The following is a 72,089-nucleotide window of genomic DNA, read 5'->3' as shown; positions in this document are numbered from 1 at the left end:
TTGGCTGCTAGAACGTGCTCGTGCTCGTCATTGTGCTCGTCATCGCGCTCTGTGATTGTGCTCGTGAGCTGCGTGCTCGTTAGTGTGTGTGCAGCTTTGTGCTCGCATGCTGTATGCTTCGTCATACGTGCTCCATTTGGGAGCCACGCTAGACTGTCGAATGAATCTCTTGTTTAAAATGTAAATATTGTAAACAAATTCTGCCCGCTGGTCCTGTCCTCCCAAGTTCCTCCATTCGACCTACATCTCCGTCAACTGGTGGCAGCGGCGAGATTGTCCGACAACTCTCACAGCGTACGGATGGCAAAGTTGGGAACAGTCATCCGTGTGTGGCCTAGACGACCAGACAGGCATCCACACGCCGGCGGTCGAGGGTGGAACGGACGGCCGGATACACCATTCTTCACCCTTAAGCGCCGACGTAAGCAACTTACTGCGCATTGCGTGGCAGCGCGCCTGGACGCGAAGGTAAATGCGCTCGTTCCTAGCAAAATTCGCTCGTTTGATTAGTTATCATGTAACAGCCACGAATATCGCACATCGCATATGAATATCCTGTCAAGAAAAACAGAGGAAGTGTTTTTTTTTTATGACACAGATAGCATTTCGCTGCGTAACGTAAGATGTGCCCCGCGGCATAGCAGACAACGCGAAAAAGAACAGCGCTTGCAGTGCTTTTTGCGCCAGCACAACGCTCGTTTAGTTGGAGGTACGCACTTTGTGAAGCTCTAGGGGACTTACAATGTCTAAACAAGAACACAGGCAAGCACAGTGTTCTCTAACCCAACCCCCTCGTCGATGTAGCACGTAATTCAATATCAGCGAAGATAGATTATAACTGTTTGTATTCTTGCATTACGCGAACAGCAGTCGCCGAGACATAACGAAACGCAATTTCCGTCAGCGTGTTAGCAAGCAGTCACTTGACGGCAGCTCTTGACAGGTGTTTTAGTGCATTTACAAACCACAGACAAATTTTCCGCATACGGAATACCCGTACTTTCATGTTACATCCGTTTCAATGAGGTCGGTGGCTATTCGCTACGTAACCACTGCATTGCAAATGTGGTTACCTTTTACTCTCTTCGATGCGGAAAAAAGTGGCCCTCCTGTCCCTCCCAGTGTTGACCAACCATGAACCGCGCCGAACGTCCTGTAGCGTTTCTTCAGTCCTTCTTTTAAATCGCTGGAACACTGGCCGATACAGAAACAAAGTCTGGCAGCACACAGTAGAACGCAAAGGTATACCCGTGCCGAGAGAGGTCCAGAAGCAGACGAAGAGAATGAAAGCTGATGCAAAAACCGCTGCAGTGCCACCAGTTGGCGCACCAAATAAACAACCAAACATGGCGCCAGAAAAAGAAACTGCGTGAAAACACTTTCTTTCTGCCACAATTCTGCAATTTTCTTTTACTATTCTTAGGTACCAAAGATAAAATACGTCTCTAATTTTACGTTGGCCGCCAGGAACATGGCAATGCTAATTCATTGCCAGATACCGAAACAAGCCCAGCTGTCCACCCAGTAGGTATACTGTACGCATGGTAGCGAAACCGATACGAAACCCATATAAAGGCGGCCCGCCGTGGCCGGGATTCAATCCCGCGACCTCGTGCACAGCAGCCCAACACCATAGCCACTGAGCAACAACGGCGGGAAAATGTAATCTTAGTACTGGGTACTTGCGCGATTTTTACACGTCCAGAATATGTGCGGGAAATATTTGTGGGACCATAGTAATACTACAAAAATGATGATTATTTTTATAGTGAGGTCAGACATTTTTAAGCATAATGTAGAAATTTAGGTACAACTGAATTGCCTACTCACCGAAGCTAAAAAAAAAAAAAAAACTCCAGAGCGATCAGTCCAACTGCTATTGTCCTGCTTTTCAGCTGCTTAAGCAGCTCTGGGGTGCTTATATTGAGATTTAACGAAGAGAAATGCCAGTCTTTTGACTTTTACAGGCGCGATGATATTATTGACAAAAAAAACTATGCGTTTTTAGGGACTGCATTCGACTTTATTATGGGGGATATTATTCGTGTAAAATTTGAAACATCTGTATTCATAGAAACCCTGCACGATGGCAGCTGGTGCTGAGGACAACATATTTAATGATGACGTCAAAAAAGTGCAAATTCCTGCGCACATGGCAATGTTGAAAGCATCGTTCGAAGCCCCTAGGTTGGCATTAAAGGGCGTGAGGTGAATGCAGTTAGCGGAAATGTTTTCGAGTTCATTTTCTTGGATACTCCGCACAATGGAAGCTGGCCCTGTGGACATTTTAATGCTGACATATAAAAACTTCAGATGCCTGCTAACGTGGAAATGTCAAAAGCGACATACCAATTTCTACTATTTGCCTTGAGGTGCGCTCAGAACACTTAGATGCCTACGGTGTTGGAAACACTTCCGTTGTTTCCGAAGGCCAACTTTCGTCCACTTTACTTATATTCTACTCTGACATCCTAAAGAAATTATTCCAAGATTTTACTTAGAAGATATTGAATGTCTACAGCACCTTGTAGACGAAGGATGTATGAAGGAAATTCGACGACGTTTCGTACATAATGACGAGTGACGACGACAGCAGGACGGCTTATTTATCAATTTTTTTGAGATCTAGATACGTAGTAATGTGAATGAGGAGACGAGAAACAAATAGAAAACAGTGGCAAAGTTCACGGAACCAGAATTTTACGTTAAGAAGTGGCGATGTTTAGTCAACAAGGATTTTGCCATAACCATGTGTTCCTCTTTTAATCGATGCTTTCACTGCGAAAACATGCAAAACTTTTAAAGCATTGCAGCCTAACCTATCAATGTAGCCTGGACAACTAGTTTACGGATGAAACAATACCTTCATGGACTGTCGTAGGCGTTCCACTGCGTAATTGTGGAAATATGTGGCTTTCTAAATATGACTCGTTGGGCTGAATTCACTGCGACTGCATATTATAATTGAGCCTTATTTGGGCTCGTAGTAAGCAAAGCGTGACACCAATAGAGAAATATGTTCTCCGTATTCTTCAGATAGTTTTGCGGAAGTGCCTAAATGTACGTCCGGTGTATACTGTTGACGATGAATTAAAGAAACGGCGTATTTATCAGGAGAACGTATAATGGTTTCCAGCAAGCATGAACGCGAGCACAAGAAGTAGAAACGTACAGGACAACGCGGGACCTAAAACTGAAGTTTATTGTGAATACATTCCACAAATCTCCGCCACGCATTCGTATACACCCAAGAACAAAAACAAGGTTTATAGTCAAAGGAGAAACCTCCACAAACGGCATCCCGCAAGCACAGGTACTTTTATTTCGAGCACATCAGCTAGGATACTTAAGGAGCTCTCCATTACATAGGCGCATCTTGCAGTTATCAGGTATGGTCGGTAGGGTATTAGGAGAGCACGGGACCACCCAAACCAGAGCATGTTATTTCGTCCCGAAGGGGCTGTAGACGTTGATGTTGTTCTAAAGCGAAGGTTAGAGTAAAATATACGTGAAGCGCAGACAAAGTACGTGAACAGTGTACATTAGGAGCACATGAAACATCAAAATCAATTCAAATCATGCGGCAGGAACCTTTCAATTTAGCAGTCAGCTGGTAATGTTCATGAGCATATTTCGCTGCCGGCGTTGTGGTACAATCATCGGCAGTTAGGCGGGGATAACCGGCTTCGAAACCACATCGCGCCTTTTTTGCAATGCTTTGAAGCTAACCTTTCTTCTCGTTTTCCGCCATGCGCAGCTGGCTTCTCTCGCACGACTGCCTACGTAGGAGGAATTGCTTCAGCGTCCACTCCCCGCTCGATGGTGCAACGCGTCTCGGCACGTTTTTGACTACAACAAGAAGGTTTAAAAAGTTAATGGTCTCCCATGATTGAGAGTAGATCTAAGCATGGAATGGCTAATGGCTAATGGCAAATCAGATTGGTTGGACATGATAGCAGCCACAATCTTAAAAAGGGTGTAGTGCATGGCCGCAACGGCGCATCCTACCACACCACATCACACAAAGCTGTTTTGAACGGAACCTCAGTGCAAGTGTCGCCTCTCCCAAAGAGCCATCCTCAGTGCAGCGGGTGCTGCTGGCTTGGTCACGCAGCGTGGCGCCATCTCTCTAGCCGCGGACCTCAGAGACCACTTGCGTTCAATAGGCAACCCTGTCTTAACGCCAAAGGATGACAATCAACTGTATCGTGCCCTGTATCTGCCTTTTGAAATCGTTCTTGGAAGTACTAAATGTTATAGCTTCAGTGATAAAGTGACTTGTTCGGGCAGTAATTAGCGCCATCTCTCTAGCCGCGGACCTCAGAGACCACTTGCGTTCAATAGGCAACCCTGTCTTAACGCCAAAGGATGACAATCAACTGTATCGTGCCCTGTATCTGCCTTTTGAAATCGTTCTTGGAAGTACTAGAAGTTATAGCTTCAGTGATAAAGTGACTTGTTCGGGCAGTAATTAGCGCCATCTCTCTTATCGCGGACCTCAGAGACCACTTGCGTTCAATAGGCAACCCTGTCTTAACGCCAAATGATGACAATCAACTGTATCGTGCCCTGTATCTGCCTTTTGAAATCGTTCTTGGAAGTACTAGAAGTTATAGCTTTAGTGATAAAGTGACTTGTGCGGGCAGTAATTAGCGCCATCTCTCTAGCCGCGGACCTCAGAGACCACTTGCGTTCAATAGGCAACCCTGTCTTAACGCCAAATGATGACAATCAACTGTATCGTGCCCTGTATCTACCTTTTGAAATCGTTCTTGGAAGTACTAGAAGTTATAGCTTCAGTGATAAAGTGACTTGTTCGGGCAGTAATTAGCGCCATCTCTCTAGCCGCGGACCTCAGAGACCACTTGCGTTCAATAGGCAACCCTGTCTTAACGCCAAAGGATGACAATCAACTGTATCGTGCCCTGCATCTGCCTTTTGAAATCGTTCTTGGAAGTACTAAAAGTTATAGCTTCAGTGATAAAGTGACTTGTTCGGGCAGTAATTAGCGTATGTAATGTGGTCGAAAGGGTTGGTGGCCGGAGACCTCGTTTTGTTACTGGTTGTCTGGATGTTCTCGTTTTGTTCTTACAACTTGTCCGGATATCGGCTCTGGCTTTTGGTTGACGGTCACTCGAAGGTCACCGACAGCGGCACCTAAAGGCATTTCATGCTTAAGAGCCTTCTTTGACTGTAAGGGCACGCGATCCTTTGTTTGAAATTTTGACCATTTCGAACAGAGCATCACCACCACGGAGTCTCTGCGCCGCGCTTGTTTGCTTGCAATGCTAAAACCTGGTGAGGAGTATTGTAAGAGTCATTGACTAAAACATCCATGCTCCATCAGTATAACAGTAGCTGATCGCGCGAGCTAAACCGACAGTACGATGTAGCTCACACCGTCAAAACGTAAACAAGTGATAGTAGTACAATTTATGGGGGAAAAGCAAATCTGCCAGTGATGATTACAGTATCATTATCTCTTTTGCAGTAAAATCCTTCGTGCAACAGTTCTGTGGCGCCGAAGTTTTAGGCAAGTCCTAAGCGCTAGATATGATGGGCGCCATGAACGGCATGACGACCATCTTGTTCTGGGTCGAAGCTTTAACCACGGCACGAGACGTAATGACCGCAGTTCTACGATGACCAATTTCATGGCACCTGTTTTATTCATCCTACAATGTTCTCTCCTGGCAAAATAAGTGTTAGTTTTGTAGCCAAACGTTAGGCGTTCCATAACATTGTTTTGACGTAATATTACCGTTAACTTATCCGCACTGATTTAACAATATGCTCACCAGGGGCGCTATAACATAAAGCAATTACAAATTTTTCTATTGCAACTATGCAGTGAGCCATTCACGATCGGTCAAGAAATTTTGGGGCCACCCCCACATCACCAGTATGCCACGCGACGCCACTGAAAATTCCCCATCTCATGTAATATGTCTGCACTGATTATCCATGTTTAGACCGAACGAGAGAGAAGTTATTATTTTTGCTTCGATGCCTTTTTAGGCATTAGCCCTCTGCTTTCTTCAAACGTGTTTGGTCTGCGCTCCCCTCGCCTGTCTATCAAGCGACGCCACAAAACAGCGAGAGCTCACCGCGGCAATGTGGCGCGTACTACAGGTGCCCAAATCTTTAACTAGCGTGCGCGAGCGGCCACTTTATTGTGCGTCAGCGCCGTATGACGTCCTTAAGAACGAACAGCCCAGCAGACGATGGGCCCAGGTGAGCGCGCTTTGTCCGCATGCGCTGAGCCTCAGACTGTTTCCAGCCTCGCCCCGTCTGACAGCGCTGACTCATGGCAAAGTCGCCGCTCGCTCACCCTAGTTAAAGGTTTGGGCGCCTCTACTTGTTAAAGACCCAATTGTATACCGAAAAAAAATTATTTTTCTGAATAACTGGAGACGGCCCCTTTCAGAAAGGAACAGAAGATGGCTGCCGACCGATCGCGCTGGGGAGCTCGCGGCGAACGTGAATTTATATGCTGATATTAAAAAATTCTGGGCATGTATGCGAGATAACTTTGTCAACTCTTTGTTGCTGATGATCATTTCTGGCAAAATTTTCAACCTTTTGTTCCACGGCGCTTCGTATTTCAAACATGTTAATATTATGGGGTTTTGTGTGTCAAGAGCACGATCTGATTATGTGGACCGCCGTAGGACGGGACTCCGTAATAATTTGTACAACCTGAGGTTCTTTGAAGTGCACGTAAATTTAAGTACACGGGTGTTTTCACATTTCGCCCCTATCGATATCCGCCCGTCGTGGCCGAGATTCGATCCCACGACATCGTGCTTGCTAATCAAGCACCACATTGGCTAAGCAACCACTGCGGGTACCACGTGTTTCGACCAGATATCTCAAGTTAGGTAAGAAGAAGCAGACCAATCGGCGACGCCGGCGCCACCCTCCTCTGCCGATTATTTACTTTCACCGGGCTAACTCGGCCCCATCCTCACCCTCCCCAGTTGAGCGTGTTCTTTGCCTCCCGTCAGTCAATTAGGTCAATAAAATTACCCAATGCAGGCAATGCTATTCGTTTTGAGAGCAAGAAGCGTCACCTCCAATAAACGGGAAGCGCGTTTGATTGGGCATTTCAAAAAAGCACTGTTGGTTAATCTTGCAATACCTCGACGGGGTGACCAAGACACGGGACCCACGGCGTGAGGCCTAACGGCCGGGGCGTGAAGACGAAACGTTCATTTGAGGGATCGCTTGCTGTTTGTGCGCAGATTGGAGTAAGAGCGGGCATGAGAGAGAAAATGTGGGGGCTTTGGCTCCTTGAATTTATGACTCTGCCTAGACATTACCCAGGAGGTTTCTTAGCGCGTGTTGTATGCGTTTGTCTCCTGGACATGCCAGCATTGCGGAGTAGGGTCGCTCCGACGCTGGCTGCCCGCGCGGTGAGGCAGTGGGCACGGACGTTCCATTTGGTGATCGCTGTGTGTCAAGGTACGTCGGACACACTTTGTCTCGCCTGCGGCGCTGGTGCTGAGTCAGTCAGGCAGCATTAAACCTTGCTTGCTTACGGCGCTCTAACTTCACACAAAAAAAGGTTCACTATATTTTCCGGGGGACCAGTAGGGGCCGTAGTAGAGGCCCGGCCTGCTCTTCTTGTGCAGTATCTTCGCTCTTGGCAGGCTTTCCGTATGCTGCTGTCCGCGACTTTTCAGGAGTATTTTTGAGTGGTCCCCTTTGTGTGAAATAAACGCACAGCGCCTTAGCAACCGCGGTTGAAAGACACTGCCTGATGACATGCCGTGAGGATTATTGGTTTTGCATCTCGCCTAGGTTCGGTTAGGTTAGATTAGGTTTAGGTTACTTTGGGTTAGGTTGCATTAGCGTACAGGGCATTAGGGTGGCGCGGCTTATTCTCACACGGCTCACGGCGTACGAATTTGTCTTTGCGTCTCAGCCACGTTAGGTTCGGTAAACGTTACGTTATGTTAATATACATGCGTAGAAGCTCACGGGCAAAGCAACAATAAGTTGAACAGGTATTATTCAGGATCTTAACGTCTATGAACGGCACCAACATCATCAGCGCGTAAGGTAAAGGGCCCGTTTAACTTAAACTCTTCCAATCTCTTTTTATTACAATCACCTGACGTGAAAATTGCGTTTCCACTCACTCATGGATCGTGCGGAGACGCGAAGCGTTGTTTGAATCGCCTGCTCAAACAAGCTTCTCATATGGTGGTGTTCACTTGTGCATGCTTGCAAAGCGAACCGTATTGCGTGCCTTGACTGGTTTTTATTATCTCAGTGACTGACAGGAGGGAGGAACACGCAGAAGTGGCAAGGGCGTCGGTGGGGCTAAGCTAGCGCAGGGAAAAGACATCGCTACAACGAATTCTCAGTGAAGATCAGTTGGCAGAGCGATATCGTATACGTGGCGACATGGCTCAATAACGCTATTCTGCCACGCAAAACCGTTTATTATACGCAAATAATCCGTTCTTCGCAGCAGCTCCACGCCGCCAGTTCCAGAGCGATCGGTAGATAGACATATTATATTCCTTTCGCAACAGGACAGCCTCTGGTTATTCTGCAAGAAATTAAAAATTTGTCCGTGACACTACTGCATCCTAAACTGTACACTTGAGTTTCACTTGGAGAGTTTTTGTGACTTTGTGAAGCGGCATGACACCGGCAGACTAAGTGAGTGTCACCAGAAAACAGTTTAACCAATCACGATAGACTAACGGTGAGAAACGCGTAGAATAAAGAAATGTTCTTTCTCTTTTTTCGGCCTTATCATGTATAATAAGTACACGTCGTATCGGATGGAAAGAGTTCGCGGTTTTCGTTAGTGCGCCCTAGCATATAGACCAGAATTTCCAGCGCCTGTAGACGGCCGCCATGAAAGCAGCAAGGAAAAGAAGAGGTGAAAGGAAGGGAGGTTAACCCGATTAAGTGTCCGGTTGGCTAATCTGCACCGGGGTTGGTGTAAGCGCAGAAAAAAGATAAGAAAACAAGAAAAAAGAAGCGTGCCGGCCACCATGTGTTTGCTATAGTGATGCTGAAGATGAGGGGATGATCGCTCGTGGACATCGCGATCAGCAGGGGGGAGGGGCACATGGCCTTTGCAGTTTTCAGTCTCCAGGGCGGACAGGGCGTGTGTTACATAGGTGACCTTGATATGTGCCGCTGGGCATGGGCCAGCCTACATGACGCATAACGTATCTAAACTTTTTGCCGTTCTTGCCTGAAAAGACATCGCCTCCTATGAACACGCATATGCTTTTAAAATTTTACGTCATTGTTTCTCAACGGTTTACAGCTATTACAATCTTATCACTAAGCGCGGTTAGCGCCTTCGTGTATTGCATTGCTCAAAAATGTTGCAGATTCGCTTGCAACAATCAGACCATGACCGGCGGTAGCACGTATTGTCAGCAACACCGAGAAAACTGAAAGTTCTCTATGTAGCACGTCTAAGCCATATTACCAGCGGTAACGCAGCAGGAAGTTTTGTTTGTCTAGCATCCTCCTTTTCATATGCGTATTTTTCTGTTTCGGATTTTTCGCCGGGCAGCATTTAATATGATACGTGTTTGTTCTTTTCATCAAGGAACCTTTCCTCCCCAGTTTACAACTGTTACGACTTTATTGGCTAGCGCAGCATGGGCCTTCATCTCGAATGTGGTCGCCCATTGTGTAGCGACGGAAAGTTCTAAAATCTGATTGCTTGCGCGACATGAATAGTGGTGTAAATTGTGGAACGGACGAGAACACCAGATATTGCACTAGAGCGTATGACAAGTCCTGGGTACGACAATTGTGCTAGCCGTTATGTTCGTGTTTTGTGTGTCTCTTGTTTTTGTCTGGGCAAGAGTACGGCAAATAATGAGTTGACTTATCATGTGACGCCTTTGGCAATACATTATTCTTCATTGTCAGTAAAACGTGATAATATATTATCTGATGTCCTTGCCTAATTAAATACTGACACACACCACGCATGGCGTTCACGGTGGCACCGCTAGATGGCACAGTGTATCTAGAAGGAAGCCAGAAACAGAAACCCCGTTCCCAAACTCCTCTTCGCCTCATAATTGACGCTTGAAGCGTTTCGCCAGGGGTTAAGGGTATGTCACTACGTTGTTTCGAGGGTAATCGCAACGACTTCCACATTCATCGTGATATATGTTCTACGGGCATTTTTTATCCAATCAGTGATGTTCGGTGAGAACGTCGGTCAGACCCAGATCCTGTTTGACGTTCTCACTAAGGTGCTTCAGCGAAATTCGCCGCAGGATAATCACACGAGAAATGTTCTGGGAAACTGCAGTAGTGCAGCTGAAGAACTTCCTGCTGAGCCGAAATTGGGCGTGCATTTTTCCTCGTTCCCCAACTTCACTTGGTTTAGTCGGTGCAAATTCTTTGTGGGAGTGACGTGTAGTCGATAGGTGACTTATTTGCGTGTTACCATGACACCTATATTTCTGTCAACTACTGTTATAGGGTTCTGTTCATCGTAAAAATCAAGCACTAGAGAAGCGTTGTAATCAACATATATATAGCTAGATCTTTTATCGGCGCAGTCATATCTCCTATTGGTATCGGTGGGCCAAATTTTCTGAAATCAATAATAGCGCTTCTGATGTACTCATTCAGTTCTGTGTTTCAATCCATGCTATCATTACCAGTCTATAGGCAAGCTACTCCCAGCCGCGTCTGTTTCCTTCCCATAGGCCACAAATTCATAGAGCTTCATTGATATGTTTTAGGGTGAACAGATGCAGAAGTTATGATCCGAGAAAATGAAACACCCAAAAACGCTCGTGGAAGCAATAGCGATGAAATAAGACCGTCTCTCACACAAATTCGTTTTCTAAGTTGAATAGCAAGCCAACAAAGTTTTCAAAACCCACGTAGTAAAGCTAGTTACTACTTCACCGGCGTGAAATTGAATACTAAACGTTTTTTCGGAACAGTGGTAGCCGTGACCGAAGTGAAGCTTGCAATTTCCATCCGGCACCTTTGTCGCATATTCGATAATGAATACCTTTCTTGAGCTTCGCAGCCGTCTTTTATTTTTTGAGCAACTTTCTATATCAATATTACCAACGCAGGTATGAAAGGTCACGAGCCAACATCTATGAATGTGGGTGACATGTAATGATGATGATGATGGTAAACTTGCGGAAGAGGGCCACACGAGACACTTTTCTGCGAGATGCCAGCGATGGGAAGTAAAGATTAGATTTCATGTTAGTTATACTCGCTGTGCGGTAGTAGTTAGCAAGAATAAAACGTACAGAGGTATTTTGAACCATCTCGAGGTCAGTGATTAGGTTTTCATGAGCAGGGTCCCATACCGGAGTCGCGTATTCGAGTTTGGGTCGTATTAAAGTTTTATATAACAAAAGTTTCAAATCAGTAGGTATGTTGAAAAAGTTGCGGCGTAGGTCGCCAAGCATGCGAGTAGCGTTTTTAATTATGTTCTCAGTATGAAGAGACCAGCTTAGGTTAGAACTGATGTAAACACCAAGGTATGAAGAAACTGATTCCAACGACATGTGGTTAATGTAGTACGACGGTATTGTAGATCTTTTCCTAGAGACACGATGACTTTGAATTGGTAATATTTAGCTTCATTAACCATTCATTGCACCAGTTCCCTATAGTGGTAAGGTCCCACTTAAGTAATTCCATATCGTTAGCATTGGCAACTTCCCTGAAAATGACGCAATCATCAGCGAACAGATGGATATGGGAGTTGGTAAGCGAGGTGATATCATTAACGTAAATTAGGAACAGTAGGGGTCCAAGGACGGAACCCTGTGGAAGACCTGAACGTACCTCTGTAAAACCGGAGTTAACGCCGTTAGCACAAACAAATTGCGATCGGTTGAGAAGAAAACATTCAAACTGTTTCAAAAGGTTACCTTCTATGTTGAGTTGTTTTAGTTCATGAAGTAATAGCTTGTGACACACCTTGTCGAATGCTTTTGAAAAATCTAAGAATATACAATCAGCTAGTTATGATTTGTCAAGGATATGGTGTAGTGCATGTGTAAACGATATTAATTAGGTTTCACAGGAGTAAGATTTCGTAAAAAATTTCGTAAGCTGATGTAAAAAAAATGAGTTCAATTCAACGAAATTAACCAAGTTGGTGAAAGTAATATGTTCGAGCATTTTACAGCATGTACTGAGGAGAGAGATGGGACCATAATTATTAGGGGATGCTTTGCTGCCGGATTTATACACTGGAATCACTTTGCCTATTTTCCACTCATTAGGTAGCATACAATGGTAAAGGGATTGCTGGAAAAGTTTGGGTAGTATGATAGCAGAATAATATGAAGTGTTTTTAGAAGTTCGAGTTAATACGATCATATCCGGGAGCAGAATGAATGTATAGTCCATCAATAAGCTTACATGACACCGGATGTAGCAACAATTATCGAGGGCACGGTAACATAGTTGAAGTGCTGTGTACTTGGCATATGTGTGGTAGATGTGGCTGTGAAATTTTCTGAAAATGTATGGTTTAGTATGGTGGCAGAAAGATCGCAAGGAATTGGAACAGCAGAAGAGTCAGTTAAGACAAGGCTATCGTCAGTCGAAGGAGCAATTGCACGCCAAATTTTTTTAAGGTTGACGACTGGGCGTGTTGGTATAGCATATTAGAGGTTGGATTGCGCAACATTTTGACGAGACACACAGAAGAGACACACACCACAGAGCGCTTTTTAACATTAGTAGGAAGCACTGAAGCGAGAACATGTGATTGGAAGTGCTTTTGGCGTCTTTGCGCACTTGCACATATGCGTTTGACGCCGCAGGATACGATGCCCAGCGTTCAATTGTGGGTGAAAGCTTTGCAATGCGGTAGAGACGCTTCTTTTTATTTGATAAACACCTAATGTGATTATTGTACCAGGGAGAGTTTGTGTGAGTTGTAATGGTGCGTTGAGGAATGTACTGTTGAGTTAGATGTTTGACTATAGCTGTGAACATGTTCCAATGAGTTTGTACACTGCGGTGTTCAAAGCCATCAAGGAAAACGCCAATAAAAGAGGATAGCGCATTATTTAGGGCCCGATAATTTGCTCTGTAGTAGTCTCGTATTATTTTTTTCTTTTTCTCAGCTTTCGTACGGTGTAGTTTAATATCAAACTGTAGAAGAAAGTGGTCGCTATTTCCTGGCAGGTACGTTAGAGGCGATACTATATCGGGTTGATTAGTGAAGTCTAAATCTAGTGTATTCGCCATGGTAGCTGTATTCTAGTTGCCTGAGCGCAGATCTGCACGAGTAAGAATACTGAACCCACATCTAAAACGTGACGAGCTTGATGTGAGAGTGGGGATATTAAAGGGGGGTCGGTATTCCATGTGATGCTTGGTAACTTAAAATTGCCAAGTAGGAACAGCGGTGATGAAGGAAAGCGTGTTGCAACGGTGTTAACAGCGCCATAAAGTTCGTTACTAAATTTTGGTGACAACGAAGGTGAACGGTAGCATACCCCTATTACAACTTTCTGATGATTAAGTTTTATTGCTGATCATACTAATTCTAGTTAAGTCTGCACGTGTATACATGATGATGGTTTATCAGTGGAAATTGCGAGAAGCACGCCGCTGCCTCCGCGTGCTACGATCACAGCGATAGAATGAGAATTGAAGAAGATATCAGCGTCGCAGACATGCGCAGTGAGCCATGTTTCCGGTAGCGCGATTATTTTAGCAGAACATGTATCGATTGCTGATGTAAGTGAGTTGTACTTGTTGAGAACGCTTCTGATATTAGTGAAAAGAAGCGATACTGAAGCCAACGATGTCTGGCCACTACCCTTCACACGCCCTTAGGAAGTGTTGGCAGAGATAGCGGGAGAGGGTGAGGTGGCATGTGCGCTTCTCCTATCAGTGGAAATGACAGTGGCAGTGATAGTGTCTTGTTCATAAGTAACTTGTTGTGGCGCAACTTATGGGTTGGGGATCCAGGTTGGGTTTTCGCAAAGTCGAGCAACTTTTCTTGTGCCAGACGTGTTGCAACCGAGTAATCTTCCCTAATGGTGGCCTTACTTTCCTTCAAGCTGTTGCGTTTGGCGAGTATTAGGTCTTTCGTTTTGAAGTTCAAAAATTTTGCAATGATAGGACGGCGTTTGTTAGGTGCGAATCTTCCTAAGCGGTGCGCGCGTTCGATTTCGTGAGGGGAAAGGTGGTCAGTTAGGCAATCACTAAGAATAGAAGTAAATTTTTCCTCAGTCGCCTGCCAGGTTTCATCGGAATCTGGGATGCCATAGAAAATCAAATTGTAACGCCGTGACCAGTCGTCAAGATCACCCTGCTGTGATTGCAAAGTGGGGACCAGTGCAGATAGTTCGTCTGTTTGAGTGTGAATGGTGGCAATATCCTGGCTGAGTTCGTCTAACCTTTTACTGTATTCTTCCAGCTCATCTAACTTCTAGCTTCAATTGATTTCTGTCTAGTTTTAATAGCTTTAACGCCAGCTGCCAATTCCGTTTGTGTTTTAGAACTATTGAACGAACTGCTGTGTACGTCCTTTAGCAAGTGAAAAGTAACTTTCATCTGTTCAGTGGGATCCGAAGGTAAATATTCAATATCTAAAAAGGCTTCCGAGCGGGTGGTTGTGGGCCCAGGGTTGCTCTCAACATCACGCGCATGCAACAATAAAAGGGTCATAGAGAAACATTCACAACAAATTTCGCACAACGTTTGTGGACACGGGCACAGCAATAAGCAGACGTTATTGCTCTTCTTAGCATACAAGGGAAGGTTTGTACGCACCTGCACAGCAAACTCTTTTGAATGACTCTTTTTAAGGGAGTGCCGACGCACATCTCTCAAGCTGTAGAAACTGTAACGCAGGCTTCTGACTCATAGAATGGTGCGATGAATTATTAATCTCCTGGTTACTGAAGCTGAAACTAGTTTGTAGAAGCAAATGTTACATTAACATTCTTGGTGTTATGCTATATTTGTCAATTCTATCAAAAATGACCCAATTAATTACTGCGAAATCCTTTACGAAAAGAAGTGTAGAGAACATTTTAAGCGTTTACTTGCGCAAAGTCCCGGCCATATATTGCAAACTTCAAGCTTATTAGCACTATACATGCCAAGAAAGCATGTATATTTCACGAGAAAATAAACATTTAAAGAAAATGAATGATATCTTCGACGAGCCAAGGTCGTTCGTGGTCATTTTTACCAGAAATGGGCGAATGACCCTGCCTCGCCGAGTACTGGGAAAATGTTACAATGACAAGGAAGATGCAGTCCCCTTTATTATTTTTTTCCTAGCGCTTAGAGGTCTTGAGCCTGGTTTTAATGCAAAATAATGATGTCAACATAGACGTGTCACAGTCCTCGCATGATATTTCTTTGTGCGTGTTTACTCCTGAGTCAGTGCTCTTCCGTACATTAACTTGAGACAATCTCTGGCTATACATTTTCTGTTTAGGATTTATTTGACACCTTAAGGTCACCTACTTTAAGGGGGATTGGTACCCGAACAGACGACTTTAACGTTTCCGGCGAATATCTCCACTTCCACTCGCTAAATACAATTCAAAATTTGCTCAGCTACTTAAATGGGCATCGAACTTGTCCATGTTAAATACCGAGCAAAAAGGTTGAGCAGTACGGAACTTAAAAAAAACATAAATGAAACACATTTGTTACTTCGGTAACAGAACATTTAAAGATAACAATTCATTCTAGAGCGACAAAAGTGCAGTCAGATCTTCGCTACATCACGGGGATATTACTGAACAAAAATGAATAGATTTCATAATTGCAGTCCTGAAATACAATCTTTTTTAAGATTTTACGTTGTAACTAGGCGGTTTTTGTAGGCTGAAATTTGTAAATAATAAAAAGGTATTCATGGAAAAATTATCTTATTAGTTTAATTTCTTCAACGACCACTGCGTAAATACTGACTGAAATTTAATAAAAAACGTTTATTTATTGCAGAGAAAATGTTACTTATAAGTGTCAAAACACATTTTCAGAAATCTTGTTTAAAGTGTTAACTGTTTGGCCATCCTAGTTGAACATGGGGCGTTCCCCGCAGCATCATCGGCATCTCATTTATTTACGAAACCTTTTCTGCCACTTGCCAAGTGCTTCCTTTGTTCTTTCATTTATGTTCCATTACTTTTTGTTCTTTTGATTTATGTTACATTACTTTTTATAGTGTAAATTGCACCGTAAGCAAGTTTTTTAGAATCCATGCCCGTGCGCGTCAAATGCGTGATATTTTGAAACGCTTGTGGGGCAATTGCAAGAGCGCCACTTGCTGAACATGTTCTCGATAAGATGTATATATTGGTCCCACTTTTGAGAAACGGTATCTTGGACAGATTTTGGGTACCATCCCCTTTAATTAAAGAGCCTAATTCTGTATATACCATGATAGTATCAATGTTAGCCTTTCCCACTAAGCATGAAATCAAAATGTGGCTTGACAGGGAGATTGGTCGGGGCCTTTGTTTTTCTGTTATGTAGTGGCAGATATACTGGCATTTCTCCCTCTTAGTAATGCTGAAAATGGTGACAGATGCTTCATTTAGTTGGCTAGTGTTTTAAATTTCTTATCATATCTCTCAAAACAATCTAACCATTTAAGTGAGTGTACGACAGTGTAGTGTGATTTAATTTCATATCATTGATTTGCCCTAAGGGCCCAGAATCGGGCATAAAATGGGGGGGGGGGGGGGCGGGGATAACCACAACAAGAATCTTGAAGAGGGAGTTATAAGCACGAAGATCAAAACACAAATAACGAACAGAACTGTTTTCAGCATTAAGGAGACGCAGTGCTTCTAGTAGTAGCATGACGCAATGATTGTATAATGCAATAACAGAAGATTAAACTACAACACCATTAGAATAATGCAACAAATACATGGCAGGGATCAAATGTTGTAAGGCGCGCAAGCAGGATAATATGGTTGCTTAGAAAAGATCACCTGAAATGGCAAGTTTGCTCATTAACGTGGAGTTAGTAAAGCAAATGGGGAAAAAGCGAAATGTCTTAATGCTGCCCATGAATTGGGCGCTGAAGGGTGTTCCACTCATTTATTGATAAGGCTAAAGATGAATTTAAATATTTTTAGTCCGTGCGAAATATGGGTATACCTTCAGCACGTGGTCAATACGGGTGGATATGTGGGCTACTGGATGAAAGAACTTGCGTGAAAGGGAGCTTGCACTGTAACAAACACTGTGGGAAAACGCATAATAGCGAATGTTCTCTGCGTATTACGATATGTAAAATGATTAGTGTTCCTTTTATAAATGACGCTCTGTGCTAACGATAATATGAGCACGATATGAATCTAGCGCCTTTACTTTGAAATGATTACAGCATGTCAATAAGGTAAGCTTGATTTACATGCCATATGTTAGAAACCTACTCTCATGACGGCTTGATTAATGAATTAAATGCCCTAAGTTTGGTGTTGGAATTAGCAAGGTTGGTGTTGGAATGAGCAAGCAAGGCGATGTTTTGGAACAGCAAGCTTTTTTAAAGTTTTGCTAGTGATTAATTCTACATGATCATTCCATTTTACAGTGAAATTGAACAGGAATTATAACTATCTAATTTATCTACTCACTTATGTGGGCACACATAACACTGTGGATGGGATTGAGGTACCACCTCATTTTAGCACAGAAAAAGCTTTCTTTCCATTGTGGTTCCAGATTTCTCAGCAGCTAACTAAAATGCAATTTCTTGTCAACAATATCTGAAGCTGTCACCGACATCGTCACAATTTAAAACAAGAAAGATAATTTGTTTCAATATTTGGAATAGGGCAGAGTTGCATGGTTTGCGCTATCATGCTGTTTGATAGATGTACGTACATAGCTCAATGTTGTTTCTTCTCTAGGTGTTCGGAGGGTAACAATCATATATAAATACTTTATTCGACATGAATTGTTGCTTCTAATTTCTCGCCTACGTGTTCAAACATTGACAAGCAGTTTAAATTGTCGCAGCCGAAATCGTTCGGCGCTTTCTAAGTTGTGAGACTGCCTTACTAAGGGCAAATGCTGAAGTTACTTCCTTGGAACAGAACAAATTTTTAGTGCTTGATCGCGCATCAGTGCTTTGTTGTATTCTGTGACGACTTTACAGCTGAACAATACCAAGTGTTATGACAAACATTGGTGAGTTGTGTAAGCCCGTGCTTGCGGACATTGCTTAAATACTGCGTTGTGGGCTACAGTTCTCCATTGGCCATTCGGCAATATCTGCCCTGCACATTACTATGCGACCGGGAAGGAATAGTGCGCACACTCAGCACGGTCCCTGAGATCACAGATATGCTCCCGATGTCGGAGTACAGGCTGCACATGAGCCACGATCTTACCGAATAGATAGATATGTAAGCCACCCTTTTTATAAGGGCGTTTACAGGTGCGAACTTGTAGTCAAGAAAAGATAATGTCGCCTACATTTTCATAATAGGTGTGCCATTGGGTCACAGTGCTACCTAGAGAGAGGCAGCCGAAACAAGTCGTTTGGAACCTGTTGTGCAGACCACTGAAGTGATTCCACTTCTGACTGCCAACGGCCAACTAAGAGAGCAACACTGTGCGAAGAGAGCAATGGGGTGAGTAAGCGCGGCTATCAATACGCTACCTTGTTATGAATAAAGGAATCTTCTTGTGGCCACCACCGTGTGCATTACGCTCGATACATGGTGTAAGTAGTGTAGCTCATTCACGGGGCGCGTTAAATACTCTGAACGTGTCAACGAAGGAAGCTAAACACTACAACGTTTTCATTAAAGCATTTAAAAACTACTTCTTCCCTAAATGTATTAAAATTTACGAGCGATATGTGTTTCGCTCGCGTCGTCAGGCACACGGAGAGCTATTCCAACAGTTCCTTCGGGATCTACAACTAAAAGCAAGAGCGTGCAAGTTCGGGGATTTACGAAATTCCGTGCTGCCAGACCAAATCGCCTATGGCATTTTCAGCACTGCCATGCGAGAAAAACTTTTTTGAAACAAAGACCTGACCCTGGCCTCAGCAGTTTTGTCCACGCAAGCTCTCGCCTACGTTCCTACTTCTCCTTTGTAAGCGCTACAAATAAATTAATCTACAGAAATACCGAATGAACTCGAAATGATACACGTTGGCGGAAGTGGGTTTAGAACCTACGACTCCAGGCTCAGAAGCTGAGTGTCATACCTATGGGTTAAACCAGCAACTGCTACATAGCAGGCCTGTTGGTTTACTGTGCTTTATGACATCATGCTAATTGGACCAAAATTTCCATTGCCAAGCCAGACTTGGTGAAAGCCCTCACGTCAAAATCACCGCAGCTGACTGCCCAAATTTGGTCTTGTAGTTCTGAGCTGAGCAGCGCGGCCGACAACGGCGGCCGCTGATTTTCCAGCGAGCCTGCTTTTACGTTATTGCGCCAGGCGTGCCGCAAGGATCAGAGAAGTTCTGGGTGAACGACGTTTATTAACCCATGCTTGTGGGTAGAGGCTCAGGCAAGAAAAGAAGGGCACTAGCAAGCCGCACTCTCCTTCTAACACTTAGTGGCGCATGCGCACTTCGCAGAGCGCTCTTATCAATATGAGCGCCAGCCGACACAACACCACCTCCCCTTTTAATGAAGCACGCAATCATTCAGAGTACAGCTTAGAATATATCTGGTGGGCGACGATTTCGCATGGGGTAGTGTCTTGCTTCGGTGGGTGCTGGTGTTGCCTGTTGCGCAACCGGAGTTACCCTGGGCGGTTGCGGACAGGAGAGAACTGGTGAGCCGGCAGTCTCAGGATAAACCAGGAACTCGCTGGTCGTAACTACGCCAGCTGTTCCATGCCTAGGTGTAACGTCCCCTGCAGGCCTCTGAAGCAGCTGATGCTGGTGACGACGCCAGGTGAAGGTGCCCCTTGGGGTGGTTGCACGTACTTGGAAAGAGACAGGTCATGTTTGAGCAACAATCACAGCGGGAGCCCACTTTGGTTTTCCAGAGTAATTACGTGCTAACACGCTGTCGCCTACCAAAAAGTGACGTTGGCGAGACGGACGACTTAGTGCCTGAGTGCACTGTCTGTGTGCTAATCTTTCCCCCACGGAAGGCTTTACGGCATCCAGCCGACTGCGTAATCGTCGTCCTAGGAGCAATGCCGCTGGTGATTCACGAGTCGTCGCATGTGGCGTGTTGAGATACGATAGCAAAAATTCATCCAGCTTTACCTGCAGTTTTCCTCCTGTGCCGTCTTTGCGGAGCGCATTTTTTAAGGTCTGGATGAAACGCTCTGCCAACCTATTGGAGCTGGGGTGGTAGGGAGCCGTGAGGACGTGCCGCGCTCCCATTGCCTGCACGAAGTGCTTGAACTCCTGCGAAACAAACTGAGGTGCATTATCGGAAACAATTGTTTCAGGGAAACTAAAACGTGCGAAGAGCTCGGTCAAACAACCAATCGTGCTTTCTGTAGATGTCGATGTCATTTCGAAACCCTCTGGCCATTTAGAATGTGCGTCGACCACCACTAAAAGCATCGTATTCTGAAAAGGTCCCGCAAAGTCTACGTGAACACGCTGCAACGGTGAAGTCGGCCATGACTACGGGTGAAGGGGTGTGTTGATTGGAGCGTTAAGTTGCTCTTGACAACTAGCGCAGCTTCTGATACGAAGTTCGAGGTCCGCCTCAAGAGTTGGCCACCACACGAAGCCTCGTGCTAGTTCTCTGCTGCGCATAATGCCGGGATGGCCGTCATGGAGTTCATCCAGAACGAACCCTTGCAGCTTTGCAGGCACGACTACTCTTGCGCCCAGCATGACGCATCCCTGATGCACCGTCAATTCGTTGCACCTGCGAAAAAGAGGCTTCAGCTGCTCATCCTTGATCGACATGGGCCATCCCACATTAGTGAATCCCTTCACGTGACAAAGAATTCGGTCTTTACTTGTGGCACCTGCGATATCTCAATTAGAAACAGGCAACGAGTCCAATCGCAACGAATAAAATGTTTCTTCTCGTTCTTTGGTTTCCGCTTCTAGATATGGCAGCAGCAGACGCGAGCAGAAATCGGCTTCCACGTTCTCGCTCGATTTCTTGAAGATAAGATTGTAGGAGTAGGCTGCCAACGTAACGGCCCAGCGTTGCAAACGAGCAGCCGCGATGGTGGGAATTCCGGTTGTCGGGCCCAATATTGCTTGAAGAGGTTTATGGTCTGTGACCAATGTGAATGAGCGCCCATAAAGACAGAAGTGGAACTTCTTCACACCGAAAATGATGGCTAACGCTTCTTTCTCCAGTTGACTGTATTTCTTTTCCGCTTCAGATAGCATTCTTGAAGCGTAAGCAATGGGCCGTGCCCTTCCGCCATCGTAGACATGAAATAGGACTGCTCCTACAACATACTGCGACGCGTCGCATGACAGCCTAAGTTGTCTTTCAGGGTCATAGTGTGCGAGCGTAGGTGGTTATGCCAATACCGCTTTCACTTGGTTGAACGCTTTTCTGGCATGCTCGTCCCAGTGCCACACTACCTTTTATTCTGCAGGTCTGAAAAATGGTTGAGCTATTGTTGCTAACTGGGGCACGAACTTGCTGTAATAGTTGACAACGCCCAACAAAGACTGAAGCTGCTTCTTTGATTTCGGCTCTGGTGCCTGGAGAAGTGCGTCAGCTTTCTTTATCTGACAATTGGGGAAATTGGGGAAATGCCTTCAGCGCTGATTTTGTGGCCAAGGTAGTGATGTTCGCTTTGAAAAAATGAGCACCTCTCTTTCTTGAGCACCCTGACACCTCGGCTTTGAAGACGCTCCTGCAGCGCTTCGAGATTAGCTAAGTGGTCTTCTAGTGTTTTCCCGGTTACCAAAATATCATCTAGGTAGCAGCAAACACCTTTGAGGTCCTTCAACATCGTGTCCATTATCTTTTGGAAAATTCCCGGCGCGGAAGCTATTCCAAAAGATAATCGGTTCACGACAAACAATCCCTTGTGCGTGTTCAAAGTTAGGTATTGCTTTGAGGCATCAGACATGACCACTTGCTGATAAGCGCTGTTCAGGTCCATCTCTGAAAAATGTGTGCCTCCAGACAGAGCCACGAATAAGTCATCGACCTTCGGCAACAGATAACGTGTGACGTCAAGGCACGGATTCACTGTCCCGTTATAATCGCCACAGAGGCGTATGCCACCGTCTTTCTTGATAACGGGTGCCACTGGCGTTGCGTAATCTGATCTGTCAACGGCCGTTATAATGCCAATTTTTACCATCTTCGAAAGTTCAACCTCAACCGCCTTTTGCAGTGCGAACGGCACGTTTCTTGCTTTGAGAAACTTCGGTGCCTGATTAGGCTTGAAATACAGCTCGGCCTTTTCTTCTGTAATCATGCCTAACACATCTTTAAATAGAGAGTCGTACATTGCGATCAAACCGTGCAGCCTTTCCTCTAAACGACAAGAAAAAGGCAGCTCTGTCCTTGGAAGATGGTGGACGTTCCAGATTTTGCTCCACTCCAGCCTAATTGCCTGAAGCCATTCCCGGCCCAGCAATGGCGGCCCCTCCTGGTCGACGACGTATAGAGGAAGGCTCGCCGTGTTGCCACCGTCTGCACATTGACTTGTAGGACACCTTTTGGGATCCTCGTCGCCACGTGTTACGTTTTGCGCCAGGCGTGCCGCAAGGATCAGAGAAGTTCCGGGTGAACGAAGTTTATTAACCCATGCTTGTGGTTAGAGGCTCGGGCAACAAAATAGGGGCGCTAGCAAGCAGCACTCTGCTTTTAACACTGAGTGGCGCATGCGCACTTCGCAGAGTGCTCTTATCAATCTTATCTTATCAATATGAGCGCCAGCCGACACAACACCGGTAATTTCATCTTGATATATTTCGCATCCCCACAATATGTGTTGAAGAGTGGCTCTAGCAAACTTGCATAGCTTGCGGACATTGCTCTCATATATCTCGGGGTAGAAAGTATTTAGTTGAACGGCACTCATATAAGGTTCTGTTTGTAATCACCTCCAAGTAATGGACTCACCTCTGTTCAGTTTAGTGTAAGATGGTGAAAATATTAACTTCCCATTTTTATAGAATTTCGTAATACCGCTAATTATTGTTTAAATGCCTTTTCTTTCCAGACTTTCTCCTCGACGTTCTCCTGACCGAAGCAACGCACTCTTGCTCAGCTTGGCGGGCAAGACCTAGAGCTTCGCTCTGTACTACCTCGTTGGGGTTGAGTATGGGAATGCCTGGAGTCTTATGCGCTGAGAACCAGAGCAATTGCCTGCCGTTCTTCTCTGCGTTGGAGAATTTGCTTCGTTGATTCTGATTCTTAGGAGAGATCTTACCTTTGGCACAATTTTTCATAGCCGCCTTAGAATCGCTAATGATGTATTCAGTATTCGTGGAAACCAATGCTAGAGCAATAGCTACCTCCTCTGCTGCCTTGGAATGTTTGATATTAAAAGAAGCCCTTGTAAGGGGTTTCCGCGTGTGGTTTACGACTACTGCCACGTAGCTATTTCTGTGTGGATATTCAACCATGTCTACGAAGGTTACTCTGTCATCTGACCCATAGCTTCGGACCATTTGCTCTTCTCTCCTCCTGCATCAGCTCTTGTACGCTGGATGCATGTTCTTGGGTATATCTGGTACTAAAATTTGCACAAATTTCTCTCGTTATCATCCTCTTTTCCGGGTATAGATTATGGTAATTTATTCCTCGCTTGATTAGTATAAGCCGTCCCGTTTTGGTTTTGTTTAGTCGTTGTGCCTCAGATGTTTTCTGTGCTTCTATGAGTTCGTCATGTGTGTTCTGGAGTCGTGCCCGCACTGATGGGAATTCCTAGTGCTAGTTCGTGGGCCTTTCTTATCAGGTTTTTAATTTTCATCTTTTCAGCTGTAAACCTATTGCGGAAGGCTCCTATGTATGTGATGTGACTGCTTACAAATGATTGTATCAGATGTATGATATTATCTTCATTCATACCCTGGTGCTTAGTAATTCGTTTGATTACACTTATGGTGTTGGTTGACTTTGTCTAACTTCTTTATGGCCTAAGATTCCTTTTACTCGTTATATTATTAAATTCCTATTTATTGGCGGTAGTTTGTATTCGCACACTCAATTTTCTTAACTTGTGTGGTTTTTGATTCTCGATTTTAAAGTAGAACATGTTTTATTACAAAACTTTGTTATACCAGAATAATTTCTTGCTCATCTAACTTGATGTGCAAGGTAACAGACACCCGAGCCCGTGAGTGCTCTTGATCAAATGCAGAACGAGCTCTTTCTGGCCGTCCTTGTGGAACAGACTCAATGCCAGTGTTCGCAGTGCATAAGAATTATAAGTGAGCTGATAGCGTTAATAATTAGCCACTACAGACTAGGGTACGTGCAGGAGTAGTACATAGATCTTCCTAACATGAACAAAGTAGTATGATCATGCCACGAAGCAAAGTAGGGCTGGTTTAAATAAACCATTGTAAAACCCTTATTGTGCTACAGGGTGTTTAGCAAAGTTGGCCCAAACCTTCAAAAATTGTTGCGTGAATTACAATAATGCAACAAACTTAGTATTGTTCACTGCCCCCTTGTGCAACTTAGCTCTTTTGCTATGAGTTCAGGTAATTAGTTAACAACAATTAAAGAACTGTAAAATCATGGATATAAGCGCAAATTATTCAATGTGCAAGGTATGTATTCTATTGAGGAATATTCAAATATTTGGTTCCGTAATAATAGCTGCTGTGGTTCAAATTTTTCAGGATGCGTGCAAAGCACGCGGTATTTCAGATGTTGCACGGGACCCCACGCTTAAGCGCAGCGATGTTAGTGCCCTAAAACGTTCTGGAAACAAAATTTCAAAAATGAATTATGGGGTTTTATGTGCCAAAATCACTTCCTGATTATGAGGCATGCCGTAGTAGGGGTCTCATGAAATTTGGACCACCTGGGGTTCTTTAATGTGCAGCTAAATCTAAGCACCACGGGTGTCTTCGAGTTTCGCCCCCATCGAAATGCGGCTGCCGTGGCAGGGAGTCGATCTCGCGACCTTGTGCTTAGCAGCCAAACACCATAGCCATTAAGCAACCACGGTGGGTGTGCGAAAAATTGGCATCGAATGCGTTTCATAGTTTTGAATTGATCGCAAAACGATAGGCGATGGCTCCAACTGTCATCTCTAATGCTTCGCCGTCCACCGCCGAAACACCCTGGTTCTTATCAAAAGTTTAAAGAAATGCCATACGTGATTTATCGCGTATAACATCACCTCGCCGATAACATCTAGGTAAAAGTGAAAGCGAAGACTATTGTATTCGATCCATTTTCATTGCTCATGGTCTGTGGCTGTCTTCCGTCTGCTTGTCACATCGATCATTCGTTCATGGCATGTTTGAGGCACTAATGTAGGTGCGTGTGAGCGCATATTCACATGGTACGTGTTAAATCTCCGCGGCTTGCTTTCCAGACCAGAAAAATTTAAACCACAGCCGCTATCGTCATGGAAGGAAATTATTTGAGCATTTCTCATACGGGTATACCTATTGAAGGTTTTGTGTTTAATTCAGTGCTTTAAAAGCTGGTTATATATTTATCGTTAGTTCAGTGCCTTAACTAATATTAATATGCTCTGAGTCGCTCAAGAGCACTGCGGCAAACAATATTAGGTTAATTGCATTCACGTAACACTCACGTGCCTTTTCTAAAGTGTGACTCTTAAATGAAAAAGTCACAGACAAGCAGGCTGCTAATTTTCATTGCTGCAAATGATGCACATGAAGCTAACAGCCGCGTAACGCTTGCACAAGCAGGTGAAGGAGTTAGGACGTATTTTCCCTTTGATAGTATCACACTCTCCGTAAATATCACGTCGTAAATACGTCCGCCCACTTTTTCATGACTGCATGCTGATCGCACGGCGTCGAATATTTTTCGCCCTCTGTGACAATTGCTGAAAGTTGAGAGCGTGTGGGGCCCACATCTGGCCGTGGTGTGGAAGCTTGTGGGTTGCTGAGAGCTTGGTGAAGAGGGCGCCCGGCAGCAGACACAAGAAAACCAGTCAGGGCTCGTCCACGTGAAGCGTGCTCGCACATGTGATTAGACGCCGAGACAAATAACATGCTTTGCACAAGAAAGTAGTCTGCGCGCAGGCCATGTATGTCATGTGGGCACGGGGTCGGCGGTTGCAGGAGATTGGCCAATGACCGTGACATGCACGAGCATCGAGCAGGAAACGCGACACTGCACCTCGATTTCCACAAACTATATTTATTGCTGAAAATTGACTAAACGTTTGCTAAAACATTACTAAAAGTCAAAGAATTTACTACATGCGTTTCCATAATGCATCAAGTTCCTAAAATTTCATGTTTTTTGTACTGTAAAAAACTGACTCTTAGAAATGAAAAAAGAACTATGCTTTCGAATCACAGTTGCTATAATAAACCAATATATAAAAATAAAAAGAAAAAATTTAAAACGTTCTTTTGCTTATTTTAACAGAAATATGTTACAGTAATGGCATCTGCCATCATGATTTAGGCCGCCTATTTTTTGTTCCCATCTCCCTTGCGCAAGGCGCCACGTTAAGTCATGAGGTAATCAGCTTTGCATTGCTTCTCCGTATTCAAAAAATATCATTTCGGTGAACCAGCCAAAATTTTCAGAAAGGAAATTGCATGGCACAGGACAAACAGGAGCGCAAAAAACGTAAAAAAAAGCATGACTTTGCTTTAGTGCCACTTTATTGAACCTAAGTTCTTTCCGTATGAACAGGTAAGAGGAAGGGAAATGCATGCGCTAGTTAATAGACCTTAAAATGAGTACTTCTTTGCCAGATTTCAACGTTTACTAATAATATAGTACAAAATAATCGAAAATATTTTCTTTGAGTTAGAAATTAGCTACTTTAGGTACAAGGAAAGCAGCTAACGAAGATGCTTTGGCATTGATAGTTTAATTAATTTCGCATGCGAGCTCTCGTGAGTCAGTATTTACGGCTCTTATTTTCAAATCGAAAACATGCATTTGTGCTCTTTAAAAGGGAAGAACGTTTATGACATATACGCAAATTCGCGACAGGAATTCTAGGCATCAATATTTCATGGCATCTGGGAACGTGTGAACTCAAGATTTATATCGCTAGTTTAGTGGCTAAAGAGCGAAATTACGTTGCGAACAAGTTTTTACTGTACATTAAATGTAGGCTTTCTGCATAAATCGCTGGAGAGAGGATATTTTGCATTGATTTAAAAGACTTGCCTCGGGTTACAGCGCTTCGCTTGGCTCGAACAAATTAACGCAGAGGCATATTTACCTAATATGTCACCGATCTTCAATGACACCTCGTTCGAGAGAAAATAATGTATTTAGATTTAAAGGTTTAGCGAGCAAGGGCTGAGGTTCGCTTTCCTAGAATGTATGCAGGCAAAAGCAGAATAACAAAATGTTTCAACAATCTTCAATTTATGCCATCAAGTTTTCTTTGGTTATATAAACAATAGATATGCCGAGTTTCAAATTTATATGTGCATGTAAAGGGTGGAGCCTTTGTTCTAGCACTGGACAACAGAGCACTCGGTGTTTAGTATTCTTTCCAAGGCGCAGATCAACGGTGAAACAACCGTCGCACTGCAGCTGCCACTGATCGAGTGAACAACACCGACCAAATCACAGCCCAGCTGCTTTACGATTTCGCTCGGTGCGGTGTCGAGAACGTACCTCACCAGGCACTGAAAGGAACATGCGGGTACAATTAGATGAGCCAAAAATTGAAACCACGTACACACAATAAGGCCAGCGAGAAAAGCAGAAATCTACACAGAGCTGAAAAGCGCACTGAAATTTGTTCAACATGAAAACTTGAAAACTTGTGTAAAGCACTGACGACATTTAGAACGAGTGCGATGGATACTCGCCATCTGACCTAGCATCTATCACGCAAAATCGCTTCATGTGTCCGTGTGATTATGTGCTCAGAGACCGTTAACCTTTCTCTAGAGCCGAAAACGCGTCTTCAGAGAGTGACAACAAACTGGAGCCAGTAGCATTAAGCGGATTGGTTCACCTCTTTTGTTGTGCGAAAATTATTGCGTTTGAAGTGAAGTTGACGCTAATTTTACTAGTGCTGCTGAAAAGAAAAGCATTTCTTTTAACGCCAACCATGCTGCAACTACTTAGATCAACCTCTTGCCAGAATAGAGGGTCCATAAAGACAGCCTATGTGCCTTAAATATGTGCCATCAAATTAATATGAAAAGCGAAGTTGTGAGTCATATTTTCCTAAGAAGCTCAATCGAAATTAATTGCACCAATGTTTATCATAAATAGTGTTGAGCGGAATACTTGTGACGCTCTCTTGGTTAATCACCTTAATCTTTCATGAACTCTAAACTGCTATTTCGAACAGAGCTATTGCCGCAGAAATAAAAACAAGCTACGCGTTAGCGTTTGTAAGAAAGCACTCAGGTCCATTGCTTTAATACAAAAATAAATTTCTTTGCAGTCAGCTAATTATTTCTCTAGTCATTCTCGGCATACAGTAACATACCAGGCTATTGTTTTCTTACCACAGCGCTCAGGGTCAATTCATTCACAAATGCTTTGTTTGCTTCACTAAAGTTTTCTATTTGGTTCATTATTTTCACCACACTTCTTTCAAGTGGGTTTTCAACATGTTCTCAAGTACATTCTCGCTAGAGCTAGCAGAAGATAAAAAGTTGATAGTCACTTTAGCATTCGCTAAACAGTATGAATGCGAAAGTCCGCCCGCTCATGAGACATTGATAACATTCTCTGACAATTGCATTCTAAGGCATTGTTGCTTCCTAGTGATTTCTCCCACCAAAGGTCGTGGGTTCATGGGCTTTAACTTTACCTTAATCTCTGTACCTTAATTAACACTGCCATATTTAACACTAATGATGGTGGGTACCACTACCACCAAAAGTCGCTGGTTTGAGTGCCTCAGTTACCTCTACATTAATTACCTGTGCTTTACCTTCACCTTAATAACCACCGAATGTTCGGCTCTCGTCCTTCACGATGCCAACTGGAATCTAACCTGGAGATACGGACGGTTTGTCCATATCTCCATGTTTTATCATGGGCTCGAGTGCTTTGTTAAAGTTCGCCTTAATTAACACAAAGGGTCGTGGGTTCGACTCCCACCAAAAGTCATCGGTGCGACTCTCGATCTTCATGATATCAACTGAATCCAGCTTTGAGATATCGCTGATTTACTTATTTTTCCAAGTGCGTTCGACTTCCACCAAAGCTCGTGGTTACAATGTTATATATTAACTCTATCTTAATTACCCTTGCCTTAATTCACTTTGTATTAACACGAAATGTAGTGGGTTCCACTGCCACTAGAGGTCAAGGGTTCTACCGCATGTTCTTGTTTCGATTCTCGACCTTTACAATGTGAACTGAGATCGAACTTTGAGATATGGACGTTTCGCCCAAATCTCCAATTGGGCTTGACTCCGACCAAAGGTCGTGGGTTCGACTCTCGACGTTCGCGATGGACATTGGAATCCAAGTTGGAGATATGGCTACTTAGTCCATATCTCCAAGTTCGTTCGACTCCCACCAAAAGTCGTGGGTTTGAGTGTCATAATGAACTAATCCATAATTAACTGTGCGTAATTAACTTTGCCTTAAGACCACTGATTGCGCAGATACTTCTTCATCACATCGGCTTGCCGCTTCTTTATGAACAAATTGAAGGCCGAATTCGCCTTAATTAACACCAAATGTCGTGGATTCGACTCCCACCAAAGGTCGAGTGGTCGACTCCTTATGAATTGGGTGACATAACGCCGTACCACGTAACGCAGTACATCGGAGTTTTTGTCCCATGAGCCGCCTAAGGCTTTCACCTTAATAAGACGCTGTTGGTTCTTTTGATGTTGTAATTGACATTCTGTAGTAATAATTAATCGCCCTGACCCTTATGACAATAACCTCACGCTTAACAAAGTCGATATTTTCTAGCATCTGCTAACCATCGCGAGATGTCAGATGCACATCAATTTTCAAAATGGTAACTATATGGTGATTCTTCTTTTACTGAACACATTATAAAGACAACTAGAATCTCCTCATTACCTAACGGAATATGCTCTTTACAAATAATCATTACCTAAAATATGTGTACCTTGCGGATACACTGGTTGTAACCAATTGCAGGAATCTGCCTTGAGATCATTTTAACTTTCATCATCATAGCATACAACTTGTGCTCTTACGATAAAACTGCGTCTAAAAGAACTTACGACTGTATGTTATTCTCGGAGATAACGCTTATTTCGCTACAAATATGCATACGTACATTTCATTGGCATTTACATGGAGTATTTGGCACACGTTTTTCTAAATTGACATATATGCTGTAAAATTTAGTATGAAATTATTAGCGTTCCATGTCAAATGTAGAATCATTCTAAGCAGTTTGTAGTTTGTTCTCGCACGTTTGCGTTTCTCTTGGAGACAAATTCTCGGATGTGATGCTTTACTCACAGATCTCCGCTACAGGTGAACGTGAACAAAACTGCACTGGCGATTCGTAGATAATAGCCTTCGTGAAACGTCTCTCTTTTATACGTGATGCCATTCTGGCGTCACCTAATACGCACACGGCAATTAATAACTTAGGTTTCCACCGTTTAGTTTCACATCACTACAGTGTTTCTCACTGTTGTTATAGTGTGGTTGCGCTAATTACAAACCAGAGGCTTCAGCAAACAGTCGTTACAAACTAGATAGAACTTCTGGGACAATTTGCATTAGATCGCGAACATAACCATATATTTATGACTGCGCAAGTGGTCATATATTCTTTTATGCAGGATGTAATGGAACGTCCGCGGTGATACAACTATTGAACGCTCTTTCTTGAAGTGTGAATAGAGGAATCACAATCAATATTCGTGCTACAGTTTTAAGTTGACCCAATGCATATCAAAGATAGCGTTGACTGAAATAACTTCAACGCTGTTTTACGTATTCAGATCAATGATGAATTACAAGCTCTCATTTCGAATTGCTTTTGCAAGTATTAGGCGTTCTCGTTCAATTACTTATGCATTCGAACATGAATTACGAAGTTATTGCAATTTTTTGTACCTTCCTGTAGTCTGTCGCACTGTATGCGTTGCCGGTAGCCTTTGCAACCACTGTGAATGCAGTAACTGCTGGGTTAGACAGCGTTATGGAAGAAAATTTAGCACGAAATATGTACACATATTTAGGGTTCTGGGATCTTGGGCTCGCCACATTTGTCCTAGAATTTACTGGTGATGTGAACATTGCGAAACCTACCGAGAGATACGCGAAGTCACTTCTCTCGTAATTGTGACCCAATCTGTCTGAACCAAAAGCAGAAAGAAAATCGACGTGGTAATCCTACTCACCGCCAATACTCTCAAGAATCCAAGTATTGCCGGCTCCTAAAAGGAAAAAAAAAGAATAGTAGAGATGTCACTGCCTCAATCACTTCATGATTTGAGAGATGCAAGCATTCGCATGATTTGCATTACCATGACTGAGAACAGAACAATTATCGCGACGCTTAACTATGTTAGGCTTGCTTCCAAAGACGCACTGGTGGTTTCTCAAATGCGGGTGTCCTTTTAAAGCGCAGCTTTTAGGAGCACGTTCATTCGGCGAGCGTCGACCTCAGCGTGAGCGAGCGAACGAGCACAGTGAAAGATGAAACAGAACGTGGACGCAACGGACGGGAGCACGAAATGCGCTAAGTGTAAATAGGAGAGAAAGGTGCAGCGAAACCAGGAGGCGGAAAGCAGAGGAGGGTATGGTGAAAAATGTGAGGTGAGAAGCAGAGTGCCGGCGTGACCAGACGTGCGGCTAGCGGCGAACCGAAGTCCTGGCGTGCGCTTCGGACCCAGTGCGCATGCGCTACTTCGCCTATGGTGCCGCCGCCGCCAGAGAACGCGCTCCGCGCGAGCCACGCATTCACGTGTTCACGCTTACTTTCTGAACGATGAGTGACGCAACCCGTGGGAATAGTTCGTTTGCCGCTGCTGTTCAACTAGCTGCCCGATCGAAGGCTCAGTGCCGTAGCCGGAGGAACATTGCCCTTCAGAAACAATTTTTTTTGCCATAATATATCGCGAATTCTAAACACCTTAACAGCTGCACTCAAAGTTCGTATTAGGAAGCGTCGCAATCTCCGGTGCAATTTATAATTTATTCTCAAGTATAGCTTTATTTAGGTTCATGTTGAGTGAAATGGCAAGAATCATGAACAACGTTGTTTGATCGAAAAGCAGCTATTCAACAAAGGGATATGACGCTATTTCTCTTGCTATTTATAATATTAAAAATCAAATAAAGACAAATAGTGTTGTGTATGTATTGTGCATGTATCTTGGTTATGCCTGCAAATCGCATGGACTGTGCTTGAAATTTAGAAGTTAGACAGATGCAAGGTCTAATACTCAGGGAATGAATGTAAACTCATTTGAATGTGTCGTATGATCTAGTATAAGGTTTTTTGAAAAGGTCAGCCACGTTTATACGGAACGCGTGGTAATATTCACTTATGAATTACCCGACGCATAAAAAGTACATATAGTAAACGACAATACAATTTCCTAGTCTATCAAGGTCAAATCACTTCATTTTCGAGGTTGCTATTTCAAATGTTTTAGATTCTATGCTGATGGTGAAAGAAGTTTCTCGCCACATATCTGGTATTTTAGGCGTTTAACTAACCATGACGACGAAGAACAATGAGTGGGTCAGTTCAAAGGGACAACACAATGGCATAATATAAAACAGTGATCATAACCACCCTCAGAAAAGGTCTGTCTTTATTTAATCTGTAATTGCGCATAAATGTATAGTAAGAAGGACCAGGGCAGGTGCACAACACAATTGCGTAGTGGCACTCCGAATATGAATTTCGCTCTTGGTATGAACGTGTTCGTTAAAGGAGGCAAGTGCGGAGGGCGCATGAGTCACATATCAGCTTCTTAAAGTGTTTCAGTCACGATCAGTATTTGTAAGTGTTGGACGCACCATGGTGACGTGACTGGGGTTGTAGCGCTGATATGCCCTGGAGCGTCAGATTGAATCCCGGCCGCGGCATCCGCACTTGGATTGGGGCGAATTGCAAGAAGGCCACGGTGCATCGGTGCACATTAAAGCCGAGGTTATCGAAGTAATTCCGGAGTCCCCCACTGGGGCCTGCCTCATAACCATATCGCGGTTTTGGCACGTAAAATCCCAACATTCCTTTTAAATGTATGGTTTGTGAACCGTCGCCTTCTCATCAAAACCTTTTCATTTTAAATGCTGATTTCTTTCGGGATGACCTCAACGGGACCATAGAATACGTCTGATATTAAAGTTGCGGAGATAGAACGCGTCACACGCGGGATGCGTGCCACGCTAGCCGTAGTCATGCTATGCCGCGGAGAATCGGATGCATTGTATTGTACCATCCGATAGAGTCAGCGTGACCGGTGGCGTTCACCTATTTTGTCGATAGAAGATCTACTATCTCACGCCAGAGCCATTGGACCATGTAGACTGCATCGCACGCTGGCGTGGCAGGATGGCGCAAAAGCATTGTGGGCTTTACGAAACCGCATACTGGCCTACAGTTCGGTTTCAGTGAACCGAGCGTTTTGAGTTTGTGCCTTCGACGAACAAAACATTGGCACCTTCGCCCGAACGATGAAGCACTAACGGCTTGGACTTCTCGGACGGTGTTATAACCATACGGGGACGCGAGATACACGGGTGCCCCCTGTAAGGCCGGTAATTAAGTCACAGTTGTGCTACTACGCTGCCCTTAAAGTAGCAGTGTCAGTAAAATTGCGTAAGACCACTTTCAGCACTGATATTGTAGTGCACTTTTAATATTTAATTGCCTGCTCGGCTAGTTCCCAGTAATATTTTAGTCAGGAACGTCAATGACGACGAGGACGTTCGCCATCTCCTCTTTGAATGCTCCAGACAGACGACGCAAAGACGGTGGCTAGAACAAGGGTTACACTGCATTGATCCTCACCGAATCTTCTCACTGGAAAAATCGCAGAGCCCATGACCATCGAAAATAACCCAGCGAAGATCATTGAATGCACTCGAACATTTGTAAAAAGATTAAGGCATTCTTAACAAGTGTTAGATATCGCGCAGAGTAGACGACGACGACGGCAATAATTCGCCTGGGGTGTTCATATAATTTGTATCTCAATAAAAATTCGCTTGCCCCACGCGATCGCAGTGCTGCGGCGGGCCACGTTCAACGGACTACACTTCATGCGGGACAAATTTAGGGCTATCCTGGCGTCGGCGGCGTAACGTATCCTACTTCCCCAACCAGTACCTAGCACGCTGGAAACACCGGACTATGTCCGTGCCTTGAAGACATCGTAAATAAATGTGCTCAACGTGTGCAGAATGTCGTGACGCCCAGGCTTGATGAACACATCAGTGCTAACTGACACACGGTAGTAAAAAGAAAAAAAGTTGCAGTTTTGTCCGAAAGGTAGAGCATCGTTTGCGATAGCACTTTAGTAGACAGCTATACTAAGTAAGAGAACTAATTTTATCAGCCATATACAGTTGGAAATGTTCGCTTACCGACTGAACTGACAAGCATGGCGTCAGCGCGCACAGGCAAATATCAACACATCGCAAGAGATGACCGCGGACACTCGCTGTCAAAACGCTGGCATGAGGAAACGCGGCAGCAGCAGCGAACGAAGTGGCCTTTCTGCTGTATGTCGTTTCAACCCAAACTGAGCGGTGAGGAGACAGCACGCACAAAGCCATGAGTCGTCTGCTGATCGCTTTAAAAATACACATTGCGGGGCCCCATAAGACATGCAGTTGCTACAGAAGTAGAAGGTGCCCCCGTCCTTCCCGGGCTGCTATCCTATTGTACTCCCTTTCGCATGCAAGACTGAGCCGCAATCGTCACTTCACTTTGTGCCCAGTAACGAAATAAGAAGTTGCAGCCGGAACACAATGCCGCACCCACTCCTTCCCATCCCCTACGGTCTTTTGCGCGACGGAAGGCTGTGCTTCGCTTTCCTCCATCGCTCACGCCAGATTGAGCTGCTATTACCGACTTTCCTAGTGGCCTTTCGCTCATACCTACAGCATACTGCGCGTGGCGACGGCGTTATCGCACTTGTGCTTTATACAGAACATCACGGCGACGGCGACGGAAACAATAAAACGTTACTTGAGTGCCCATATAAGAGCTATCGCAATAAAAATAAGAAACACTACTGCGCTTTTCGCCGAGCTTTTACTCCGTCATGACTCTGCCGGGTGTTGCGCGCAACTTGGTTACAGTGAAGGCATAAGTGAAGTCGCCGATATAGACTGGCGTTTCCAGAGTGGCAGGCAGTGGGCAACGAAGTCAGCTACGTAACGCCGGTGATGCCAGGCTCGGCAAGAATATGACCGCTGCATAATTCGGCGCATTGAACGTGGCCCGTATGAGCATTACCATGACCTGTTGCCGCAGCAATGCACCCCCTCCCTCCGCTGTGCGTGGAAAGTGAGCCTTTTTTCGTTTGGCGAAGGCGCTATACTCACGGACAACTTTTTGTGCAGTAAAGCTTTGATTTCGGCGAGTTGGTTCACGGCTAATAAGAAGGCGCTAACGCGACTGGGATGGACGCAAAGAAACACAAACCACATCGCAAGTTCTGACGAACAACTGGTTCTATTTGCACCGAAATTGGCCTTTTTATACGCAAGAGGCTTGTGCTGTAACACCGCAGTTAACACAGATATGGTCAGAAATGATCAACCAAATATAATTTACCGCAAACCTGTAAGAACACATTGCTAAATTCTTAAAAACAGTAAGAACAAGATGTGTTCAGTGAACTTAGTTTACTGTCGCCACGTAACTCAATGCTTAGGGCTAAGGCGAAGTCACTATGCAGAAAAAAATCATAATTAAAAGAAAGAACATGCGCATTATCATTATCGTTTTGTCTTGCCCAAGTTTGGTAATAGAAAACAAAAACACCTTATTAGCAACAGTTAAATAAGGCAAAACACGCCACTGAATGTACAAGTTAACGTATTTTGCAGCTTTTCTCTTACGCGTCTGGGCAAACGCGAAACCATCCCACGGGCAAGCTGTTTCGATTCAGCGCCCGTACCGAGCAGCCAATAGCTCTGCCAAACGCTGGCGGACTACTTGGTGCGGTAACCCATGTACAGAATCTCCGCCGCCATAGCTTTCCCTTCATAGCCACAGAAAGTTGTCCAAGAGTATAATTCTACAGGCACCCTCCAGTTCATCAGTACTGCACACCACCCTGTTGCCGTTCAGCCAAGCTAGCACTGAATGCACTCTGTTTTAGCGGCTCCGGGGTTCCGTTGTGATATGGGACACCTATTCCCGCGCCAGCCACGGGAAAGCGCACCGTATACTGCAGGCGTCGCCAACTGTGCGTGAAGATAAACCGCAGGCTCCACTTTTTTCCTGCATAGCTTAACTGCAGCGTGCATGGTGCGCGTTAGTTTCAAATGCTCGCTTCTTGTTGACGAACGAGAGAACAACGTCAATGTGATGAGATGCGGCTGCATGTTCACAGAATGGAGAAAGTCTGGCGCATTGTAAGCCGCAATAGCTCCGTTGAAACTCCTATTCAAATGCCGTCACGTGGAGGGAAATGACAGGCGTACAATGGGGAGCTTGTGTGTTTTTCTTTATTGGTTGGTTCACGAGAGACGTAGATTGGGCGGCACTGCTATGAGTTGGTGACACAAAGTATGTAGAAGCACGCGGTAAGAAATAGTGGGCGACTGTGAAGATGGTAGCGAAAGAGTCAGAAAGTTCGGTAGCTGCGTTTTTATTCATCAACCTACTTAACCTTGCTATTACGGCTTTATTTCTAAAAATTCTACAAGTAGTAAATTGGATTTAGATTCGTAATTCTGCTACTCCACAAGCACAATTTAAAGTCGGAGTCGTTTAGGCAGAAAATTCCTTATATATTCTGGTCGCAGCGAGGTTCGCTCTTCCACGGCGGCTCATCAACATTGGTTACATAAGCTTTTAATTTTAAGGTATTCGTTTGAGCTCCAGGGTGCTACACTTCACGTTTTACGTTTGAGTCAGTAATATTGTTACATTTTACAACAAAACTAGACATCGACAAAGGTTTGGAGTGATCTGACAGTTGAGCTTCTTTAACCTCTCTTAGAACATGAGACAGGCTACGAAGCATTGAGGTGGTGACTTGAACACACGCCTACACATCCATGCCTAGGTCATATAGGCAGTGCCACACTGTTTCGAGCCACGGAGAGAGAAGATGCTATTTCTGTGCTCAAGAAAACATGAAAGTAAATGGTACTCACGTCTACCGGTGTGTCGTTGACGCAAGTGAGACCAGTCGAATTCAAGCACTGTGAGAAAAAGACAACGCCAAACACTATTATTAAGCTCGCGATGCCGTTTATCTTTGGAACGGTCTCTGGAGATTAGTATCTTTGGAAACTAGTGCTGCTCGGATAAGAAAAAAAAAGATAATTTCAGGTTCGCCTAAAGAGGAAAGGGTATCGATGGCGGCGCGATTCTCAAGATGCGTAGCATACGGTAAACAACCTTACATCTTATTCTTGTTATCCTACTGTAGCGGACAGTTTTCAATAAACTCGAGGTTACTGACGGTAACCTAAATGTAACCCTTCGTCTCTAATAATGGTGTTCATGCAACATTTTTTTTTTCTTTCCAGCTTAATGTTGTTCGCAACCAAACGCAAGCGCGATTTCGATCAGCAACCTGCGGCCTAGTATGCCTCGTGGTAGCATCCACACTCCTATTATACGTAACCAATATGTTCTTATTGTAAATCGGAGAACTTCGACAATAGGCTTCGCGGGATTGTGCTTTGCAAAGCGCTACCTCTGTCGTAACCTTTGCAAGGCGGATCTCTGTCCAATGAAGAACAGCAATTTATACTACTGTAGAAAGGAGATATTTAGCTGAATTGATCGTACCGCTTCTCACGGCACTGCGTGAGGAAGGAAAATTCTCACCTTTTGGAAAGACGTGGTGGTTGGGAAGCTGATGGCGATGGGTTCACTGCACACAACATCTATATCGAATTGGAGCTCATCGCAGGAGAGGCTAACGATTCCACCAGTAAGAAGGCCAAGGGTGCTAGTGATGCCTTCGCAGACACCCGTCAGCAATGGCAGCAAAACATCTGTTGGAATGCAGGAAAGTATGTTAGTTACTCTTGTCACGTTGTTGGCACACTGTAGCCCAGACAGACAAAACCGGAACGGTGTATGATGCAAGATAGAGTGGGTGGCATAAAAGAAGCAATACCAATTAGTTTGGGTTCCTAACATTGTTCAGTTGAATTATGTGACACTTGTGTAGCCTCGTAAATATGACATTGATTAAACGAAAAAAAAAGAGAAACAAATTTTGGTATGGAAGGGGAGGAAGCTAGGGAATGTTTCTGACCTAGAGAGTATAGGCGCAATTGTTCTGAAGCGCATTATATAGCCGGGGCTGTAGTATCCAATACGTGTCTTTTTTTTTTTAATATTGGTACGGAAGGGTGAACGAAGAGAGGAAGAAGAAGATCGCGAGGCGCTGGCTGCTGCGGGTTGTTGGTGGTCAGCTATATTACCTACTCGGACTCATCTTGCACATATTTTGTAAATATAATCTTATACACTACCAAAATCCCCGTAACATATTGGTGGAGGTGCGAGGTACCACGGTAGGAAACTGAGCTTCGCCGTGGACGTCGCGCAAACGTCCGCACCATGAAAGACGGTCAGCACTAGGGATCAACGTCGTTGCCGCCTCCTACGTCACCGTCGCATACTACGTCGCTGTCACCTTCGGTTGTCGTTGTGCAACCCGAGAATCCTGGAACTTTCTGCGGGAAGGATGGCGCCGACGTTGAAGAGTGGGTGGCAATGAACGAACGCGTGAGTGGAATCAATGGATGGGACCCTACGCTTATGCTAGCTAATGTGTTGTTCTACCTAAGGCGCACGGCAAAGGAGTGGCACGAAAACTATGAAGAGCAGCTAACCACCTGGGACCAATGCAAATAGAAATTGACAGAGTTGTTTGGCAAACCAGGCGGCCGTAAAATTTCCGCAATGCAGGAACTGGCTTCCCATGCCCACTCCCCCACGTATTCCTATGTCTCGTACATCCAGGACGTGCTTGCACTTTGTCGTAAGGCCGATCACTACATGACAGAAGCTGAGGAGGTCAGGAACGTGCTTAATGGCATTGCTGATAATGCGTTTATTCTGCTCATGTGCAAAAGCTACTCTAGAGTTGATGCAATCACTAAAAAGTGACGACAATTCGAGCAGGCCAAAAGCTGACGTTTCTTTCAACCATTCGCCAGACTTCCCAATACTGCGGCAACGTCCACGTGGGAAAATCAACCCGCACACCTGCATGCATCGCCATCAGCGGTCGTGGTGCGAATCGTTATACGTGAACTGGATTCTATGGCGCCCGCTGCTTTCTTTTCTCGTAGCCCTGATGCTAACACATATTCAGTTCCTTTGGTACAAGCCATCATCCGACAGGCAATTGAAAACATTGATTTACATTCTCTGTGTGCTGTCGCCCATCCCAGAGCTAACAAACGCCCTTTTACTATTTTCACGCCGCCCCGAGGATTCTCTCCGCGTTATCGCAACCCGACTGAGTGGAGAACCTCGGACGACCAGCCGATGTGTTTCACCTGTCCCCGCATTGGTCACGTCGCCCGATATTGTCGAAATTCGTAGCCCTGAACCCCTCGCACGCCGACCAACCTGAGCCGTTTTGATGGAAATACCCGCAGTGTTTCGCCCACCGCCGAGTCTAACAGCCCCGACAACTCTGCTAGCAACACGTGGTACAGCCGCTCACCATCGCCGCGCGGACACCAGTCTCGTTCACCGCAAACACGTCGCCTTTCGTCCCCTGTGACTTTTGGTCACACCCTTCCTGAAAACTAAGGAATGCAGCCCTCGGACGCGGTGCTGCATTGCCTACTACCACCGCAAACCCTCTGTCTGTGCCCACAAGGAGAAATGTAATCGACGTTAAAATAGACGGCGTACCTGTCCAAGCACTCATCGACAATGAAGCCCACGTATCTGTGATGAATGCGAGCCTAGGTAAACGTTTAACAAAGGTCCTCACCCCAGCAGCTGCCCGAGTGCTTCGTGTAGCCGTAGGTGGCATGCTGGTTGTTTTTGGATTGTGTACTGCACGCTTAATTATAGCCGGCCGCCCTACTTCTGTTCTCTTTGCTGTGATCGACAACAGCCCTCCGGAGGTTATTCTTGAATTGGACTTTTTATCCACTCATGCTACTCTCATCGACTGCGCGACCGGTGTTCTTCAGTTCGAACTGCCTCAACTCACCGATGCTCCGAGCAGCATCCCACCGCACTTGTGCTCGCTTCATGATGTACGTTTGTCACCCGAGGTAGTTTGACCGCCAAGCCACAGGTTCCTGACGGTGAATATTTGCTTCGCCCCATCATCGACGTGCTTTTGAACTGGAACATTGCTGTTCCACATACGTTGGTCCCGGTTACTAACAACGACGTCGTTCTACCGCTTCTGAATTTCAGCCTGTGTCCCCAAGGGATTCCAGCCGGCATGTTCTCGGCCAGCGTTTCTAGTGATTACGAATTTGACATTGAGAGTCGGAATGCCTAGAGTGGCTTATTAGCGCCGGTTGCAGTTCACAGCTCTGGTTCCTTAACGGTTGATTTCCTGAAAATTATTGTACCTGCCCTCACCTCTGTGCAGGCCACGGACATAGGACACCTGCTTGGATCGTACAGTGACATCTTTGATTTCAGCGACAGGCCTTTAGGCCAAGCATCTGTCGTTTACCACCGTGTAAACACTGGAGACACGAATCCTATTCGTCGGCGTCCCTATTGGGTATCGCATACTGAACGTCAAGTCATCCAAATAGAAGTGGACCAAATGCTCCGCAAAGGAGTCATCGAGCCATCAGCCAGCCCTTGGGCTTCGCCTGTCGTCCTTGTGAAAAACAAAGATGACACATGGTGTTTTTGCGTCGATTATCGCTACTTAAACAAGATTGCGCGAAAATAGGTCTACCCACTGCAGGGATCGATGGCGCATTGGACTGATTTCACGGAGCTAAATTCATCCATCGATCTTGGATCCGGCTACTGGAAGATTTCAGGTGATGAAATGGACCGCGAGAATACGGTATTCATCACGCTGGAAGGCTTATATCACTTCAAAGTCATGCCATTTGGCCTATGCAATGCTCCTGCGAGATTTGAACGTATGATGGACTGTCTTCTCCAAGGCTACAAATGAACCACCTGTCTTTGTTGCCTTCACGACATTACTGTTTTTTCTACCACGTTCGGCAGCCACCTTAGCCGACTTGCTGCAATTCCTGCAGTCTTCGGAAAAGCCAGCCTTCAACTCAACTCCACGAAGTGTCAATTCGGACGCCGTCAGATAACTGTGTTGGGACACCTCGTTGACGCTTCCGTTGTCCAACCAAATCCTGGAAAAGTTTGCGCCGTACGCAGTTTCCCTGTGCCACGTTCAGCTTCTGACATGCGCTGCTTCGTCGGCCTATGTTCTTATTTTCGCCAAAAAACATCGCCGACGTTGCTCGGCCGTTGACACATCTTCTAAAGAAGGACGCACTATTCTCATGGGGCCCGGAGCAGGCTCACGCGTTCGCCGCTCTTATCGGGTTTCTGACCACCCCTCCCAATTTTGCCCACTTTGATCCTTCTGTACCAACCGAAGTCCACACTGATGCAAGCGGCCACGGCATCGGCGCTGTTCTTGCACCGCAGCAGAATGGTACCGAGTGCGTGAGAGCTTACGCCTGCCGCTTGCTGTCAGCTGCTGAGAGAAATTACTCATCACCAAGCGGCAGTGCTCGGCTTCAGTTTGGACTATCGCCAAGTTCCGGCCATATTTGTACGGCCGCACGTATTCGGTTGTTACAGACCACCACGCCCTCTGCTGGCTGTCTTCCCTCCGGGACCCGACAGGACGGCTACGTCACTGGGCTTTGCAGCTCCAGGAATTTTAATTTGTTGTCAATTATAAGTCTGGACGTCTGCACAAGGACGCTGACTGCCTCTCGCGTCCCCCCGTGGATCCCCCTGATCCTGTTGCGCATGATCCGGCTACCTGCGTGGTGGCTTTCTCAGATATGACCCACATGCTCGCTGAACAACAACGCAACGCATCTCTACAGCCCATCATCACCGGAGTGTAATCTAGCAGCATCGAGGGCACGTGCTGCATGTTCGTGCTGCATGACGGCATCCTCTACAACCGGAATATTAACCCTGACGGCCCCGAGTTGCTCCTTGTCCTTCCTTGTCACCGTAACAATATGCATAAAATGGGGTAGCTTTCAGTTGCGTCTCGAATTCCACAGCCTAGTGCGGCAGGGGTGCTATAACGCAAAAGTAACTAAACTTTTCGATTCCGATTCTACAATCAGACCTACGCGATCGGTTAGAAACTTTTTGGACCAACCACACTTCGCCTGCCTGTCACGGGACGTAAAGAAAACCGCGATAGCTCCCCATCTGATATGACGTGTGCACACTGATTATGCATGATTTGACCGAATAAAAACCAAATGGTTATTTCTGATGCGGCGCCTTTTCGCCATTATCTTTCGGCTTTTGGTCAAAGGCGTTCGGGCTGCTCCCACTTCACCTGCCTGTCACGCGACGTCACAAAACCACAAGAACTCAACGCGTGAAAGTGACGTGTACGCGTTAAAGATGCAATAATATGCCGAAGAAAGCTGAGTTCTGTTCTGAATAGCCGCCGGCTGTCTCGTTCCGAAAGGAATAAAAGATGGCTGCCGCCGATCGCCCAGGCACTGGCTACTCTCACCGACCGGTAAGCATGGGTTTATTAGCATATAATAAATCATTTTACGTGGGCGCGTAATGTTTTCGAGCACTTTTGGCACGTTTACGACCTCGTTATGCCAACTCTTCTTTGCTGAGGATCTATTTTAGCGTCATTCTTAAGCTTCGGTTGCATGCCGCCGCGATTTTCGACCACTGACCGCGTGTTAAAAATATAAAGCGGACCAATTGCAGACGCCGGCACCACCCTCTTCGTCCGGTTATCGATTTTCAGTGCAGTGACTCGGCCCCATGAAATCCCTTTCCCCTTGCGTGTGCTCTTCGCATCTTGTCAGCCAATTAGATAAGACAAGCGGCTCGGCGTAGGCAATGTTATTCGTTTTTGAAGCAAACAAAAGTGAACTCCTATGAAGGAGGAGAGCGTTTGATTGTTCTGTTCAGACAACCCCGCGGGTGACCGCCCGATGCTTGCGTCGGCGGTTACGCAAATTTGCCGTCATGATATTAGAATAAAAACATTTTGGAATAGTTTTACGTTATAGGGCCCCAGTACTTGGCAAATCGCCGGGGATAAAAAAATACTTCGCTTTACTTGTAAAATATTTCTAAGGCGGAGTAATCCTCCTTTTTTAAACATTCTAGTGTAACGCAGAAGTAAAACTGCCACCCGCTCAGGAAATTGGAACACGATTTTTTTTGACGTCTGATGACGGGTGACAGTGCAAACCTGTAAGTATCTAAAGGCTTCCGAAGAGAGCAGACAGAGCACGTCAGCGATGTCCCAGACTAGGTTTATTCTGCTGAACATTTGCCGGTGCTGGCTCGCGCCGAGCGCTCGCGCCACCTGACGTTCGTGAGACTGCGAGCGCCTGCTAGTTTATGAAATGCTGCTGCCGGGATAGAGCCCCCTTCCTCCCCGCCCCGCGGGCGTTTCCTTTGGTCGGATTTTCCTAGAAAGGAGGAGAATTCGACGAGCGATGCAGATTCCACGTGGTACGGGTTGTCTTGCGGACAGCATGGGTTGGTGTTCTGGAGGAAGGCAGTCGAGTGACGCCTCACACTAGTAAAGTCGACAGCAAACTTTCCCCAATGTAGGTGGGCTTGAGACGTTCGAGCGCAGTTTTGTTAGGTCGCCCGTTCATGCTCACGACGAACGTAGCTCGGTGTCGCTCGAGAACAGGATATAGGCTGGAGTGTGTGATTTCAGCGGCTTCCGCACAGCATTTTTGTGCACGAGGACGTGAGTGGCATGGCTGCGTGCTGGAGAACGGTACGGAACTCTTTTGTTTTGTGAACGCGTGGGTACGGGGGAAGCTTGTTCAAGAAATGCTTGTAGGTTAGCATAAATATGGACCGCTTATCGCATAGAAGTTTTTCTGTCATTTGCGAAGAAATTGCATGGAAGTCGTAGCTGGGTGCCATAGACTAAGTCAGCAAAGCAGCAACCCAGTTTACTCTTAGAGTCGGTTTTGACGCCAAGCAAAACGAGAGGGGGCTATTGCACCCCTTCTCAGTAGATTCACGTGCCATGAGCGAGGACTTGAGGTGGCGGTAAAAACAGGCAATCAGTTCATTGGACTGCGGATCGTAAGCCGTCATGCAGAGACGCATAGTTCCGGGAAGCTTAAGCAGCTCTTAGAAAACGGCAGAATCAAACTGCCTAAAGCGCTCCGTAGCAATCCTTGATGCGCAGCCGAACCAGTCATTTTAAGTGGACAGCGAGGTTGCTGCAACTGTGGGGGCCGAGATGTCGAAGACGGATGTAGCCTCTGGCCATCGCGTGTGGTGGTCAATGCATCTGAGTAGGTACAAGTACCCCTTCAAAAATGAAAGAGGGCTGAAGAAGTCGAAGTGCACAATGCCTGATCGGGCACCTTGGTGGAAGAAAACATGCAGATCCTATGCACAGTGGGAATGAATGTAAGCGAAGCTTTCTATGCTGTTTTCTTCGATTGACGGTAATGAGCGGTGACTGTGGCGGCGAATGCACAATTTCTCCAGTGTTTAGTCCAATACAAGAATAGTGAGTTAACGTGCAACGTCATCTTGCGTGCACCACTGCTGTTCTTCTGCGTAGTCCACATAACACACAGGGAGACGTGTTTGCATGAGGCGTTGTTGTGCGTCGTTGTTCAAAATCTCTCAGAAGGTTGAGCATTATCATTTACTGAAGTGGCACATCACATAGTGGCAGAGGTGTTAAACTTTAACTGAAATGTGGGGCTGTACGTAAACCAATTATTCATTATCATATGTAGATATTGTGAACATACATTAGCTGTCTGCAGCACGTTTTGCTGCGTAGCGAAGACGCTCCTGCTCCGCGCGATGCTTCTTTCTGACCTGGGTGTCGCCGACGCTGAATGCACGCTTTGGAGCCATTTTTGTGGCGCGCGTTTAAGTACTCCTTCTGTATACGTGGCCAGCACGCTGTTGAGACGCCAGCTCCAAGCGTTCTCTTCACGCTATGGACGATTGTAATGTTTACACTATGAAAGCCCAGCGCAACACGTGACATACGCACAAACTGTGGAATGCTGCCGCGGCAGCACAAAGCGAAATGCGTGGATGCTAGCGCCATCTAGTGTTGTTGCAAGCAACTCAGCGGTGTACCCTGGCAAAACAGCAGAAACGCTAAGAATGTTGGCAGAATACTCAAAGAAAGCTTTTTTTTTAAAGGCTTGGGAAGAGGTACGGCGCAGTATGGAATGCCGGAGCATTCAAACGGCCAGCTACAGCAGGCTACCGAACAGAGCAGACAAGACACGTCCTTGATGTCTCAGACTAGGTTTTAATATTCCCAACGACAGCTGGTGCTAGCGCGTGCCGCGCACAGCATCCGAAACTCGTGAGGATGCGAGCGTTTGCTTTTTTATTTATTAGCGTCTCGTGAATGCGATGTCAATGCTGCTGCCGCTACAGCGGTTTAAGTATTTCAGTTAAAATATTTTTAAGGTGTTGATTCATTCAAAATATCATCATGATCCGCTACAGTGACATAGTGTGCTTTGAGAAGAAGGGGAAGCACATTAAAAACATCGCACAGAGTGCATTTACTGGTGGTGGCTAGTAAATCCGAAGATAAATTTGTATGGAAAGAAACATTACTACCCAATGAAAAAAGAAAATATAAAGAAAAATGCAGAAACTATAGCGTCACAGGCAATAACTGCGGATATATGCTCGAATGTTTCAGGCGGAACAACGATGAATGTGACAGTGCAGGTTTGAGCAAGCGCTGTGCATTCTAGTGCGCAAGAAAGGAGTAATTGTTGCTCTACTAGCTAGTTCATGTCGATCATCTTGAGCGTATAAGTCTTGGTTCCCCCACTGCCTCAGCTAGATTTTATAAAATTCATCTACTGGATGCGTGCGGGACGTTCACTTTTATAGTGAAGGCATAATCTTACGTGCTCAAAGTTTAATACAGCATATTAAATTGATGAAGAACGACTAGAGCCGATTTTGGAATGCTTAATATATTGAAACACCATAGACGAAATGTGACCTGCGCCTTTCTGTCCGCCAATCTCTCCACAAGTCAGGTTATTTGTTTGCTGTGAGTTTAATTTTAATCCGCTGCAAAAGGTTACCGAGCTATATCGCTAGCGCAGTCGCGTTTCTTGCAATGGTCCAACTTATCAGTTATTTACACTTGTTGCTTATTTTTTCTGCATGCAACAAGTCACCAGCGTAGTTTTAACAAACGAATCTACGGCCTGAAAAGAAGACGTATGCAAAGCGGTTTTACGAAATTATCTATAAGTAATCCTGCTGAATTCTATAAAAGTGCCCTTGAGTGTGCAATGTACGTTGTATGAAACTTACCAAAGTCATTCCTTGCCAGCAGATACTTGAGGAACTCAATTAGCAAGTAAATCTCTGATCGTAGATTCAGAGTCCCTAGGCCTTGGAAAGTGCACTGAAAAGTTCGACAATCAAATGTTTGATTTGGGTAACAACCACCGCGGTGCCTTAGCGGCTATGGTATTGCGCTGCTAAGCACCAGGTCGCCAGATGAAATCACGGGCCACGGCAGCGGCATTTTGATGGGGGCGGAACGCAAAAACGACCTTGTCTTGCACATAAGGGGTATAGTAACAATCCACTGGTGGTCAAAACTACTCCGGAGTCCTCCATCACGGTGTGCCTCATAATGAAGTCCTAATTTTAGCCAGTAAGGCCCCCGAATTCAAGTTCATTCAATTTTGCCCGCAAAAATGAATGCCTAATATTAACACATTCGAGGACCCTATAACTTAAAGCTATTCCAGAGTTTTCTATTCCAGTTCTGCAATGAGCCCTCCGCGATTGGTCAAAAACGCTTTTGAACCACCCCCACCTCGCCTGTCTGTCACGCGATGTCATAAAATCCGCTATAGCTACCCATCTGATATGATGCGTACACACTGATTATGCATGATTGGACCGAACAAAAGAAAAATTATGCATGATTGGACCGAACAAAAGAAAAATTTTTATTTCTGATTGCACGCCCAGTCGCCATTAGGCCTCGGCTATTGCTCAAAAGTATTCGGGCTGCATCGACTTCAACTGCCTGTCACGCGACGTCACAAAACAGCAAAAACTCAGCGCGTCAAAGTGACGTGTACGCGTTAGATTCATTAATGTGACGAACAAAAGTGAATATATTTCTCAATAGCTGCAGGCTGCCACGTTAAGAAAGGAATAAAAGATGGCTACCGCCGATCACTCAGGGACTGGTTACTCGTACCTGCCGGAGAGCTAGCGTTTATTTGCTTAAAATAAAGCTTTTTGCGTGGCTGTGCAACGTAATCGAGCACTTTCGGCATTTTCACGACCTCGCTCTGCCAACTCTTCTTTGCTGAGGGTCCATTTTAGTGGCATTGTTAACCTTCGTTGGATGCCGCCACGATTTTCGACCAGCCACCTCAAGCAAAGTAGGGGAAAGAGGACCAACCGCGGATGCCGGCACAACCCTCTTCATGCGGTTATCGATTTTGAGTGCACTGGCTCGGCCCCATCGGATGCCTCTCCACTTGGGCGGGCTCCTAGTCTCTTGTCAACCAAATAGATAAGACAAGCCGCTCAGTGTAGGCAATGTTATTCGTTTTTAAAGAAAACAGACGTGACCTCCTATAAACGAGGGGGGCATTTGATTGGGCTGTTCAAGCAACGTTGCTGGTCACCGCTTGATGCCTGCGTCGCGGTTACTGAAATTTGACGTCAGGATATTGGAATAAAAAAAACATATCGGAATAGTTTCACGTTATAGGGCACCAGCTAGTTAAACTCTGCTTACTGGAGAACAAAAATATCAGCAACAACAACAACCTAAGTCGAACTACCATATCCTGACTCACGCGCACCTGACGCGCTAGCTGTTTTGGAGGAAATGGTTGTTGTCATGCCTGTGACTGAAAATTGCAATTTATTTTCTTTATGCACATTAACAGATTCTAACGCAGTCGTCGTTCGGGAGTGCCTACTTAAACAGTGGTGTACACACTATTATCAGGCGTTTTGTTGGCCAGCCGATGCCCAATCCAGGGGTTAGGTTTTTTTTCATAAATACCATCATACTGTAGCTCTTCTTCGACCAGCGTCAATTGTACATTGTGTAAATCATTGCCGTTAAAATAGCGCATTTCAAGCTAAGTGCACTGTGATTTTCGAAATATTTCGCAAAGCGTGAGAACATTTTAGCAGGAGAAGATGTCAGCGAGTTCACATAGGGTGTCTGCGTTTAACTGCTGCGCAAAAAAAAAAAAGCTCGCGTTGAAGAGACTGACACACACGGTTGGCAACACTTACAGCTGAACCTATAATAGAAAAGCGGGACCTGCAATAAAACCAAGAGACTCTTACACTTGTTTCGCACGGCCTTTTCGATTATAGGTAAATATGGTCAGCATTTCTTAGTGCAGCACTTTCCACACTCTTGGAAACACAAAGTGCTCACTTAATGCACTAATGTCAGGACAACGACTTTAGTTTGTTTTATACTGCTGCTCTTCTGCCATACGTTGCAACCTCATTCCTCTCTTTAGGGTGCATGTGCAATTCTCTCTACCTATTTTCTGTTAAAAGTGCGTCATAATGCCTCAAACTAGCTTAACGAAATTCAGAAAGTCGTTCTGGCACGTTAAACCCCATAATTTTTATTCTTAACGAATGTACATTTTCGACACTGACGAAAAATACAAGTAGGCATATGCATTTGATAATTCAAGATATACTCAAAATATTTGCTGAATCAGAGTGCATAAGATTCATGCGAATATGATTGGTCAAGGAGTGTCACTGGACAAACACTGGCTGGCTCCAGCGACATTCGTTGATCGACCACATTTATTCACTTCAAACATCCAGCTTCCTGTAAACATCGCTCCTGTTTGGACGTGTAAGTGAGAGCTTGCGCAAAGAGGTTCTTTATCTGCTTATCTCAAGCGAAAGAGCTACAAAACAATTGACGGCTGTATAAAAAGAATAAAGTGTTTTACATGTTCAAATTAAATAGCCCAGGCAGAAAGAACACAATGTTACGCCAAAATGATGCACATGAGCTACTTCGCATAACTTTCTGTGGCTTTTGTGCTGAATATGCTGTCTTTATATACGTTTGCAGATGTATTAATCTTTCTCATTTGTAGTGTTTCATCACCGGCATGCAGTTTGCCTTTGCCGGCTCTACGAAGACGTAATATAAAAGGTCGGTGAAAGATTTTTTTGTGCTGGATGCACATCTACAGTGCAATGTCTGAAAACGTTCGTAAGGTGCGTTGTCCATAATAGACATCAGTTGCTAGGTAAAATACAATGAAAGAAGCCTAGGACATTTCTAAAAGGTTTCACACACGTTACAGAGAGTGCGCTGCTGTCACCGAATCGGTGCTCTGTGACAGCGAGGTTACCTGCATTTTGAAATGGCGGAACTTCAACGTGTAATGCAGCATCGTAGCTTGAGGATAATAGAGCCCTGAGTTTAGTGCTTCAAGAGCCCGGCATTTTCCACAACGGATGAGATAGAGTAAGTTTGTGCTGTCACTTCTGCTAGGTCTCAGCTACGGCACTAAATGCGTTGAATTTGTGAGTGATTCTTTAAGCAATTGTAAAATATCTGTTTCTCCCCTTTCACAGCACTAGAAAAACCTATATCAATGTCCATTAGCAACAATTTTAGGTAAAGAACCGTGTACAACGTTAGCATTTTACGTATTTATCACTTCATAATTTTAGTATCAAATGAATGCTAGGGGTGTAACTACGCCCTGAATGATTAAACAAAAATATGATGACAATTGTGAATGACATCGCAGTTTCAGATTTGATATGAAAGCACAAAGCCTTTAGTTAAAGCGATAACGTCTCTGAGGTACACTCAAACGACGTGTTGCCAAGAAAAATTATCACATGCTGCAGGAACTGCAGATAACCTTTGCCCAGCACATTTCACGGATGACTCAAAGAATGCTTACCGATGTCCAGCTTGTTGTGAAGACATGGCTTTATGCCGGTTGCGAACATTTTAGCATCTGCTGTAATTATCACTGCTCTGTCGTTAATGCAGCTTCACATTTTATGACCACCAATAGCACTGCGCAGTGTCTTTTTTGACACCTAGTACCTAGTACATTTTGATGGTAATCTTTGCGTTGGCGGTTGTTGTTCCCTGGACGTTTACTGCAACTGTGTAGTTATTGACTGCCAAACAAAGATGGCGTTTAGAAATTGAAATGGAATATTGAACCGGACTTGGCTAAGCGAGAATAATTTTTAGTGCATCAAAGATGTAAGCGCAATAAATGTCTTACCCGTAGAAATGTGCCGAGGAAATCGCCAATGCCTTCCTAGATGCATATGTAAGGAAAGTAAAACAATGTATTTTAATGTGCCATATCTTGCCAACAAGACAAAGTGAAGGCCGAAGGTTTGGCAGTTAAATAGCAGCCCCATCTGTGACAACGGCAGGAGCGGTGATCACGTAGATAATTGTAAGCCCTCCTACCTAGCTGAACTAATCTGCTTGCGTCAGCCAGAAACCGACGAGCGAGATGAAGGTTACTAGCTGTACATAGTACTTTTTGATTATAAGCTTTTAAAAATTACATGCGGTTGTTGAGTTGGCCGTTGCTTTCCCGTGGACATTTACTGCAACTTGGCACTAGTGCGCGTGTTCGAAACATCGGGTTTCAACATTTATAGACGCTTCTATTTTGACCCATACTGCATCAGCACTGTAGGTGAGTTGAAAATGCACTACATATGGCCGCAACTAAATGCTTTCATTGTGCACACTGAGTTTTACCTGTGACAAGTGCGTGCACGCAGTGGCGCTGAACAAAGGGGCAGACACCACACAGGCAATACAGGGTGTCCCATAAAATTTGAGCCAAGAGTTTAAATATGAAAGGCGTGTCAGAAGCTAATTGAACCGAACACACATTATTCGCAGCAGCCTATAGCAGCTGAGACATTTTATTTGTTTTTCCCATAAATCAATTATTATTTAAATTTGTTACCCAACCTTATAATGATTGACTTAGGACCCCACGTATGATACGTAGATTTGTAGATCACCTTCAGAAATCACCGATCAAGTTCTTTCCTTTACGATACGTCTCACGCAGTCCTTTTTTGCGGGTTGCAAAGAAAGCCCGCGAAATATGAAAAAAAAAGCCACGTGAAGGAGCCTTGACGCAGTGGTATCGTGTAGCTCTCAGGCGTGCGTACGGTGAAGAAGGCCGGCTACATCGTGAATGGCTACGAGGAAGCGGCAGGATGTTCTTTATCTCATGAGCAGCGCTCGGTCAGCAGCATGCATTTTCGCCATGATCCGATGGGAGCGAACCTTGTTCACCGAACGCACGTCTGAGACCAGCACCATACCACTACGCAAACGCTCCGTCACGCGGCTTTTGTCATATTTCGCAAACTTTCTTTGCAACCCGGAAAAAAAGCACTACGTGAGACGTATTGTAAAGGAATCAACTCGATCGATAGTTTCTGAAGGCGCTCTACAAATGTGCTTATCGTACTTGGGGCCCTCAGCCAGTAATGAAAAAGTTGGGTAACTAAACTTAAGAGATTAGTGAGTTATGGGAAAACAACAAACTGTCGGAGTTACTATAGGCTATTGCGAATAATATGCGTTTGCTTCAATTCGCTTCCGACGCGCCTTTCATTTTTAATTTCTTCGCTCAAGTCATGTGGGACGCCCTGTATAAGTGTGTGATTCATACATCTCGACCTATGTGTCCTTGTGTTAGAGCGAAAGCATTGTGTACATTTACCAGGCCATCGTGTATTCATATATCGAGTGTTCTATGCCAGCTGTGCATTTTGCGCAAAAGTGTAGCGAAACCTACAACAGGAAACGCAGACCTTCAATAGCGAGGAGGCTTTTACAGAAACACATGTGGCGCAGAGCAAATACTGTTGGGGAGTATCAACTGGATACATTTAAAAAATTCAGCTAGAAAAAGATATTCGGTGCAAAAAGCAATCGAAATAACATTTTGAGCCAGTCATCGAGGCCACAACCAGCTTTGCGGACTTGCGTTGAGTGTTATCATTTCATTAAAATGTACCTTATTTTAAACAGATTTTTGGTGTTTTAAGCAAGCCGCTTAAGTAGCTCCGTAAATGGAAGGAGGTGTAAACAAGATACACCTGCATCTTCTTCCCTTTAGCTGTAGTACACAAGAAAATGTATATTTGAAATCCTTCTTAAATGCAAAAATGTTTAGCACTGGAAACACTTGCTTTAGGCTCTGAGTAACATAGGACTCTAGATATGAGGTCAATACAGTGCTGGCGAATTGTACGAATACTTAAAGAATGAGTGAGAATTACTCTACCGACATACGGTCTTTTGGTGACCTACGTCTTCACGAATATAAAGGATGTCGGTTGTTGCCACATTTCCACCTACATAATTATGTTTCACAGATGCGCTATATGATCAGTATGATTGACCTTTGTTATTAGGTACGCAAACATAAAGTTAGTTCATACTATCTAGATACGAAGGTGACAGAGTCTGACTGTATTGGATCACTCAATGACATCTCGTTACACTAATGTTTGCAAAAGATGCTCCGTAAAATGCTTAATCTTTCTCAAATGTCTCTCATCAACATTTCAAATTGAAATATTTGAAATAATACAATGCTGAGGCCTTTAATCATTGTTCTTGCGGAATCCATCCATCCATCCATCCATCCATCCATCCATCCATCCACTTCAAGTTAAGCAAGGCAAAGTAGATCAATCGGAGACACTGTGCCCCTCTCTTTGCCTGATTATCTATTTCACTGGGTCTTTTTATTATCCGTCCATTATGATCCAAGGCTGTAAGGGACGGTAGACAACGGGATTAGTTTTGAAATGAAAGAAAAGTCACTTCCTAAGCATGGCTGGAGCGGTGGATTCGGTTTCTTTAAACAATCTTGCGGGTCACTGCCCCTGCTTGCGTCGGTGATTACGTAAGGCTGGTATCACGAGGTTAAAGTAAAGTGAGAATGGGAGAACATTAAATTTTAACACCTTCATAAAGCAAAGCAAAAAGATGTAGAGAAACGTTTATAAAATAATCACGTTTCCGTATCTTATTATTTTCGTCTTGAAGCCTGATTGGTTAAAAGGTTATACCGCAGACGTCAGGCGATCAGGTTTAAGCTAATAGGTTACAGGAGCATTTACGAAGTTACAAGTCGTAATACAAAATATATTCGCGAGCTTTTTTATAATAACGGTGCAATTGTTTTGCAGAATTATATACCTGTATCTAAAGTTCACTGGAAAATTTCGTTCTGTAACAAGCCTTTCGAATGATTTCGTCTGAGCTGCGTGATTTCCGCTTTTTTACTATTTGACTTTTCACGCAGAGCAACGTAAGATAAGTATTCTAAAAAAGTGACGCGATCAAATGACTTACAGTGTCAGTGCTGCATAGGTCCCCAGATCCACCTAGGCACTAGAAAAAAATATATAGGACAAACAACATATAGATAATAATTTGTAAACAATGTGATGATGGTATGGCGAAATTTTAATACACGGGCATCGTCATTCCAGAGCGTAGGTTACTATCAGGCTATTTTCCAAATTAATAGAAGCCGGCTTCTTGCAATTTTCATGGCGTTGTACTTCAAAAGTAATATATTGAAATACTTACAAAAGTAAGGTTAATCAACACAATGAATTTATTGCACTCCTGAGAAGCAAAGTCACCTGGTACTACTAATTTTGAAAATTCTTTATCGGGAAAAAGAAATAAAATGCCTACCACATTTATGCAAAAGCATGAAAAATTGACTATGCAGGTAGTAGGTACTTTAATTGCTATATTGTGGCTATAGTTTAGTTGGTGTGCTGGATGTCCCAACAAAGATAATTAGGCGTGTTTCCCTTTAAGTATAATAGTGAGTGCAGATGTTTTTGAGGAAATCAGTGATTCACACAATGTCTTCAATTCAGGGACATAGTGCGTGAGAAATTTAAGCGTGTTCAACTTTGAACTTCATTTTCGTTTCAATAAATCGCACTGATGACAGGGGCACAAAAAAAAGCCACGAGATGGGCTTGACTAGGTCTGTGTCCCTTTATTGGTTTTTAGCAACACGTAAAAATGTGCGAATAAATACATGAACACATGTGATAATACTACAATATAAGTACAAAAAATGTGTGAAAAATTTAGAAAGGTTATACAAAGTTACATTTTCACAGCAGCAAAAACGTGAATGCAGACTTAATACGTGTCATAAAGTTATACAAAAAAGCAGAAAAAATGCAGACAACATAAATCACTTTTCATTTATGGGAAACATTCACACAAATACAAAATTATGTAGTCAGTGTGCAGTTGCAGCCTAATATGCATGTTCTCTTGAAGAAAACACACAAACAAAAGCACTAAAGCACACACGCGAATAACAGGTTGAATGGCAAGGTGTTTAGCACCTAATTGAAATGGTAACAAGTATGCCCAATAGTGACGAGAGTTAAGTAAAGATGGCAGTGCGTTCCGCAGCATTTGATCCTTGTAGTTCTTGTATGCGGTGTATGCCAAGTTTCTTTATCACGTGTATTGCAACTACTTGTGTCTAATTTTAGTCTTCAAAAGTACTCCAAAATATTAGTGATGCTTTTTCTTTCTGTTACAAAACGTTTCAGTAAAATTGTATAAAATAATGGTTTTATCGCCATTGAATCTTATTGACAAAAAAGAGTATCAGTATCTGCGTCGAATAAAGAATTTCAAATTGCATGGATTGCTTACTTTTGAAATAAATATAGATTTCACGTTATTCCAAGTTGTGTTGCCCTATACGAGGTGACAATAGCTATAGTGAGATAACAGAATTCAAAATAGGAGCTTCGCTCCTAATGGTAAAAGGAAGCGTAATTTTATTAGTATTCTAATAACTCGTGCAAGTTAGTTAGCAATAATGCTAACATAGTCACTCCACAGCATGTCCTTGTCGAAAATCTCACCTAAGCTTTTAACCGATGGTAGCATGCTATGAAAGTAGCAGCTATTCTTAGATGTCCATCAATGCTTTGGTTTTTTTGTGTTCTTTAAAAGAAAAAGCACGCGTTTTGTTTGGCTAGTATTATTGTTTAATCAGTTTACAAAGGTCCACTTCTTTATTGGTTTTAGTGTATCATTAGCAACACTTAGCAATTCGTTTACGTCTTTAGCAGTTATAAATGAACTAGTGTCCTTGACATATAAAGCAAATTGTGCCATTGTATTGATATTACTTATGGCCTTTATTTACAGGTTAATAATAGTGGCCCCATTATGCTTCCCTCAGGAATCACTGCTAATATACGCAGTTTTTTTTTCACAGTGGTAACGTACAACAACGGACTGATACGTATACTGCAAATAACTTCTAATTAAGTTCACTAACTAAAGCCATAAATATCAAGTTTTGTTAGTAGGGTATTGTGGTTAGTAATGTCAAAAGCTTTTAAAACAATCAATAAAGACGCCGAGAGTAACTATTCTTTCTTCAAAGCCTTACAAAATTATAGCTTTTTGTATTTGTAACGCCGTTTCCGTTGAACGACCTTTTCTAAACACAAACTGTTAATCTTTAATTTCATTGTGTTTTGCGTAAAAAAGATGTTATTCGTGTACTAACCAATTTCTCAACACATTTAAAGAAAATCAGCAGGATCAATGTTGGCCGACAATTTGAGAGCTCGTTTCTGTCGTTAGATATGAAAAGTGCTGTTACCTTCACGACTTGCATGCACTGAACAAATGTACCATTCCCCAACGAAAGAATGGACACGCGCTCTAATATAGGAGCGATCAGGTCTAGAAGATGCTTTTCTTAGCGAACCTGCAAATCATCGATATCGCAAGTTTTGCTTTTTCGAAGGCTAAGAAACGTTTTGCAGGTTTCATAAGATTTAGTGGGGCTTAGGAATACACTTTCAACGACTTTAGAGTTTACATATACTGCGCAACGAGGATTGCAGGAACTGTTCAAATGAATGAGGGATCGTGGCTAAAAGCGAAATGACGAAGTAGTTTTATAAGTGTATTGGTATTAAAGGTTTGATACATTTTTTACTTATTACGGGAGAGTTAACTAGCCTCTACATAATTATATATGAATACACGGGGTTCTGAATTGAAATAGATATTGACCAGCTGTTTCTATTTATTATTGTATGAGTTGTTTCTCACGTCGTGAATAATTAAGTCGTGAATTCTACGTTACTGTTTATCAATGTCGTTGCTGCACAGTTTATGAGTGCTCAGTTTTGTCACTTCATTTATCAAGCGGCAACGCCCAGAGACAAGAGAACAGGCAAGCAGAAATTCAGTGGCGAGCTGGAATTGCGATTGGTTTTCAATTAAGAAACCGTCAATTAGAATAGCAACAACGGCTTTGCTGGGTAAGACATGACAGTCGTCAATAGTTTCTTAGGTTTTCAAGTTCTACTGCACACCGAATAAATTAAAAAAATAGGTCTAGACGTCCTGACTTCACATAGGGTGCTTTGTGACATTTGTAGCTCGGCGATGTGTGCAGAAATATTCAAGGTAAGATGAATATGCGAACAATTTTTTCTACACTATTAAAGAGTTATACGATGCGCTGGTTTACCGACATTTTAAATGGCCTTGTGCTGAAACAAAAGTAAATCTTACGGTCTGCTAGCTTGCAGCCAAGTGTAGTTACTTCGTGACTGTCCAAGTATATCTGAAACCCATTTTCGTAAAGCACAAAATAAAGCAAGGAAAATAAAAATTCTTACCGCAAAAAGAAGGACATCCGCCGTAGGTACATATACCATACGTAAACATGGTACCATTGTAGTGCAGTATTAATCACTGCAGTGAGTTTCAAAGTAGTGTGCACAAAATACAGTGGCAACAGCGCTAAGGTAAGGGTAAGCAGTAACGAACCTCCTATGACAGCGTAGATCCAATACAAGAACAATATAGCTCTCCCTCATTGTTTATAACTGCGATGAGTATAAAACTTTGAGCTGCTTCAAGTCATGACTGAGAATGCTGTTTGAGATACATACCTCGCCTATGCCCAAAAAGTTTGGAAGGCTGACCTCGGCACATTGTGAGACTGTAAGACAAAAAAGGCAACATTTTATCTCTATATTACACCATAGAACAATGTATAATTGATATTATTGTGAGAAAGGTAATAGCATAAACGATGCAGGAATACCTATATAGTATTTTCTGGACTATCTATCTATCTATCTATCTATCTATCTATCTATCTATCTATCTATCTATCTATCTATCTATCTATCTATCTATCTATCTATCTATCTATCTATCTATCTATCTATCTATCTATCTATCTATCTATCTATAACTATCTATCTATCTATCGTATTAGTATCTTCATTTGTTTTCGAGGGAAGCAAGAGAGAGAACATGTGAGGTGTCCAGCTAGGTTAGCCAAGCTGTTAAAAAAAGAAAATATAACAAAAACGTTGCACGAATTTCATACCTACGATGTTCTGTCGTGAGAAGCTTGGCGACTGAACGCAGTAGGTTTTAAAATGTTATCTTGCACTGTGTTATGTGATGTTTATTTAAAAGTTTAACTAACGTTAGCTGGAAGACATGGTATAGTCGTGAACCATTCGGTCGCAAGTGCTGTGCTGCTCTTCCCTGTCCTATGCACAGCACATTACTGCAATTTTCGGTACTGTGAATGAATAATTAAATGTAGGCAGAGTGCGCAAACACTGCAAGGAAATATCCGTACATGGTTTCACTCCTTCTAAACTTAAGCGTGTATCATGAGTTTAGCTTAATACATTACGTTCAAATCAGTTGTTTAAAGTAGTTACAATTAACAGTGGTAAGCTGAACCATTTCAGTACAACAACGGTCACCAGTTGTTCGTCAGGAATGGCGTATAGAACTGAAATTTGAGAGCCTCACTACCACCCACTTATTGTCCTCGCAGGCATCAGAGAGTTTCTGACAGAAGCGTACTCCCGACCCTAGCCGTGTCGCGCACATTGAACACGTGAATGAAATAAACGAATAAATACATTTCACTGCCACAGTGGTAAAGAACTCGTTTGTCGTTATGGCGTGTTCCACAAGAGCGAAATGCAGTCGGAGCCATATCACGATGAATTTCCAAGTTAATTCGGTTCACAATGAAGCAAAGTACCGACACACCGCATTGCTACCAGAGATACGCGTCATGTATGAGGTGTACATTCGATTGGGCTTCTGACTCCTGCTTCGCTCTGGGCACGCAGGGTCATTCAGTGGTGGCACCGGCAGGTCCGCGCATGGCACTCGCATGACTTTACATTCAGGGACGTTTGTCTAAATGTATGTATAAGACGCGGATCTGATATCGCCTTAGCAACGGAACAATCCTAAATGACTTGTTTTGTCATCGAAGAGCTGCCAATAACTTGTGGCACACAGTAACCGAAGTTGGCTTCAAAGACAAACATTCAAGAGCGGCACGTACACAGTGGCACATGCCCAGGAGCACATACCTAGTGACTCAGTGCCTTGGTCAAAGAGGTTCAAGAGCGACGCATACCGAGTGGCCCATATACAGAGACGCAAGTTGGCGTCAAGCAGGTTCGCTGTTTAGCGGCACATAAACAGTGGCACTTACCTAGTAAAATAAGTTTGCGTCAAATGGGTTAACCCATGAGCCGCACACATTCACTGCCACATACCCACTGACTTAATATGGTACGGTGGTAGGCCTTGAAGGTGGTTTTCTAAGAACAACGGTCCATTACTTTACCCATGATACCACGGAGTTCCCAGTGATTGCACGCTTCCCATACACTGGCGATAGCGAAGTCCACCTATTTATTTTGAAGGCAACAACAGGGAATGCGTTTAATTCGGTGAGTCGTTGCTTGATACAGTGTTTCTAGCGCGCCTTTGAGCACATCAGTCGTTTCCCCCATCGCCCAGCGTTCGTCTCTCAATCGCATCTCTTCGCCATATATTTCAGCTGTTGAAGTTTTATCACTTATGCGCCACCGCTGCAGTACTGCCGTCGCATGGTGCAACAAATATTGAAATAAATATTACTGCTGTACATATTTGTGTCTCCGTTTGACTATCTGTAATTGCACTCCATATTCAATACTTACTATTCTGTTCGTACTAAAAAAGTTGATGTTCACTCATCTCTATCGCCTAAATATTACTGTCACGCTTATACGACAGTTAGATTGCATTCGGCATCACCTAAAAGTTACAGATTAGTCTACAAAGAATGCGAAAGTTAAACATTGAAACATGAATGCAAAGTTGAACGTAAAATTTGGCGCAAGTCTTACCGTCTGAGCAAGAAACGACAGCGGGAACGAAAAGGATTCCTGTCAGGAGGAAGACGTAAAGAATCATCTCGACTTCGTTGCTGCCTTTCAACAATGGTGTAACTACAGCAGTGCTGGGCACATCTCGCTCCGGCGTTTTATGTGTCACCCGATGCACGCATGTGTTTTCATACCAAGTACGCGAGTACTTTTGCACTTCCCTGATGGACCACGTGTCGACCGTGAATCACATAAAACATCGAAAGAAAATGCAAAGACCGGAACTGAATGAAAGCATTTCCCAACAATTGTGGCCTACTTGCGTCAAAACAATCGTGTCCTCAACATTAAAAGTAGTGCTAATAATATTTTCAACGCCATGTCCCCGGACCACTTTTCTGATACGCTTGCGAGATATAAAAACCCGGATGCTTGTTTTGTTTCCTATTTCCTAGGACACAAGAACTAACCTTCACCGATGTCCCCCAAAACGCTTCATTGAAGTAGCTATATATTTACTACTTTCCATCGCCTGTGTGCATAAAAGTAAAACGTTTTTGCAGCGTCGTTTCTGTTGAGCTTGTCGAAATGTTTTTCCGGAAGGGGCGATGGCAGGTGGCTTACATTAATGTCTTGTTCTTTTTTTATTTTAATTGGCTCAGTTCACCTACGACCTTGATGAAATGACCTTTTATTCTTTTCGTATGGCTTGCCACGGGGCATAATGTGGAACTAAATTTAGAACTAGGCCTGTGGCATGTTTTGTGGAGACACTGCAGCAGTACTTGCTACTTATTAGCGGTTGCAAGTTTTCCATGTAGCATATATTGCTTGTGGTTATGGGTAACACGAGAGCAATAAAATAGGAGAGCCAAGCCTTTGGTGCACCGATCAACGATTGATTTGGGCTCCCAGGGCCCCCCGTCAAGGGCGCCTTTCAACCTCAACGTCACACACTCACACTTGTATGGCGGCTTACAGCTGCAACATAAATATAGAAATATAGCAGTCCAGAAATACTGCTTGGGGAACAGTGACCGAAATATTAAAGACGCACATTGAACACATGTTACTCGTTTCAAACACTAACTGAAAGGAAAAAGTTGGCAATATGGCCGAAACTAGAATGATGCAATGCAGTTTTGGTCACAAGCAAAGGCTATCCAGATTAAGGTACACCTGATGAGATCTCACATTATGCCTACAAGTTTTCGCATCGAGAGCTGGGGCGCTATAACGTAAAACTATTCCAAACTTTTCTATTCCAATTCTGCTATCAGCCCTCCACGATTGGTCAAAAACCTTTTTCGACCACGCCCACTTCACGTGTCTGTCACGCGACGTCACGAAAACCGCGATACCTCCCCATCTGATATAATGTGTACACACTGATTATGCATGATTTGACAGAAAAAAGAAAAACAGTTGTTTCTGATTCGACCACTTTTCGCCATTAGCCTTCGGCTATTAGTAAAAAGTTTTCGGGCTGCACCCACTTCACCTGCCGGTCACGCGACGTCACAAAACCGCAGAAACTCACCGCGTCAAAGTGACGTGTACGCGATAAAGATGCATTAATATGCCGAACAAAACTGAATTTTCTTCGGAATAGCCGCAGGCTGCCCCGTTCCGATAGGAAGAAAAGATGGTTGCCGCCGATCGCTCAGACGCTGGCTACTCCCACCTGCCGGAGAGCATGGGCATATTTGCGTATAATAAATCTTCTTGCGTGGCCGTGTAACGCTTTCGAACCCTTTCGGCACGTTTACCTCCTCATTCTGCCAACTCTTCTTTTCTGAGGGTCCACTTTAGCGTCATTCTTGAGTTTCCGTTGCATGCCGCCGCGATTTTCGACCAGCCACCGCAAGCTAAGTAAGGGAAAGCCGACCAATCGTAGATGCCGGCACCACCCGCTTCATCCGGTTATCGACTTCCAGTGCAGTGGCTCGGCCCCATCAAATCCCTCTCCACTTGAGCGTTCTCCTCGCCCCTTGTCAGCGAATTAGATACGACAAGCCGCTCAGTGCAGGCAATGTTATTCGTTTTTCAAGCAAACAAAAGTGACCTCCTATGAACGAGGAGAGCGTTTGATTGGTCTGTTCAGACAACCCTCGGGGTGACCGCCCGGTGCTTGCGTTGGTGGTTACGCAAATTTGACGTCAGCAAATTGGAATGGAAGCATATTGGAATAGTTTTACGTTATAGGGCCCCTGATCTCTGAAAATGGGGCGACTTATCGCTCGATTTTTGCCTCTTCCGTGAGTTGATAAAACGCGATAGTCTGCGTGATAATGTCTTTCTCATGACCGTTCTGCGTAACTCAGAAATCGGGTCAGGTTTTGTGCTAGGTGAAACCTGCAGCTTCGACAAGTGCCGCCCTCTTTGCAAACATAAACTTTGGGGTATCCACGCAATATATGAAAAATTGGGGTTAGGGGCGACTGCTAACCCAAATCTAGGGAAGCAGCCTGCGTACAGCGCACGACGCTATTTCCTAACGGTTCTAAAAAAAACTGGCAGGACAGTCACAGCGCTAGGGGCAGAACCACCCTCCACCGAGCTCGCAGGACGTCTGCCACTACTGCCCTCGCACATGAGCCACCACTGCTTGGTGGCGGAAGTGCGCGCTCGGTTCGGCAGGGCTTCTTTGTGGGACTCTGAAACACTCTGTTTAGCCCTGGAAGTCATCGGCCACTACAAAATAGCTATAATTATTTATAATGTTGTAATGTATATAAGTAATTTTCAAGTGACCGTTGCGAGCGGTCACTTCGAATAAGGGTAAGTCGCAGGAACCTTCGATTGTGCTAGTCAGATGTTTAGCGTTTCGGAATACGAGACTTCAAAAATACATCGTTTGAAGAAAAGTACGCTTTCATTTACAGAAATTGGAACAAGTGAGGCACAGGAAATCGTGCAACGTAAGCAGCCCATAGGGCAGAGGCTCGCGAGTTAGCTCAGTTCACTAATTTTCAGGAAGGCAACGAACCGCGCGGAAGCATCGCTGGCTTATTCTCAGGATCGAGATAAATAAGGGGATCCGAGGGGTTCGAACTTCGCTTTTTTCAAGCATATAAACTGAATCGGCAATGAAGAGAAAAATTTCATAGCGAGAATTTATTGTTCGCTTTGAAATAAAATAGGCGAATTAAAAGAAAAACGGAAAAAGAAAGCGGACAAAGAGACAACTCGTCGTGGTTGAGAGAAGAATGAACATCGTTTCGCATCATTCTTGCGGTGGTTTACCGTTAAGCCACTGCGGCGGCTCTCCTCGTATGTACTTTCTTCGGCATTCCCTTTATCTGTAAAGCAAAAAACCTGGAAGCGTTAGCAAGCTTTATTCACTAACATGGCAGGGCTGTCTAACATCTTTGCGGCCACAGACGTCACGTCGTATTTAAGTGTATCACCTAGCACAAATCTATTTAGATGTGTTTGCGACGTCTCTGTGGATCTCTCATCGCCATCTCTATATAAGCATCACACGTTGCCTTTGTCCTCGTTGCATCAATGCGTAGGCCTAGCCCACTTCGTATCGTTCTCATTTGGTGTTTCCATCTCGGCTTAGCCTGTCAACGCTGTAGGGAAAAAGTATGCATGATATTAAAATTTAATCTGTGTGGCGCATGAGCATAGAAATGTATAGTTTGTCAGAAATAGTTAGGGATTCTTTGTCAGAGATTTATCGCTGACAATGCAGACAACCGAGCACACCTAATCGTAATGACTACTTTCCCTCCATGTACGCAATTTGCTTACGTCACATCTTAAAGCAAGCATAACCGGACCATTTCCGCCTTCATGTTCATTGTGAACTAGGTTCCCCTGCGGGAGCCGAAACGTCTAACCTTCATGAACTTTCGCGGTCGGTGACCCTTTTTAAATGTTGTCCATCTCGTGAATATGCAAGTATCAAATGGTCCTTTCACATTTTCGACAAAAATGTTCCGTCCACTTGACGACTTACGTTACAGCGTGATCAGGTACCGGAGGCAAGGGAACAAATTCACAACATATGTGCAGACTCGCAACGGCTTTATTCTGATAGCTGGTACAGATAAATTGTTGGCCAAGGTACACGTGTCATCACATCTAAGGCGAAACTAAATGGCAAACAGAAATTTCTATAGGTCACAAACCAATTTTTCTCTTGTGCCGGCATTCAATATACCGCGCTGCACAGACACAAAAACACCTGATGTGTGAAGGTAATAAATTTGGTTTACATCATCTTTTCAGTTGTGTAATCTAATAGGCTTCCGAAGCGCCACTCTTCACTTTTCTTCGACGTGTGAGGGTCCGTGCTTTCGAAAATGGGGGGGGGGCATCGGCACTCTTGGCAAATGTAGAGCCGGGAAAGAGGCGCGTTTTTAAGGCACAGTTGATGTTCTTGCTGGCGTGGTGAGACAGTTTTCAACTTTGCTCTACGAAAGATTTTTCACGCGACAAGGGTATTATGTGAACGATGCCTGCATTGCGGGGGGACGTTTGAACAAGTTTCCTTCACTTGGCATACACATTGACGAGCGGAAGAGACACTCTTGCTCTTTTTTTCGGGTGCAGGCTTCTGAAAGATTTTATGGGACCTGGAATACAGTTTCCATTCCATACTGCCAGACCATATACTTAATAATAGGTGCCCATTAGAAATGAGAGCGACCTTTTTCTTGCTTCTTTCGATGGTTCGAGCAGTTCATTACCCTTCACGGCTGCTATTAGTCTGTTACGTGCGCTGATAATCAGGCGGCTAGGGAAGTTATCTCAGAAGACTATCAGGCTGGGGATAAACAACTTTCGAGATCAGCATCCATTGTCGCTTGGACTAAGTAATCTAGCGCAGCCCTTCGGAAGGTAAATTGTAATCTCGGTTGCAGAAAAGAAACTTTCATAAGCCTGCACCCAAGTTGGAAAAAGGAGCAAGACTGCCACTTTCGCGTGTGAAGGCGTGTGCCAAATCAAGCGCACTTGTTCATTCATCTTTTTTTTTTTTTTTGTAATGCAAGCATCGCACCATGTACCTTCGACGTGCCAAAAATATTATGCAGGGCAAAGTAAAAGTTCCGTAAAGGCATGCCTTCGTGAACATGAACTGTCCCTGAAAAACACAGCTGTCCCACCTGGCTGTGCATTGCCAAGAGTGCAGATGCACCGCAAGGTTTCCCAGTGCACGTTCCCTCATAAAGCAACAGAACAAATGATCTGCTCATAACGGAAACGTGTTATAATATATAACACAAAAGAATTAATAGGCTAACAGTCAATATCCCTCACGCATCGCTTCTTGAAACTTTGTAGCACGGTACAATAAACGCCGATGTATAGAAAATATTCTTTCGTGGCGCATAGAAACATTTTGTTGCCCGTTCTTTTCACCATAATTAATTATCATAGAACGCATAGGTCACACAACTAATTATTTGTAGCACCTTTCATATGGTATTTGCTTGTCAGCGCCTACTCGCCGGATATCCAGTCTTTCTAATCCACTTGACTACATTTTGGAACTGAGCTAGAATGAGTGCAGACACTATAATACTGTTGCTATTGGCACGTTGTCTCAACATGTATTTCGCCAAGAAATTGTTTTCTTTTTACCATGACTTTAGATGTCTGTTTTGTGTTGTACTGGCGTTAATATTGTTGCGTGTACTTTTATTAACCTGCATACATTTTCGTGCAATTGTGACGTTTCTAGTTATTATATCAGCGGCAAAATACTTTCTTCAAAATATTTTGTAGGAATAATATATATGTATGAAGAAGGATCAGATGCAACTAGAAATGTACTTGAAGAAGAGAAAGGACGGAAGGGTGCAATTTTTGTTAATTACAACCAAATGGTGGCAGGAAATAATGCAGAAATAAAGCATACGAGAATTCATTCGTAGCTTTGGATTGATGTGTATGAATGTATAGATGAAAGTAACTGAAATTGGACGAAAAACACCAATAGGCCCACCGTTGGGATTAGAAACCACGGCTTCCGCCTTACCTGTGCGTTGTTCTACTAATTATTTTACAGCGGCTGCCTTTCCCACGTCCACATTCAGAGTTAGTCTTGTATGCGTACGGGTTTTAGCCATTGGAGTACTCGCTATCACCACTGAGGACAATGGTGGTTGATGTAGAGCGCCATTTTTGACGAATGGCTGCACGTGAAACGTGAACTTTTTGAGCAGACAACTGCCAAATGAACCCCGGTGCGCTACATGAAGGTAAAAAATATGCCGGAGTCGGGGCACCCGCTATGCAATGAGCGAGAATTATTGTAAAATGATGACGCGCCCACAGCCGCCAACATAGTGAGAGCGATAATAAATCGCACGCATAAGGCGGAAGTGTGTTCGCATTCCACCAGCAGGAAGCTGCTGTCACGTCCACTTTTATTTCCTTGTAGCTAATGATCTGTTCTGATTTTAGAACAACGCAAAACGACGGAAGACCGGACGAAGAAAGGCACGAACACAGCCCTCATTGGCAACATTTTCGTTGCAAGAACTACAAATAAATTCCTTATTGTTTCCTTGGCTTCAGTTCGTTTTAAGTGGTTACGATATTTACTTGTACGAGAAGATACACAAATTATTTTCCTTTTATTCGCACAGTAGGAGGGCAGTGGCTGGACCTCATTTGTGTCTGTTTTAAATTTTTATATTCGTTAAAACTTTAGCATGTTCCTTAACGATTTAGTCACTTGAAAGGATCCATCATTAGGTGAGGAGCTTTTTAAGAAGTTTGTAATTGATTTTACCTAGAAAGGTAACCTTCAAAATGCCTGTCTTTGTGTTTTGATGCTTACTTATTTTTTGTTTCTTATGCTTTAAGGTAACCTCTGTTGCCACTGATGACAGGTTATGTACTAGCGCGGATGAATTATATTGAAAAACAATAAAACGTCATGCTTATTGATAAACCTTTTAAACATTCCGTGAAAACATGGGTGGAGTTTTTTACTTGGTTGTAGCGCACCACTCCTATTACAATACGTTTGTCGTATTATGAATATTTTGGAGCCTTTTTACCTTGTTACACATTACCCGCCGTGGTTTGCTGAGCGGATATAGTGCTGGGCTGCTAAGCACGAAGTAGTGGGATCGAATCCCAGCTACGGCGGCCGCATTTATATGAGACCGAGAACATCTGTGTAATTGATTGAAACCCCGGTAGTCGGAGTTTCCCTCTATGTTGTGACTTATAATCAGAAAGTGCATTTGACCCCTAATGTTTATTTTTTTAATATTGTTATACATTTCCGTACACCTGTTTTCATTAACAGCTCTGCGTACTTTTACCTTGTCGTTGGTAGAACAGTTAACGTACTCGCTTACCGTAAGCGTTGTAACTTTCAAATAAAGTCATTTTTTTATCGCTGTCTCTTTGCGAACGTATTTATGACGATGCAGGAGCTTCGTTTCGCACTTGTTATGGCAACGGTTAGCGAAGTGACGGGTGACAGGGGCAGCGAAATTGCTATACCTGACGCTGTTGTGTAGGCGTATGCAGATAGGGAGAGTGCTTCGCTTTTTCTCATATTAGTTACGTGACGACGAATGTATTTATGGCCAACGGCGGCAGCGCGATTATAAATCACAATCACGATCGGTGTAGCTGAGCGTCGTACGTTGACGAGGCGCTAAACCAAATACCTACATTCAAACCACGACTGGTAGATTGTACTACCCTCGAGTGGTTAAATCGGAGGGTTCAGACTTCTTCCAAGGCATGACGAGTCGCAGCGTGAAGAAAACGAAATGCGCGGAAGTCGTCCTCTTCAACGACACACGCGAGCACCTAATGCTCTACCTAAAGGTATTTTTGTTCTTTCTTTCCCTCTTTTTCTTTCAGTCTTTTTCCTTTTTTTCTTTCGTTGTAGCTTCTTTGTGGTTTTTTTCGTCCTTTTGTTCTTTCATTGTTTCATTCGTTCCTTCTTTCTTTTCTTTTTTCGTCCATATTCAGCCATTGCAACTTTGCTTGCTTGTGGGCATGTGAGCCATTGGTGCTGATAGCTTTTTCACGACTCGTCTGCTTTTTGTATCACTCGTCTACTTTTTTGTATAACTGGACAAATAGCCGACTCCTTACCTCGAGCTTCTATGACAGGTCCTGTGATATCTGTGCTGCCGCAACTGCGCACATCACTGCAGCCAGATATAGGCAATTTCCTTTGAGCGAAGACACAAAGCCCTGGCATTAACAAAATTTACAGATTTTTTGCTCCTAAGTTATTCTTGGAGCCAGCAATGATGTCCGAACCGAAAATTCGAAGTTTCGTTTACCAGGCTGCCCGTTGCCGCATTCCAACTCCTAATTTTTACTTGCACTCATTTGGTCCGGCGGTATCCCCTCTAAGCTACCTCTGCAGTGAGCTGGAATCCATAGATCATTTCTGTTATTATCGTGTCGGCGGTTTTCTACTCATAGAAAACTGTCTTGAAATACCGCTGCAAAATTTAGGATTGCCTTTAAGTAGCACTGTTATAGTCTCCCTTGGAGTAATAGTATTGGGATACAGCCACAGGAACGTTTGGCTACCCATTTATAATTTTCTATGTGGCACAAAAAGAATGCCTTGCTAATAGTTCTTAGTTTCCACAATTCATTTTCTTCTACTTAAATTTATAAAATTCAAAAAGTGAAAGCACAAATACACAGTTTAAATCTTACTGGCAATATTATTCAAAATTCAACTTACTCATGTTGATGCATATTCTTTATATTATGTACTTCAGTAACAATGTTTCTTTTTCTTTTTTTTTTGTATTCCTATCAACGCAAGGCTATTGATAACTACTTTATCTCATGTATTCCCAGCTTATTTTTCATCGTGGATTATATATTTATTTTCATTTCCTCTGTTATTTATTTAATAAATAATTGACTGTATTTTTCAATCATATTACCACCCGATTCGTGGCCTATCCCCCGTAGTGGGTTTGTGCCATTAATTGAGGCTTCATCATCATCTTCACCATCACGACGCCGCTTTTTTGGGTATGAGCCATTGCAACGAGCCACTTAAGGAGTTTGGATCAACAAACCAATGTCGTGTGCCAATGTAGCCGTCCGGTTCGGGGCTGCTTCCACCACGGGCACTACGTCGAAGCTCATATTTCACTTGTCTGTATACGTATGTCAGCATTGTTGTCGCAAAATCGCGGTATTTTCATCCTTAAGCGTCAAAAATACACAGCCAAAATATATGCCGCAAAGCACTCATCCCAATATCTAACGCACATGTCCGCGCGGCTCCGTTTGTTAAAAGTACCTAAAATTATTCAATGTTTCTCCTCAGGCAGCTATTTTCATTTATGATAACATCAGGAAACTGTGCCTGATGCCACCAACGCTCAGAAACCTAATCAGGAGCGCGAACAATGTTTTTGCACACCTTGTTGGATGTACCATACTGCTGAAGTGATCCTTGTATAATGTAGTAGTGTCCATTCGCTTCATTCATGAATAGAATTGCCCAAAGAAAACCTGTGCAAGCATTCGTTCCTGCTTTGTGAAAAGCGTACTGCACCGTGGATCTCCCGGCAGTATATTTTAACGGCACAAAATTTTAACAAATAGAGCGACGTAAACCTTGCTGAGATTATTATCATTTGAGTGTTAGAATTGGTCGTAGGCAGCTTGTGCAAATGAGTAGTTTGGAGACATTACTGGAGATCATCCAGCTGAGCGAAGAAATTTTTAATAAACATGCTTCTTTAAGAGCCATGCGAACAAATCTATGGCAAATAGGCTCTTTAAAAGCATAACTGATGGTGAAAGGGAACGTCTGTTTGGGCGACCTGAGCGCCTCCAGCATTTTGTGGTGTTTTCATCAATGGTATCTCTCCATCAGCATGTTCCGTGCAGCCAGTCCGCTTTCGATATAAATTTGCGTTCTCTTTTCGATGGCAAGCAGCTTAATGTTGGATACCTTTGTTACACGAACAACGAAAAAACAACACTTTTACGTAAGCGGTCTTTTACCAAGTTGAAAGGCGTTTTATTGAGGAGTTGTTGCGCAGCAGACACACGGCTAGGACGACCACTTTTTAGTGCTTCCTTCTGGACACGCTACCGAAATCGCGGCGCCAGCGTTCGCAAGAAAATCGGACAAAATAAATTTACGCATCTCGAAATATAAAAGTGTATTACACGGCTTTCAAATAAGTTTACGAGCTCCAGATTAAGAAAAGTTATTGTAATAATCCTAATCGTAGTACTTGAAACAGCGTTCGACATGCCTACGATAGTACAGACTAAAACGAGCATTACTGCGTCTACTGCACCTTCTGCGCGACGTGAAATTATTCTTTAGGATGAGCCTAGGCGACAGAAATACGCATTTTCTTAAGGCTCGCTCACACTACGGCAAGTCGACACCGATTTCGGTCCGCCGACCGTCGGTAGATTGTCGGCGTCGGTACAGTGTGACAGAGGCGCCGACACGAAGGAAAAAAAAAGCACTGTCACCGACATTCGGGAGACCGAAATCGGTGTCGGGTCGGCCTAGTGTGAGTGAGCCTTTAGTTCACAGAAGGAATACAGGACTAAATGATGGTGCAGATTTAGCGCGTCATAGACCTCAAGAACATGCACTGGCGTCGAGCCGAAGAAGCCAACGTAGGCGAACCGCTGAACAGCTCCTCACGGGGCCGTGCCAATGGTGATGATGTGATCGAGACAAAATCCAGGGCAGCAATATTGACGTCACAGGTGCTTTTGTAGGGAAGATGCACGCCTCTGCCCCACAATGCATTTGCCATGTCCATGGACAAAAGTTTGTGCCAGTCCCGGAGGTAGTCCAGTACCGGGCCGTCCCGTAGCGAAGGTGAGGCAGGCTTCAAGCACTCCACCAATAATAATAATAATAATAATAATAATAATAATAATAATAATAATAATAATAATAATAATAATAATAATAATAATAATAATAATAATAATAATAATAATAATTTTAATAATAATAATAATTATTATTATTATTATTATTAATATTATTATTATTATTATTATTATCGGTGGCGAAGACCTTGTGCTGATGCAATAAGTATGTTGTGGTTTATTGTGTTGAACATTGTGCTGATGTGATAGGTATTTAGCGAACAGTGTATTCAGCCTTGTCAGTTTTTTTTTGTGTGTGTGTGACCATGCCTGACCGAACCAAATGTCAATCGTGCTCGGAGAAGCTGCCAGGTGATGACAGATTCCTAACATGTTTGGATTGCAAACTAGGCTATCACCTTGGCAAAAAACTGTTCGGGTGTGGCTGAAAATACGTATGCGTCAATGGGCGTGGCAAAAAAGAGAGGCTTGGAAATGTAAGCAATGCAGAACACCTGCAAGCGATAACAGCTTAATGACAGCCGCTAATCCTCAAGTAACTGCAGTGGCTGATGATTCTGGCTCTTTCGCAAAGGAATTAAATGCTTTCAGAGAAGAACTAAGGGGTATTAAGGACATGATGGTTGTTCTTTTGCCTCTCCGAGAAAAGCTCCACACGCTCCTAGCTCTCAAACCAAAAACAGATGAATTGCTATCAGTGCAAGAGACTGTAGTTAAGCTGCAAAACTCTGTACAGTTTCTGTCTTCGGCCTATGGCACTGTTGCGATACAGACAAAAAAGTCTGATTCGGCCTTGAAAAGCCTAGAAACTCAAATTGTGTCGCTGACGGAAACGGTGAATACCGAATCCACTGATATTGTTCAGTTGCGGGCTGATATTATTGGCTGTGAGCAGTATAACAGAATATCGAACCTTGAGCTACACGGGCTTCCGTTTTCATCAGGAGAAAACTTGCGAACTGCTATCGCAGATCTCGCACAGAAGCTAGAAATAATAGATTTTGAACCCCGCGACATAGTTCCGATCCATCGTTTACCTGCCAGAAAAGATAAAACGCCTATCGTGCTCATTAGGTTCTCGTCCCCATTTTTGCGAGACACTTGGCTGGCTGCTCGTGGCAAACTTCGTGCCTTGGCACAGACAAAAAATGTACCTGCTATGTATCTCAATGAAAACCTCACCCCAGCAACTAAGGAACTTTTTTGGAAAACTCGGTCTAAAGGCAAATAAAACAGCTATAAGTTTGTCTGAGTAAGGAATGAAAAGATCTTTGCACGAAAGGAAGACGGAGGCCCTGTCATCAGGATTGCCTCGGTCACAGACATCGATAAGATGCTTTAAACTCATGGCGATAAACTATATTTCTCTCCCGGACTTCGGTTCTTTGGGATCTATTTTCGAAAACTGTGGCAAGCCTTCTTTTTCAGTCGTTCACATAAACATAAGAAGCATAAGAAAGTACTGGGATCAGTTTCTTGTCGATGTTGTTGACGTCATGGCCTTAGTGGATGCATTTGTACTCTCGGAGATAAATGTTCAAGATGATAGGTTGTCGCAGTTTCGTCTACCGAATTAC

At 44.0% G+C, this 72,089-nt stretch overlaps 2 long non-coding RNA genes across 2 annotated transcripts; both read right to left on the bottom strand.

Moving 5' to 3' along the window:
• Positions 1 to 25,948: 25,948 nt before the first annotated feature.
• On the bottom strand, positions 25,949 to 46,905 carry LOC126529398 (uncharacterized). Its single transcript, XR_007599223.3, has 5 exons — positions 46,708 to 46,905; positions 38,035 to 38,204; positions 37,353 to 37,400; positions 31,400 to 31,435; positions 25,949 to 27,715 (listed from the first exon to the last, which is right to left on the bottom strand). It is a non-coding gene; the product is annotated as an uncharacterized lncRNA (long non-coding RNA).
• Positions 46,906 to 50,675: 3,770 nt separating this feature from the next.
• LOC129384281 (uncharacterized) lies at positions 50,676 to 57,462 on the bottom strand. Its single transcript, XR_008612013.1, has 3 exons — positions 57,424 to 57,462; positions 53,801 to 53,839; positions 50,676 to 50,711 (listed from the first exon to the last, which is right to left on the bottom strand). It is a non-coding gene; the product is annotated as an uncharacterized lncRNA (long non-coding RNA).
• Between the last annotated feature and the right edge of the window lie 14,627 nt (positions 57,463 to 72,089).

The sequence above is a fragment of the Dermacentor andersoni genome, chromosome 8, assembly GCF_023375885.2.
Source record: "Dermacentor andersoni chromosome 8, qqDerAnde1_hic_scaffold, whole genome shotgun sequence".
Taxonomy (NCBI): Eukaryota; Metazoa; Arthropoda; class Arachnida; order Ixodida; family Ixodidae; genus Dermacentor; species Dermacentor andersoni.
Note: the sequence above shows the minus strand (reverse complement) of the source record. Positions and strands in the feature narration are given on the sequence as shown.